Source organism: Homo sapiens, chromosome 22, assembly GCF_000001405.40.
Source record: "Homo sapiens chromosome 22, GRCh38.p14 Primary Assembly".
Lineage (NCBI taxonomy): Eukaryota > Metazoa > Chordata > Mammalia > Primates > Hominidae > Homo > Homo sapiens.
Window position 1 is genome coordinate 47,330,670 of NC_000022.11, and position 71,336 is coordinate 47,402,005.

The 71,336-nt window shown below is 50.2% G+C and overlaps 1 long non-coding RNA gene across 1 annotated transcript, besides 3 other annotated features; it reads left to right on the forward strand.

Moving 5' to 3' along the window:
* Positions 6,637 to 6,826: an enhancer, noted in NCBI's record as "active region_19269". NCBI's record gives its function as "activates an Ori minimal core promoter by ATAC-STARR-seq in GM12878 lymphoblastoid cells {active_cell/tissue: GM12878}" and the evidence as "EXISTENCE:reporter gene assay evidence [ECO:0000049][PMID:35858748]".
* On the forward strand, positions 14,902 to 42,872 carry LOC339685 (uncharacterized). The gene is made up of 4 exons (NR_144462.2): positions 14,902 to 15,055; positions 32,923 to 33,040; positions 36,099 to 36,146; positions 38,831 to 42,872. It is a non-coding gene; the product is annotated as an uncharacterized LOC339685 (long non-coding RNA).
* Positions 39,077 to 40,276: an enhancer, noted in NCBI's record as "P300/CBP strongly-dependent group 1 enhancer chr22:47765496-47766695 (GRCh37/hg19 assembly coordinates)". NCBI's record gives its function as "activates an origin of replication core promoter dependent on BRD2, BRD4, P300/CBP, MED14 and CDK7 cofactors, with strong dependence on P300/CBP, by STARR-seq in HCT116 cells {active_cell/tissue: HCT116}" and the evidence as "EXISTENCE:reporter gene assay evidence [ECO:0000049][PMID:35650434]".
* Positions 45,043 to 45,543: an enhancer, noted in NCBI's record as "H3K4me1 hESC enhancer chr22:47771462-47771962 (GRCh37/hg19 assembly coordinates)". NCBI's record gives its function as "activates a minimal SCP1, AML or CMV promoter by ChIP-STARR-seq in naive H9 embryonic stem cells {active_cell/tissue: H9 hESC(naive)}" and the evidence as "EXISTENCE:reporter gene assay evidence [ECO:0000049][PMID:30033119]".

A 71,336-nucleotide genomic window follows, 5' to 3' on the forward strand; every position in this document is an offset into this window, starting at 1 on the left:
GGCAGCACCAGCCAGTTCTCGGCTGCCCTGTTTCCTCCTTCTATTGCCCCTGCTCCCAGCACAGCTCAGGAACGGGGGCTCTCTGGAGCAGCTTACTCACCTGCTGGGTGGTCTTCCTGCTCTGATATGTTTACCTTGCTTTTCTCCCTTCCATCCCCTCCTTTTCTCCCTCTTCTTCCCCAAACATCAGACTGACGGGCAGAGATCCATAATAATAAACTCTCAGGAATATGGCCTGGTCCCGATGTTGGCAGCTGGCTGACTTCCCCGGACTCTGGCTTTACATGGGTTGGGGAAGGGCGAGCCCCTGGAAATGCAGAGATGGTGGCCACTGAAGTGAAGGCCCCCTGGGTCATCCCTGGACCTCCTCCAGGCATTTGTAAAGACTCCAGACCACTGTGGCTTTCAGGGCCCTTGTTACTTCCTTAGACTTCAGTGTTAAAATCTTTCACTTCCAAGAAGCTGAGTAAGCCCTGACTTGACTTATTTAGTTGGCTAATCTATGTTAAAGCCACCAGAAATGATTTATCGATTTGTTTAAAAGAGAAATCCCAGAAGGAAGATAACTTTCACATTTTTTTCGGCAGATCCCACATTCAGCCTGATAATGCAGACTCTTTCAAGGTAAGATTTGAAAATAAGAATTTAATACTAGAGCCAAACCTTCATTAAGTTTGAGGAATAAAAGCTACTTCATGTAAGTTTCAGTGAGACTAGCACCTTTGTGCCTGCACCCCCATCTGCATCTTGGAGGCCGGGCAGGTCCCAGCCCAGGACTGGGGACAGAGACCCAGAGTAGAAACCCACAGAGACCCTCAGGTCTGGGAGCATAAGGCTGGCCGGCTCCCAGTGACAAGTGTGCTCCGTCATGGCTGTTCATTAAGCACCATGGAAGCCGGGGGAGGGAGAGTGAGCTCAACCTGGGGACTGGGGGCAGCTTCTGCAGGGAGTGACGCTTGACCCAGTCCTGAAATGCACATGGGTACTGGAGTTGTGTTAGTCAGGGTTCTCAGAGAGACAACCAATGGAATATGTGTAAGTATACATAGATAAGTACATATGTGTATGCCACATATACATAGACACATACGCATACACACACACACACACACGCTCCATTCCAGCCCGGCTCTCTCTCTTTATATGTATTTATGTTAAGCAATTGGCTCATTTGATTGTGGAGACTGGCCCGTTTGAACTCTGCAGAGCAGGCGGGCAGGCTGGAGATGCGGGAAAAGCTGATGCTGTGGCCCTGAGTCTGAAGGCAGGGTGCTGGCCAAACTCGCCCTTCCTCAGATGTCAGCCTTGGTCCTGTGCAGGCCTGCACCTGCTTGGTTGAGGCCACATCAAGAGTGTCATCAGCTTTACTCAAAGTCCACTGATTTTAATGTTGATCTCATCCAAAAAACACCATCACAGAAACATCTAGGATGGTGTTTGACCAAACTGGGCATCAGAGGCCACGGCTAAGTTGACACATAAAACTAACTGCCCTGAATGGTAACTGGGAGAGTTTTTGGGACGGGGGTCCGGGCCACATGAGTGTGTTTGTGGGTGAAGGGGCAGAGTCCAGGGAGGGAGCAGAGAAGCGAGAGTCAGGAGGCCTGATTCCAGCCCTGGCTCTGACCCTGGTGGAGGAGAGGGAAGCCAAGGCAGGTCTACAGAGGCCACGGAGAGGGCCATGGCAGTGGCGTTGGTGATGCCCCAAGAGGAAGGGCAGGCAGGGCTGCCGGATGGTGGGGTGCTCAAGGAGGGGCTCCTGGAGGCTGGGGCGCCAGGCATCGTGGGAGGGCTGGGTGGCATGTGGATGGGCTTGGGAGTGGGTGGGAGTCTAGGGTTCCATGGGGAAGGGATGACAGAGCCGCTCCCTCATCTTCTGGGTGCCCTGGCACCGTTCTCTCTCTCCTAGTGCCTGTCCATGCCCTGCCCCACTGCAGTTATTTCTGAGAGTACAGGAGCCCCTCCCCTGGCAGCTGGACTAGAGCAGATCGAGTTCCAGTCTCAGCAAGCCAGCAGGTGTCTGGCACACAAAAGGGGCTTGGGGGCTATTTGCCAATGAATGAGCAATTAAGTAACTAGGTCAATGGATCACTGGGTCTACTGACTCCCTGGTTCGGGACCCTTTCCATGGGTCGGACTCCGATGGGCCTGGTGTGACTGTGCACTGAGCACTGGAATGGGAAGCCTTTGTGAGCCTGACTGCTGGTGCCCTGGTGATGTTCCTGCCTAGTAGATGACATCGAGTATTTAATAATCTGTCCCTGTTTTGTTTTTCAATGGCGATAAGGCTGCAGTGAACACCCTTGAATATTAATCTTGATGCACTTCTCTGATTATGTTCTTAAAATAGAATCCCAGACACATGTAAACAGGATTAAATGTTTTCCTAAGGGATCAAGTTAGGATTTTGGCAGTGTTTGGTAGTGTTGTGGCTAAGAACCGAGGCATGCCTACAGTTCTGCCTGGTCCATCACTCCTCCATTCTGCGGAGATAACTCAGGAGCTCCAGCCAAACAGGAAATGTCTTAAAATAGCTGGCCAGTGCCTGATGTACCAGTGCTAGAGCTCAGGCAGAGCTCTCTGTCCCTCTTCAGTCACTGTTTGGATCTTAGGGTCTTACCACCCACGGTCTGGCTGCTGGATAGATGAACTAGAGGCAGTGGCCTGCATGCTGCAGGCATGTGTTGGGTGTGGACTTGTTGGTTATAAACTGGGCTAAAGAGGTGACTTCTTAGACACAGCCACTCTAGGGCACGGAGGAAGAGGGGATGGGAGATAAAGAAGATGGCCAGCCTGACCCTGGGGCCAGCGTGGGCTCTGCTTTCTTTTCTATGCCTGGAGAAGAAGAAGGAGAGGCAGAGCCAGCATAGGTAAATGTTTTTTAGAAGCAGTGACTTTCCCCACTAGTAATTCCACATGAATCAGTTTGCTTTTTCAGGGTTGCAAACTACCCCAGAACTCGGTGGCTTAAAACAACACCCAGATGTTTAGTTCATGACAGGAAGGGCCAGCAATTTGTGCTGGGCTCAGCTGGGAGGTTCTTCTGGCCTTGATGGGACTCCCTCATGTATTTGTGGCTGGCCTTAGGTCAGCTAGGCAGCTCTGCTTCTGGAGGTTGGCTGGCTGTCAGCAGGAGCAGGCAGTGACTCCTCATGCAACAGGCTGGCCTGGCTTTGTTTGTCTGATGCTGGGCAGGTTTCCAGGAGAACACATGATCTTTTGAGGCCTAGGCTCAGGCAGGCACACGTTCATGCCATTTCTACCACATTCTGTTTGGTCAAAGCAAATCATAAGTCCAGCCCAGATTTAAGGGGTGGGGAAGTAGACTCCACTTCCTGTTGAGAGGAGCTGCAGCTGCCAAGTGACATTGCAAAGGAGCAGGGATACAGGAAGGGGAATAATTGTGGCTCTTTTTGTAGATGGTCTACCATATGGCCTAATATATGGCTTTGAATCTGAGCAGTCAGACTAGCAACTTGTTCTTCTCTGTGAGATGAAAGATATTAAAAAGGGCAGCCCATGCAAGAGACTGGCGGGCACTGTTTCTACCCCTTCCTATAAAATATTCTGGACATTTTTTCTATGAGGAAAGGGGGAACTGTCCTGAAGTCTTTCTGTGCTTGCCTGCTAGTCCTCTCCATGGCACTATCTTTCCACAGGCCCTGCAGAGAAGCTCCTTTCCTCATCAGCACCAATTCTAAAATAAATCAGAGTCACTTAGAAGCCAAGCTGGAAGCACATTCAACCTGCTGGGACCCACCACCCGGGAGCGAGGCTCTTAAATCAATTTGGAAATTGTTTCCATGTAATATGAATGGACTTGGTAAGGGAATAGAAATCCCTGCCAAATCCCTACCTTGAATAGGATGAAAAATTAGATTAATCTGAAAAAAGCAGTCAGCAGGCAGTTACTTACCCTGTTTTAGAGATCTGGGAGGACTGGGAAAATTGCGGCATGGTGTAGCAGAAAGAGCAGGTCTTTAGAGTTAAACAGACTGGGCTTTGCGTCCTGGGTCTGCCACTTAACAGTTGTGAACTTTAAGTGCCTCATCCTGCCTGAACCTCTGTTTCCTTAATTCCGGGGTAGGGATGACAACGCCTGCCTTGCTGGACTGCTGGGAGCATTAGTGACAGCAGATGTGAAGCATCTCACGCAGAGTGGGGATGGATAAACAGCGGCTACAGGCACCTACCTCCTGGAAAAGGGCTGCTGTCATATTTGAGGCACTCTCAGGCCCCTGGGCCAGCTTTTCCAGGGACAAGGGGCATTCCCATGGGTGTTGCACATCGACCTTTGGTCTCATGTAAAACTCATCTTATTCATAGATACAGAGTGTACAGATATTTGGGTGACCTGCTTTATTTTACTTAATGCCGTAGGTATTTTCCACATTGCCAGAGCCTGCATAATTAAAATGTGTGATCGTTGTGAACAGTAAGATGTACATGTCAGGCCATTTTTTTGATATTTAGGTTGTTTCTGGTTGTTTATTGGTAGAGACAATGTTACAGTGGGGCAATGGAGCCCCCCCTCCTCCAGTATTTTAGGTTATGATTATTTTTTATCCTATTTCCAGAAGTGGGATGAAGATCCCCCCAGTTCTTGACTTATTTGTCCACATTGCTCTTCAGATGTCTGTACCATTAATACTGTCACCAACAACATATGACTGCATCGATTGTTATCAAACTCTTGCCAGAATTAAGAATCACTTCTCAATATTTTTAAAGGGGATATAAAATGTGGCTACATTATTCTTTTTTAGAAAGTGTGGTTCCTCTGTGATGTGTCAGAGTGGTCGGTGGACTGTACTTCCCAGGATTCCCTCTGTGTGTTTCTGCCTCTTGTGGCCACGGGAGGGGTTCCTGTGTGGGCCTCAGAGGGCAGAAGTGAAGCCACAGCCCTCGGCCACACACGTGTGTTGTCCTCAGTTCCTGGCCTGTCTCAGGGGCGTGAGGCAGGGCCGGGCCTCAAATTGCAACTTGTTCCCCTGGATCCTCCTACTTCTAGGTAGGGAGTGTGCATTTAAGTCCATGAGGAGGAGCTGGCTTCGAGGACACACAACACCTCAAGGCCAGATGGACAGGGGTTTGTCCATCCTCGTGGGCTCCGTTCATCCTGGGGCTCCAGCCTGTTCTTGCTTTCCCACCTGGCAGCCATCTTCCTGGCCCCACGGACAGCCCTGTGGACTTTAAGCTCCAGTGCCAGATGGAAAGACAACAGCCTTGGGAGACTGCTTAACAAGCTCCCCAAAGTGAGTGAGGTTAAACCCCTGTAACACATTTATCTCCACCTTCATCTCCACCTTCATCTCCATTATCTCCACCTCCATCATCTCCATCTCCATCACTTTCACCACCTGCGTTATCTCCATCATCTTCATCATCTCTATCTCCGTCACCTTAATCATCATCTTTTTTTATCTCCATCTCTATCACCTCCATCATCTTCATCATCTCCATCATTTCCATCACCATCTCCATTATCTTCATCACCTCCATTTCTATTGCCTCCATCACTTCCACCTTCATTACCTCTGCCATTTCCTCCATCATCATCATCTCTATCACCTCCGTCACCATCTCCATCATCTCCTTCTTTATCTCCATCACTATCACCTTCATCACCTCAATCATCTTCATCACCTCCATTTCTATCACCTCCATCCCTCTATCCTCATCTTCATCTCCATCTCCATTATCTTCATCACCATCTCTATCACCTCCATCATGTCCATCACAATCTCTAGCACCTCCATCTCTGTATTTATTTATACCGGTTGTTTCTACTCTGATTGAACCTTCACTGATATGAGTATCACTTATTTGTGATTAGCTAATACATAGAAAACCAAATAATGCATACAGAGAAGGGAGGCCGTCCTGACCAGCCCTGACCCGTTTTCCTCCTCAGAAGCAACTCTACTTGCAGTTTCTTATGGATCTTGGAAAGTGAACCCTGCACAAACAAGCTTATTTATACATGGTTAATTTTAGCTTTTACACAAGTAAATGCTTTTCCTAAGAATGGTAACATGTACATACTGTTTTGCTTTATTCACTTGACAATATATCTTAGAAATGGGACCATAGCTGACATACAGAACTGCCTCATTGTTTTCAGTGCATGCCTAGCATTCCATTATATGCATGCATCGTAACTGACTTTGCCAGTCCTATATTAATGGACATTTATGGTATTTCCAATCTTTTAATATGGCAAACAGTGCTATGAATATTCTGGTGCACATGTCATTTTGCACATGTGCTAAATACCTGTCAGATAAATTCCTATTCCTGGCTGTGTAATTCCTGGGTACAAGGGTAAATCTGATGGATGTCATTACGTACATGGATCGTACCTAGTAGCCCACTTTTCTAGATGATCTGTTACGATCTTCTCTTCATTATTCCTTCTCCCTTTGCTGTGTCCTTCTGTATTGCAGGGGTCAGAGCCTGGAAACAATGTTCCTTCAATCCTTTGCCAGCAGGGATCTTCTTTAGTTTCTGCCAATAAGGGCCACTGGTGTAAAATTTGGAAACCAGACAAAGAGAAGCTGACTTTTGGCAATGGCGTGAGACATGGGCATCAATAAAGGCTGGGTGAGCTCTGCCAGTGGCTTTCAGGCGTGAGTCATCTGTTCACACAGTTGAGATCTGCAGTGGCTGTCCCTGCAGTCTCCACTTCCTGGATTCCTGAATGCTTCCGAAGCTTCCCTGACCTTGACTCTCTCCCCAACAGCTTCGTAAGCCTGTAATCTCCTGCATTAATCTCCTCTCCATTGAAGGACCTGGAGGGTTTCCATTTTCCCAGGCAAACCCTGTCTGAGACGTATCCCCACTAGCACTGCATAAGAGCTCCCAGGGCCCCACCTCCTCACCACACAGTGCTTGTCAACCCTTCGGTCAGTTGCGGAAGTGAACAATAGTATCTCGTTGTAGTTTTAGTTTCAGAATTGTGCGTGTAGAATTGATGTTTTGTTTGTATGTTTAACAGCCATTTGTATTTTCTTTTTTATAAACCAGGTTCGTATCCTTTGATTATTTTTCTGTTGTGTTATTGATGGGTGTTGTCACCTACATGGATCATACCTGTTAGCACACTTAAAAATTTTTTTAAAAAATATCTTTTTAAAAAATTAATAAGAAATAGCACTGTATGACATAAATGGCAAAACTTTTCTCTGGTTTTCAGTTTGTCTTTTGACTTACTTTATATGTACTTCTTGACATGAAGATTAAAACATTTTCATGTAATCCAACGTTTTTTCTTTTATGGATTTCTTTTTTTTTTGGAGACAGAGTCTCACCCTGTGGCCCAGGCTGGAGTGCAGTGGTATGATCTCGGCTCACTGCAACCTCTACTTCCCAGGTTCAAGCGATTCTCATGTCTCAGCCTCTGGGTAGCTGGGATTACAGGCATGTGCCACCATGCCCCGCTAATTTTTGTATTTTTAGTAGAGATGGGGTTTCGCTATGTTGCCCAGGCAGGTCTCGAACTCCTGACCTCAAGTGATCTGCCTACCTCAGCCTCCCAAAGTGTTGGGATTGCAGGCGTGAGCCACTGCGCCCAGCCTGTTTTATGGATTCTGTGTTTTGAGCTGTACTTACCTTGGTGGGGCAGTTACCACTCGCAATTATTCCACGGGCTTCCCTCTGCTTCCCAGGCTCCCTTGGCAACCTGTGAGTCTTTAAATTCTATTTTTAGGCTTCTGTGTTCTTCTCATTTTTCTACCTTGATCCATCATGGCCTGAGAAAGATGAATTAAAATTTCCTACTCTAAAGTATCCCTGCTGCTTCTTGTATTTTCTGAACTTGAGCACTATCGAAGTTGATGTTACATTATGTTGTGCTACTATCTATAATTGCTAGATTTTGTGGATTGCACCCTTTATCATTCTAAAGTGACTTTTTGTTCTATAGAATGCCTTTTGTCCCAAAATACAGCCTGTCTGATATTGATTGTTGGCCCTGCATTTTAAAAATGCATTTGCCTTTCGTGCTTTTATCTTTAACCTCTCTGAGTCGCTTTGTTTTTGATATACCTCTGGGATACAGTTCACAATTGGCCTCTGCCTCCTGAATAAGTTTAACTCCTTAGTGAAGTACAGATATGTTTGAAGTTAGTCCTGTTATTACTACACTACTTGCTACTTTTTTTTTTTTTTTTTTTTTTGAGATAGAGTCTCGCTGTGTCACCCAGGCTGGAGTGCAGTGGCACCATCTTGGGTCACTGCAACCTCCGCCTTCCTGGTTCAAGCACTTTTCCTGCCTCAGATTCCTGAGTAGCTGGGATTACAGGCATGCACCACCATGCCCAGCTAATTTTTGTATTTTTAGTAGACATGGGGTTTCACCATGTTGGCCAGGCTGGTCTTGAACTCCTGACCTCAGGTGATCCGCCCGCTTCGGCCTCCCAAACTGTTGGGATTACAAGCGTGAGCCACCACGCCTGGCCTATACTTTCTACTTTTAATTGTCCTTCAAGAACATCTTTCACTATAGATTCTGTGTATCCTTTACTTTGTTTCATCCGTTTGTTTATTTTTGTCATTTGGCAGGACTGGAAGTTTGCTTTAGTGCCCGTCTTCTAACTCTAACTTTATACACCCTACTCAATCCTCTACTGACTCCACACATTGAACAATGGCAGCGCAAGTCTATCTCAACTTCCTCAGACTGGCTTCCTTGCTCCTCAGCTTGCAGATGGCCTATTGTGGGACTTCATCTTGTGATCGTGTGAGTCAATATTGCTTAATAAACTCCCTTTCATATATACATCTATCCTGTTAGTCCTGTCCTTCTAGAGAACGCTGACCAATACACTGCGTTTCATTGGTGCTTGTATCTGTCTCCGTCCTGCTTTCAGTTGGGTTTACCTTTCGGATATGATTTTCTGGTTTCCTCATATTTTTTCCTGAGCTTTGTCACTTTTTGTTCTACCTCCATTTTCACTCAATGCTTTTTTCTCCACTTTGAGTTCTAAATTTTTCTAATCGTGATGAAATGTTTGGTGTGTGACACTGGCTGTGTTTGCGGTTGTGTTATTTTAGTTTTCCTTCTTCCTGCTCACGCTAGGTCGTCACTGAATTCACAATGCAGCCTCTCTCCTCTGTGTGACCCCTTATAAAACTGCTTCCTGCAAATATGGCTCCTCTGTAGCTCCTGGTTCAGCCCCACCTTTCCTCTCTGGACGCTGCAGACTCGGTCCATGGTTGCTTTTGTCGCACATCTGTGTACCATTTCTCTGGTCTTAATCAGAGATTGTCAGTTTTCATTCTGGTTTTGTCTCTTTCCCCTTGACGTCTGCACCACGGGCATGGTCCCGTGGCCCCTTTCACACCTTTTTCTGGCTTTTATTTTGTATGGTAGCCATTCCTCATACATTGATGTTCAGGGCTATGGATACCTTTCTTGTTATTTTCTTTTCTGCTTTTAGTTAATGTCGAATAGGAGGAGGGAGAAATCACTGCCTTTCTCTTGCCATGTAAAAACTGCTCTAATTGTTTTAATTGGCATTTCTTTATTAGTGAAGCTGAATATTGAAAATATATCCTAAATAAGGAATTTATAATCCAATATAATGCACAGTGTAGCTGGATAGAGATTGACCTTGTTTATGCCCATTATGCAAGTCCTGAAATTATGACCCTGCCTGCTTAGGGAAACAGAATTCTAGTGGGTCTACTCAGACCATGTGATTACTTATAACAAGAAATAGCGTTCATTTAATGGGGAATTTATAAAGTCAACAACACTGGGCTTTGTAACAGTGACTAAGCCACACTTGAATGAATTAAATACAATGTTCTAGCAGTAACTTAACATAATTGTGTATATAAATATACACACACACATATATAATTGTGCATATATACACACATAGATAATTCTGTATTTATATGCACACAATTTGTGTATATTTACATAATTACATACACAAATAGCAAAACAGGACAAAGATGCAGAATTGTGCCTAGAACCTCCTAATTCCTAGGTGTGAAGAAACAAGCGATACCTTGAATGTTGTCGAGGTTGTCACATATATATGTGAGACATAAACAAGGCCACAAACAAGGTCAGTATCCAGCCACACAGTGCATTATCCTGGATTTATTATAGATTCCTTATTTAGGATACTTTTCAATATTCAACTTCACTAATAAAGGAATACAAATAGAAACAATCAGAGCAGTTTTTACATGGCAAGAGAAAGACAATGATTTCTCACATCTATACATGTGGCAGCCTCAACAACATTCAAGGTATTTCCTCTGTTCCTTCTCATCTAGGAATTATGAGGCTACAGGCACAAGTCTGCATCTTTGTCCTGTTTTGCTGTTTCCCTGACCCCACCTTGACTCTGAGTCACAGCTTCCCTCCACTGCAGGCTCTGCCAACCTCTGGCACTGCTCTTCTGAGCCCATGCGTGCTTCTCAGATCTCTGCTGCAGCTGTGGGGAGGGCTTTTAATCTGCCCTAGCTTTGTCTTGGCAGGTGAATCCTAGTGTCCCGCCTTTACATTTCCTGACAAGCCTCAGCGTGGATGCTGCCTCCTGATGGCATTCATGTGTCTCATGGTCTTCACTGCCCCGGGTTGCAGCCATGGGGTTGGTCACTTACCCACCTTGTCTTGAGATGTGAGCCTCACTAGTCATCGGCTGCTACATCACCTAACTGCCTCTTGGTTTCCAACACCTGCCCTAAGTATAATTAGGCAAAGCTAAGTAGTTCCATGCTTTCCTCCCACCCCAAATGCAAGTGTCAAAAATCATCTTCCATAGAAGTCCAGACAGCATGATGCAGACACTATTTTGCAGGATGCTTTCAGGATTTGGAGCCCACCTGTGCTCAGAGCAGAATTCAAGAGCTGGCTGTGCTGGAGGCTGAGATGTAGGACTGAGAGTCACAGGCCCAGTGGACAAGGGGTACCTGCTCTTGGGGAGAGCTCCATCCAGCAAGGGAGGCTGATATCAGAAAGATGATAAAGAGGCTCCTAGTTACATGACACTGTGCAGCCTTGCGGGCATCTACGGACCCGGGATCTATCCCAGGTGATGCGAGAAGCCACCCGGAGTTTTGAGAGGAGGCAAGATTATGGGGCGGTCGCTGTTGCTGGTGACACAGTTGGGCTTCTGGAGAAGGAACTGGAGGGAGCAGGCAGGAGGGAGCTGGTTTTCAGCAGTGTTTGCAGAAACGGAAACCTGAGTCAGGGAGACTCCACTGGAGAAGTGGAGGGGTTGGGGGTGGCAGTGCTGAGGACCCAAGTTGGCAGATCTCACCCTTGGCTGAAGGGGGAGGGAATCAGGTGTAACAGATTCCTTCCGTTTCCTCCCAGCCCCAGGCTTTGAGTAACAGACAAGGATCTGAGCCCCCAGCATCGTCTCTAGCTTGCTCCACCAAAATGGTGCACATGGGAAACTCTGCTAACTTTACAGTGGACAGATTTGAGGACCTCAGTCTTCCGTTAGGTGGTAATGATCTGACAGAACAAGCTGGAAACTTCGTCCTTTGCATTATAAATGTCGTTAGCAGGGAGAGATTCCACAGATTTACTGTAAACCAGGATGAAGAGGGTAAAAGAAACACCCCATTCACATCCTTGTGCCGAGCCCCCTGTCTACTGGGGAGCAGGGCAGGTGGGGGAGAGGTCATGTGGGGCTTGATATTAATGAAAACAAAGGGAGGATTAGGAAGATGTCAATTGAGCTCTTTGAGTAAAAGAAACTCATTTTTCCATCACTGCAGAGCCTTCAACCTAATTTATTACAATTAGAGGGACTGCATCAGTTCTCACACATGTGAGATTTAAGGCTCGGCAGCAACTGCCTGCATAGGGGAGCCCAGGATGGAAAGTAGTGGCACCTGATGGCTTCTGTCCCCGCTGGTGACCACACCTGCTGACGTCCTGATCCTGCTCATTCTCCAAGCCTGGCTCTAATCACGCAGCTGTAGGTTCCGGGCCTGGGGCTTCAGAGGAGCCCCTGTATGGCTGTGGTCAGGCCACGCCATCCGCCGGGCCTGGCTGTCCTCGTTGGTATCACAAATTGTGTGGACTACATTCTTCCACTTGCTTATTCACCAGCTGCATGTTATGTCCGTGTTATGGAGGGGACTGAAAAGAAATATCTCAATCCTTGCCCTACCCAATCCCTGTCCCACCCAATCCCCTCCCTACCCAATCCCTGTCCTACCCAATCCCTGTCCTACCCAATCTATGCCCTACCCAATTCCTGCCCTACTCAACTATGCCCTACCCAATCCTGTCATACCCAATCTATGCCCTACTCAATCTGTGCCCTACCCAATCCTGTCCTACCCAATCCCTGTCCTACCCAATCTATGCCCTACCCAATCTATGCCCTACCCAATCCCTGTCCTACCCAATCCCTGTCCTACCCAATCTATGCCCTACTCAATCTATGCCCTACCCAATCCTGTCCTACCCAATCCCTGTCCTACCCAATCTATGCCCTACTCAATCTATGCCCTACCCAATCCTGTCCTACCCAATCCCTGTCCTACCCAATCTATGCCCTACCCAATCCCTATCCTACCCAATCCCTATCTACCCAATCCCTATCCTACCCAATCTATGCCCTACCCAATCTATGCCCTATTCAATCCCTGCCCTACCCGATCCCTGCCCTACCTGATCCCTGCCCTACCCAGTCCCTGCCCTACTCAATCCCCTCCCTACCCAATCCCTGCCCTACCCGATCCCTGCCCTACCCAATCCCTGCCCTACTCAATCTATGCCCTATTCAATTCCTGCCCTACCCAATCCCTGCGCTACCAATCCCTGTTCTACTCAACCTATGCCCTATCCAATTCCTTTCCTACCGGATCCCTGCCCTACCCGATCCCTTCCTTACCCAGTCCCGGTCCTACCCAATCTCTGCCCTACTCAAAATCTATGCCCTACCCAATCCCTGCTCTATTCAATCCCTGCCTTACCAAGTCCCTGCCCTACCCGCTCCCTGCCCTACCCAATCCCTACCCTACCCAACCCAGTCCCTGCCCTACCCGCTCCCTGCCAATCCCTGCCCTACTCAGTCCCTGCATGCAGGAAGAGTTGCTTGAGGCCAAGCCAGGCTGCCCAGGAAAGAATGAAGGCAGGAGGACCGGGCCCCAGGGGCTCTGCTCTCAGCAGGACCCGCCCTCCGAAGGGCATTTGGAGAGGGGAGGGGAGGATGCCACATGGGGGGCTACAGGTGCACTTGACGATTAGTGCATGGGCCAGAGATAGAAGTGACGTTCGAGCAAGTTTTCTTTCCTAAACCCTAAGTGGGCTCTGCATTGAGAAACCCCATGAGGAAAGGTGATAGGGGCCCAGGGAGCATTGGGAAGAGGGTCAAGGATGACCTCGAGACCCCTGACTTGGAATGGCTTTCACTGATGGGGAGCATGGGCAAAAGAGGTGAGCATATCACTTCACTGGAGGGCATGGGGAAAGCAGGGGGAGGCACTGCGGGCACCTGGGTCTGCAGGGAAAGGGAGGCTGTTGCCTGGGCCCAAGAGGTAGATCGTGTGTGTGTGAGGCTGGGAGAGGGGCCTGGAGTCTCCCCAGCAGACACGTGCTGAGCAGATACCCTCTGTCCTAGATGCCAGGGTCACAGCTGCTCCTGAGTGGCTCACATTCCACTTTGATTCTCCCATGTATTTATTCTGTTGTCATTTAGAATTTTTTTACTCTGTACTTAAAAAGACAGATTGGCCACCATCCCTGTCCTCACAGACATTTGCAGCCCCTTCAGTGATAAGCCCTCAGAATCTGTGAATGTCTAGGGACGCATGTGTAACTGAAGACCACAGGATGCCAGAATCTTCACCCAGGCTTCGGCCATCATCTCGGACCTCTGGGATTTTACAGAGGGAGAACCTGAGTCACACAGAAAGAAGAGGTCGTGCCCAGAGCCATGTGGGGAGACAGCAGCGGTGTGGCTGGGGGAGCCCTGTCCACAACTGCAGGCTCTGCCTTGCTTCTACTGTCCCAGCTTGTGCCCAGGGATGCTCCCTCTGGGATGAGGACCTCTGAGGCTGTGTGCTGATGAGTGGGCATGGCTGCAGGGGTACGTGGCCAAGGGACACAGAGAGGCTTTGCTAAAGGGAAGCAGTGGTGCTTACCTAGCTCTAAACCAATCACTAAATCCTCCTGGAAAACTTCTCCCTGGAAACTGGAGCCTTTTCAGAAGGGACCCTCCATCACCAGTGCTGGGGGGAGCTCCATGCAGAGGTGGGGGGCCCAAGGCCAAGTTGGCTGCATCTGGCCCTTAGCACAGCACTGGTGACAGGAAGTGGAGGGGGAGCTCAATGGGGTCCATGGGCAGGAGACAGAGGCAGATTCTGGAGGGAAGTAGGGGGTGTGGGCCCAGTGGGGTCCACGAGGAAGAGGCAGATTCCAGAGGGATGTGGGAGTGTGAACCCAGCAGGGTCTTCGGGGAGGAGGCAGATTCCAGAGGTGGCCCAGCGGGGTCCATGGGGAGAAGACAGGCAGATTCCAGAGGGAAGTGGGTGTGCTAGGGAGGGACTCAATGCAGAGGCACGGGGCCCAGGGCCAGGTTGGCCACATCTGGGATGTGGGGCCAGCGGGGTCTGTGGGGAGGAGACAGGCAGATTCTGGAGCACTCTGGAGACAACTGTCACGTCTCAGCCATCCACGTGAGAGCCAGATGCTAAACAGCTGGGGAGACCCCCACCTTGGAGGCATGCAGGAGAGGTGGGCACAGCCTGTGGGGGAGGGTGTCCTGCATGAGGAGGGAGCTGGGGCCGCAGGGCTTCAGGGGCTGGGTGAGTGGACTTTTGCTTCTCTAACAAATGACCACACAATGGCGGCTTAGAACAACACACATTGATTCTGTCACAGTTCAGAGACAAGAAGTCCAAAAGCAGGGTGTCGGCAGGGCTGCTCCCTCAGAAGCACCAGGGAGGATCCTTCCTGCCTCTTCCAGCTCCCAGGGGCTCCAGGGGTTCCTTGGCTGGTGACGGCACCATGCCATCCTCTGCCTTCTGTGCACACAGCCTTCTCCTCGACTCTCTCTTCCATTGATAAAAGGTCAGTCATTGGATTTAGGGCCCACCCCTGACCCACAAGGGTTTCATCTGTGATCCTTATCTTTTTTTTTTTCTATTATACTTTAAGTTTTAGGGTACATGTGCACAGCGTGCAGGTTTGTTACATAGGTATACATGTGCCATGTTGGTGTGCTGCACCCATTAACTCGTCATTTACATTAGGTATATCTCCTAATGCTATCCCTCCCCCCTTCCCCCACCTCACAACAGGCCTCGGTGTGTGATGTTCCCCTTCCTGTGTCCAAGTGTTCTCATTGTTCAGTTCCCACCTATGAGTGAGAACATGTGGTGTTTGTTTTGTTGTCCTTGTGATAGTTTGCTGAGAATGATGGTTTCCAGCTTCATCCATGTCCCTACAAAGGACATGAACTCATCCTTTTTTATGGCTGCATAGTATTCCATGGTGTATATGTGCCACATTTTCTTGATCCAGTCTATCATTGTTGGACATTTGGGTTGGTTCCAAGTCTTTGCTATTGTGAATAGTGCCGCAGCAGTAAACATACGTGTGCATATGTCTTTATAGCAGCATGATTTATAATCCTTTGGGTATATACCCAGTAATGGGATGGCTGGGTCAAATGGTATTTCTAGTTCTAGATCCCTGAGGAATCACCACACTGACTTCTACAATGGTTGAACTAGTTTACAGTCCCACCAATAGTGTAAAAGTGTTCCTATTTCTCCACATCCTCTCCAGCACCTGTTGTTTCCTGACTTTTTAATGATCGCCATTCTAACTGGTGTGAGATGGTGATCTCATTGTGGTTTTGATTTGCATTTCTCTGATGGCCAGTGATGATGAGCATTTTTTCATGTGTCTTTTGGCTGCATAAATGTCTTCTTTTGAGAAGTGTCTGTTCATATCCTTCACCCACTTGTTGATGGGGTTGTTTTTTTCTTGTAAATTTGTTTGAGTTCTTTGTAGATTCTGGATATTAGCCCTTTGTCAGATGAGTAGATTGCAGAAATTTTCTCCCATTCTGTAGGTTGCCTGTTCACTCTGATGGTAGTTACTTTTGCTGTGCAGAAGCTCTTTAGTTTAATTAGATCCCATTTGTCAATTTTGGCTTCTGTTGCCATTGCTTTTGGTGTTTTAGACATGAAGTTCTTGCCCATGCCTATGTCCTGAGTGGTATTGCCTAGGTTTTCTTCCAGGGTTTTTATGGTTTCAGGTCTAACATTTAAGTCTTTAATCCATTTTGAATTAATTTTTGTATAAGGTGTAAGGAAGGGATCCAGTTTCAGCTTTCTGCATATGGCTAGCCAGTTTTCCCAGCACCATTTATTAAATAGGGAATCCTTTCCCCATTGCTTGTTTTTGTCAGGTTTGTCAAAGATCAGATAGTTGTAGATGTGTGGCATTATTTCTGAGGGCTCTGTTCTGTTCTATTGGTCTATATCTCTGTTTTGGTACCAGTACCATGCTGTTTTGGTTACTGTAGCTATGTAGTATAGTTTGAAGTCAGGTAGCATGATGCCTCCAGCTTTGTTCTTTTGGCTTAGGATTGACTTGGCAATGTGGGCTCTTTTTTGGTTCTATATGAACTTTAAAGTAGTTTTTTTCCAATTCTGTGAAGAAAGTCATTGGTAGCTTGATGGGGATGGTATTGAATCTATAAATTACCTTGGGCAGTATGGCCATTTTCACGATATTGATTCTTCCTACCTGTGAGCATGGAATGTTCTTCCATTTGTTTGTATCCTCCTTTATTTCGTTGAGCAGTGGTTTGTAGTTCTCCTTGAAGAGGTCCTTCACATCCCTTGTAAGTTGGATTCCTAGGTATTTTATTCTCTTTGAAGCAATTGTGAATGGGAGTTCACTCATGATTTGGCTCTCTGTTTGTCTGTTATTGGTGTATAAGAATGCTTGTGATTTTTGTACATTGATTTTGTATCCTGAGACTTTGCTGAAGTTGCTTATCAGCTTAAGGAGATTTTGGGCTGAGATGATGGGGTTTTCTAGATATACAGTCATGTCATCTGCAAACAGGGACAATTTAACTTCCTCTCTTCCTAATTGAATACCCTTTATTTCCTTCTCCTGCCTGATTGCCCTGGCCAGAACTTTCAACACTATGTTGAATAGGAGTGGTGAGAGAGGGCATCCCTGTCTTGTGCCAGTTTTCAAAGGGAATGCTTCCAGTTTTTGCCCATTCAGTATGATATTGGCTGTGGGTTTGTCATATATAGCTCTTATTATTTTGAGATACGTCCCATCAATACCTAATTTATTGAGAGTTTTTAGCATGAAGGGCTGTTCAATTTTGTCAAAGGCCTTTTCTGCATCTATTGAGATAATCATGTGGTTTTTGTGATTGGTTCTGTTTATATGCTGGATTATGTTTATTGATTTGTGTATGTTGAACCAGCCTTGCATCCCAGGGATGAAGCCCACTTGATCATGGTGGATAAGCTTTTTGATGTGTTGCTGGATTCAGTTTGCCAGTATTTTATTGAGGATTTTTGCATCGATGTTCATCAGGGGTATTGGTCTAAAATTCTCTTTTTTTGTTGTGTCTCTGCCAGGCTTTGGTATCAGGATGATGCTGGCCTCATAAACTGAGTTAGGGAGGATTCCCTCTTTTTCTATTGATTCTAATAGTTTCAGAAGGATTGGTACGAGCTCCTCCTTGTACCTCTGGTAGAATTCGGCTGTGAATCTGTCTGGTCCTGGACTTTTTTTGGTTGGTAAGCTATTAATTATTGCCTCAATTTCAGAGCCTGTTATTGGTCTATTCAGGGATTCAACTTCTTCCTGGTTTAGTCTTGGGAGGGTGTATGTGTCCAGGAATTTATCCATTTCTTCTAGATTTTCTAGTTTATTTCCGTAGAGGTGTTTATAGTATTCTCTGATGGTAGTTTGTATTTCTGTGGGATCGGTGGTGATATCCCCTTTATCATTTTTTATTGTGTCTTTGATTCTTCTCTTCTTCTTTATTATTCTTGCTAGCGGTCTATCAATTTTGTTGATCTTTTCAAAAAACCAGCTCCTGGATTCATGATTTTTTGAAGGATATTTGTGTCTCTATCTCCTTCAGTTCTTCTCTGATCTTAGTTATTTCTTGCTTTCTGCTAGCTTTTGAATGTGTTTGCTCTTGCTTCTCTAGTTCTTTTAATTGTGATGTTAGGGTGTCAATTTTAGACCTTTCCTGCTTTCTCTTGTGGGCATTTAGTGCTATAAATTTCCCTCTACACACTGCTTTGAATGTGTCCCAGAGATTCTGGTATGTTGTGTCTTTGTTCTCATTGTTTTCAAAGAACATCTTTATTTCTGCCTTTATTTCATTATGTACCCAGTAGTCATTCGGGAGCAGGTTGTTCAGTTTCCATGTAGTTGAGCCGTTTTGAGTGAGTTTCTTAATCCTGAGTTCTAGTTTGATTGCACTGTGGCCTGAGAGACAGTTTGTTATAATTTCTGTTCTTTTACATTTGCTGAGGAGTGCTTTACTTCCAACTATGTGGTCAATTTTGGAATAAGTGCGGTATGGTGCTGAGAAGAATGTATATTCTGTTGATTTGGGGTGGAGAGTTCTGTAGATGTCTATTAGGTCCGCTTGGTGCACAGCTGAGTTCAATTCCTGGATATCCATTAACTTTCTGTTTTATCAGAGACTAGGATTGCAACCCCTGCCTTTTTTTGTTTTCCATTTGCTTGGTAGATCTTCCTCCATCCCTTTATTTTGAGCCTATGTGTGTCTCTGCATGTGAGACGGGTTTCCTGAATACAGCACACTGATGGGTCTTGACTCTTTATCCAATTTGCCAGTCTGTGTCTTTTAATTGGAGCATTTAGCCCATTTACATTTAAGGTTAATATTGTTATGTGTGAATTTGATCTTGTCATTATGATGTTAGCTGGTTATTTTGCTCGTTAGTTGATGCAGTTTCTTCCTAGTCTTGGTGGTCTTTACAATTTGGCATGTTTTTGCAGTGGCTGGTACTGGTTGTTCCTTTCCATGTTTAGTGCTTCCTTCAGGAGCTCTTGTAGGGCAGGCCTGGTGGTGACAGAATCTCTCAGCATTTGCTTGTCTGTAAAGTATTTTATTTCTCCTTCACTTATGAAGCTTAGTTTGACTGGATATGAGATTCTGGGTTGAAAATTCTTTTCTTTAAGAATGTTGAGTATTGGCCCCCACTCTCTTCTGACTTGTAGAGTTTCTGCTGAGAGATCAGCTGTTAGTCTGATGGGCTTCCCTTTGTGGGGAACCCAACCTTTGTCTCTCGCTGCCCTTAACATTTTTTCCTTCATTTCAACTTTGGTGAATCTGACAATTATGTGTCTTGGAGTTGCTCTTCTCAAGGAGTTTTTTTGTGGTGTTCTCTGTATTTCCTGAATTTGAATGTTGGCCTGCCTTGCTAGATTGGGGAAGTTCTGGATAATATCCTGCAGAGTGTTTTCCACCTTGGTTGCATTCTCCCCGTCACTTTCAGGTACACCAATCAGACGTAGATTTGGTCTTCTCACATAGTCCCATATTTCTTGGAGGCTTTGTTTGTTTCTTTTTATTTGTTTTTCTCTAAACTTCTCTTCTCACTTCATTCATTTGATCTTCCAACACTGATACCCTTTCTTGCAGTTGGCTGAATTGGCTACTGAAGCTAGCGCATTCATCACGTAGTTCTCGTGCCATGTTTTTCAGCTCCATCAGGTCCTTTAAGGACTTTTCTACATTGGTTATTCTAATTAGCCATTCGTCTAATCTTTTTTCAAGGTTTTTAACTTCTTTGCCATGGGTTCGAACTTCCTCCTTTAGCTCGGAGTAGTTTGATCTTCTGAAGCCTTCTTCTCTCAACTCGTCAAAGTCATTCTCTGTCCAGCTTTGTTCTGTTGCTGGTGAGGAGCTGTGTTCCTTTGGAGGAAAGGTGCTCTGATTTTTAGAATTTTGAGTTTTTCTGCTCTGTTTTTTCCACCTTTGGTCTTTGATGATGGTGACGTACAAATGGGATTTTGGTGTGGATGTCCTTTCTGTTTGTTAGTTTTCCTTCTAACAGTCAGGACCCTCAGCTGCAGGTCTGTCGGAGTTTGCCGGAGGTCCACTCCAGACCCTTTTGCCTGGGTATCAGCAGCGGAGGCTGCAGAACAGTGAATATTGCTGAACAGCAAATGTTGCTGCCTGATCCTTCCTCTGGAAGTTTTGTCTTAGTTTAGTAGGGTACCTGGCCATGTAAGGTGTCAGTCTGCCACTACTGGGGGGCGGTGCCTCCCAGTTAGGCTAACTTGGGGGTCAGGGACCCACTTGAGGAGGCAGTCTGTCCATTCTCAGATCTCAAGCTGTGTGCTGGGAGAACCACTACTGTCTTCCAATCAGTCAGACAGGGACATTTAAGTCTGCAGAGGTTTCTGCTGCCTTTTGTTTGACTATGCCCTGCCCCCAGAGGTGGAGTCTACAGAGGCAGGCAGGCCTCCTTGAGCTGTGGTGGGCTCCACCCAGTTTGAGCTTCCCAGCTGCTTTGTTTACCTGCTCAAGCCTCAGCAATGGTGGGTGCCCCTCCCCCAGCCTCGCTGCCGCCTTGCAGTTTGATCTCAGACTGCTGTGCTAGCAGTGAGTGAGGCTCCGTGGGCGTAGGACCCTCTGAGCCAGGTGCAGGATATAATCTTCTGGTGTGCCGTTTGCTAAGACTATTGGAAAAGCGCAGTATTAGGGTGGGAGTGACCCGATTTTCCAGGTGCCATCTGTCACCCCTTTCTTTGACTTAGGAAAGGGAATTCCCTGACCCCTTGCGCTTCCCAGGTGAGGCAATGCCTCTCCCTGCTTCAGCTCATGCTCGGTGCGCTGCACCCACTGTCCAACAATCCCCTGTGAGATGAAACTCGTACCTCAGTTGGAAATGCAGAAATCATCCGTCTTCTGCATCACTCACGCTGGGAGCTGTAGACTAGAGCTGTTCCTATTTGGCCATTTTGGAACCGCCTCTCTGATCCTTATCTTAATTACCTCTGGAACACACTATTCCCTCATAAAGCCACATTCCAAGTTTCCAACTGGACATGAACTTTTTGGGGGACAATATTTTATCCCTTTGAGCTCTGGGCTTTGCACCTATCAAGTCCTCGGATGTGACTCTGATTCCCCTCATTCCTGCTGCCTCTGCCCGCATTCCAGGGCCTGGCATCCCCTCTGGCACCCACCACAGCCTCCACGACAACCTCCCCGCCTCCAGCCTGTCTCCTCCAGGCCAGCTTCCTACTGGTCAGGGAGAACCTGGGCATGTCACCATCTGTCTTGAAATCACCCGAGACCCCCCTGTCCCCTGGATAGAGCCTGTGTGTGCCACTGTGGTGGGCCAGGTCCTTTGTGCCCAGTGGATGGGCAATGCACCACACCCCCACCCAGCTGGTGACCTCTCTGGGCACCTGGTGTATAGCCTCTTGGAGGATGCCTTCCTCAGGCTGCAGGCTGGAGGACATCCTCTTCCTCTATCTGGAAAGCCCCTCCTTCATGGGCTCTGGTGCATCCTCCAGCCTCTGCTCATCCCCTTTGCAAAGTCCGCTTCTCATCCCTGCCTGGCCTCATCTGTGGAAACACGTCTGCCCCCACCTAGCACTGCTGATGCTGGCTGGAGTTACCTGTTCAGGGTTGGTCTCTCTGGTTGCCTGGTCTCCCATCTCAGCCTCTGGGGTCTGGCTGTGGAGGGAGTGAATGAGGGAGGGGCAAGTGGCCCCAGGGCCCAGCCGGACCGTAAATCCTTACCCTGTCCCCCGTGAGGACTCGTGAAGCCCCCTCCAGTCACTCCCTTCCCTGACAGGGCAGCATCCTCCCCCCACTGCAGAGCAGTTAAATCCCCTCCCGGTGTTCCCTGCAAAATGATGAAAAACTCCAGCAAAGGGTCCCAGGAGCACGAGCAGCCCTATCTCACCATTATCTTTGGAGATAAATCTTTCTCTCCGACGGCAAACGATGTCTGCAGTATTTCATAATTGGTGAGATGAAGAGCCCCTATTTTCCAAGATATTGAAGAATAACTCAGCTTTAAAGACCACGTCCTAACAACTGGAATGGGCCGATTATTCTGAGGGAATCTGCCGAGAATCGTTGCCAGGCGAGGCAGGAGAATGCACCTGAATTATCACTGGAACTTTGCTAAGAGATCCACATTTCCCATCTCCTGGAGAGACGTTAACACCCATTTGTTAAAGATGTTTTTGAGGTTTATTTCTAATAGAAGGATTTGTTTTATTTAAGTGCGTCTTCTGAAATGCTGACGGTGACAGAGCCATGCCTCTGTCCCTTCTCTGACTCTGCAGGGCCTCGGAGGGTCAAGCCCGGAAGTGTGGAGGTCAACAGAGGGCCTGTGGGCTCCCAGCTTCATGTGGGGTGTGGGAAAGAGGGCCGGCCTTGGGCTTGTTGCAGAAGCAAGACACGCAGCACTGGCGAGAAGCAGATCAGCAGCTTTCGGGACGAGAGGAGTCGTTACCAAGTGCCTATGGGCATTTGGGTGGGAGGGACCATTTGTGCTTCCGCCATCTGTGATGTGGAGTATTCACTGTACCTGCCACAGGTCAGTGGGGATCATGGCTTTCACAGATGCAGAGAAGAGTTGGTAGATGAGGAATGTGAGACCCTGAAGGGACCTCTAGGACCATCTGCCATCAACTCATCTTTATGTGGTTCTCTGGAGATGAGCCAGGCTCAGAGGCCACACCATGGCAGCATGAGCTCGGGACATCACACCCAAGCCCACGGCTCTGGGCTCCACGGCCAGTGTCCTTCCTGCCGCAGCAGAAGCTCCTCAGTGCATTGTGTGAGTCCTGGATTTGCAGTGTTGACCGGAACAGCCGGCCTGGCCAAGAAGTTCTCCCATCACATCCACCAGTGGATTCCCCTGCTGGGTGGGTGATATGGTTAGGCTTTGTGTCCCCACCCAAATCTCATCTTGAATCATGATCCCCAGACGTTGAGGGAGAGACCTGGTGGGAGGTGATTGGATCATGGGGGTGGTTTCCCCTATCCTGGGCTTGTGACAATGCGTTCTCACGAGATCTGATGGTTTTATAAGTGCCTGGCATTTCCCCTGCCTACTCTTTTTGGCCTGCCACCATGTCAAGATCCTTGCTTCCCCCCTATACCTTCTGCCATAACTGTAAGTTTTCTGAGGCCTCCCCAGCCATGTGGAACTGTGAGTCCGTTAAACCTCTTTTATTGATAAATTACCTAGTCTTGGGTAATATCTTAATAGCAGTGTGAGAATGAATTAATAGAGTGGGTATCTCCCCTCAGCCTTAAGCCTCCCTCCAATGCCATCCAGGTCCCAGGGTCCCCGCCTCCTTTCCACCCCAGGCAGATAGTGGTGGGTTTTCCCCATGGCCCCCACAGTTCCCTGAGCCGTTGTTTTCTCCCTGCCTGTTAAGAGGCAAAGGGATGACATTTTTCCTCTACGGAGTCCCTGGTGCCTAGCAGGGTGTCTGGGCCTCAGATGCTGAGCACACAGGGTGTTTCAGGATGGGGAGGTGACTGCAGACCCATCTCTCGGTAGCACCTGCACTTCCAGGAGATGCTGCCTCCTGCCTTCCCTCTGCTCGTTGTTTATTGCCTGATTGATTGTGAGACAGACTTCAAGGCATATTGAGGAGGGAGAAAGGAGCAAATGCGTCTCAGGAATCACATCTCCCCTGGCAGACTGGAGTGGCCCCCAGAGCCTCCCTGATGGAGCTGAGCTGATTTCCTGTAAACTTGTTATCCAAAGGATTCTTGCCAGCTCTGAGGCCCCCCCAGCTAAGGCCCAGAAGTGCTGCAGTAATTAACAGCTTTATCTCGAAGCTCCATCCTCTCTTTGTCCAAGCCGGGAGGGCATCTCATGCATTCTTCTCTAGAAAACATGAGCTTTGCCCTTGAAACTGAATGTGATGCTAGAAAGTAGATGGGAAGCCTGGGGAAAAGACTTTCAAAAAATATACAGGAGAAGGAAAGGGCAGGTGAGATGTTCGCTCTGGCCAGCAGTCACTGAGCCCCCGTCTTGCGAGGCCCGTGTGTGCTCACAGCATAGATGCAGTGATCCAATGGCATCCCTCTGCTTAAGGACCTGGGTCAGGGCCTGCCTGTGCCCCCCTGGCCTGGGCACGGCCAGCATCTGCCTGCCTCCCTGGAGCACCTTTCCCTGGCAAAACATCCTTTAGAGAGATGGCACCTTCAGGTCCGGCTTGCTCAGGCATGGCCACCACTCAGTTCTGCACATCACCCTCCATGTTGTTGGCCGACTGACCTGTGTACCATGGAGGCTACACGGACGGCTCCCCTACAGACGACTTTGTGTGACTTGCAAAGTGTTGTAAAAAAACCTCAAAGCAATTTCTAAAACCTAAGAGAAATCCTCTGAACTCTGTATTTATGTTTTTTTTTCTTGGAAACATTATGAGTTGGCCACACTTGGCCTGGATTTCCATGGGGCAACATTCCATTGGAAATAAGCAGGCCCTTCCCAGGAGGAGCTTGTGGTCTCCTGCCCTTCACAATCCCACTGTTCTCTGCACTCCTGGACCTGGGCCGGTCGCTGTGCCGGGCCCCCTGGTCTGCCTGCCCTCCTCGGGGACCTCGGTGGCCAACACCTGAGTCAGTCACTCTGGGATTAGGCAGGTCGAGCCTGGGGCTGCAGAGTAGCCACAGATGGCATTTGGGGGAGGGGGAGAGGGAGTGTGGGGGCTGAGAGGGGGTGGGCTTCTTGGGAGAAGGGAGGCAGTGGCTTCTTGGCAGCTCTGAGGTGTGGCAGGGATGGTCGAGGACAGTGTGACACTCTGATGGGCCGCAGGGACACTGGGTCAGGCCAAGTGCCTGTGTCCATCAGCTTCCCTGATGCACGTTGTCCTGGGAGTCACTGATGTGATGGCAGGAGCATGTCACTGGGGGGTGGGGGGACAGGTGGACCTGGCTGCAAGTCTCTACTAGTTCCTGTCTGCTTGCCGTGGACAGGTATTTCACCTTTCCTGAGTCTCAGCATTGTCATCTATGGCATGGGGTTAAGAGTTCTCTGTAGATTATTGTGAGAATTGAAAGGAGTGGTGTGTGTAAAGCCCCAGGCTGAGTTCCTCAAACAGTCTAAGTGCTCAGAAACAAGCATTTCCTCCCTGTGCCCTCTGTACCTCTGTCACTTCCCTTTATACAGTGAGACCCAGACTGTCTTGTGGTCCTCAGATCATCAGGACAGACACAGCCCCAGGCTGGCCCCAGCATCACCACTCTGGAGCTTCCTAAACCATCTGCTGCATCCATCTGTGTTGATGTGGTGGCCATGATGCTCCTGCAGGCTTGTGCTCACTTTTTTTCTCATTTGAAGCCATGACAGATGCCCCTGCCATGAGTACACCTGAGTGCTGTGGACTCGGAGACTCAGAGAGGTCCATTGCCCCTGCGAAGGCACAGAGCCGGAGGCCAGCAGCGCTGGGACCCAAGCCCTGTGCCCAGGTGTCCTTCCTCAGGCTCCTACCTCGAAAGCACCTTGCGGGCATTGCTGCCCCACCCGCGAGCAGTAGAGTGGAAATGGGAGTGTCACTCCCTGGCTGCTCTAACCCCATGGCTCCTGGACCTGCAGGGGACAGACCCCGCCCCACCAGCTGCCACTTTCTGAGGCTGCCATTTGTCCCTGCATATGGCGCCACTCAGAGATGGATTGGCCCCAAAGCCAGAGCACACAACAAATAAATATTTGTTCCACAAACACTAGTGATGTCGTTTGACTGTAAGTACATTTGGTGCGTGACAGGCTGATAAGTCTTGCCAGCATTAAGATTCTCCCTGCTCCGAGCCCTCACCTCTGACTGACTGTCATTCCACAGTGTGTGGCCCTGTCACTGAGATACTGCCTGCTCCGTCTGTGCTCAACATGCAGCACAAATCTCAGGCCTGGGAGCGACCCATCCCATCTGCCCCCTCCTGCCTCAGCAAAGCCCCCTTTTCTCCACCCCTTTCTGCACAAGAGTGGAGCTGCTTTGGATAAAACACCACCAAGGTGGGGCAGTGTTTGTTTCTGAGCCCCCTTCCAAACCTAAGCTTGAGCTGAGGGCTAAGATGCTGCTAGGCCCTGGGAGAAGGGGCCTTTCCCATGGCGGGCTCTGGGGGTGGTGGGCTTGTGGAATGTCCACTGCTGCAGACATCCACGGTCCTCTGGCCTTCTCTTGGGGATTCCTGGCCCTCATTGCACCCAGCAGGGCTGCAGTTCAGGGAAAACACTTAGGGAAAGGATAGGTTGTGCACCGTTCCTGGCCTGGGGTTTAGGAGAACCACCCTGTAACCTTCAGTGTTGGTTCCCCTCTGGATCTCTTGTTCTTCCTCTGCAGAGTACTCAGGTAAGAGGAGCAGGCCCATTCATCCGTGCTCTGGAAGCATTTATTGTGGGCCCATGAAATTTTGATCCATAGACTTTCATAAGTAGGGGTGATTAATTCAGCAAATGTTTGCTGAGTGCCTATAGTGTGGCTGGCAGGTGCCATCTTGTTGGTCCAGGCTGGGCTCTGCTCCCCTGGAGCTTACATGTATGTGCCCGCCCTATGGCCAGGTGCTGTGCTGGGGTCCGCTTAGGCTGTCCAAATGCTGGACCACTGTGGGCCATGCCTGCCATGCGTGTGGCCGCCCCTGTCCCTGTGAATGTATGCAGTGGAGTTCAGCCATGGGAACATCTGGAAATGGAATGGCTGCCTGTCAGGTCTGTGCCTCTTTGCTAGAGACTGCAGGATGATCCCAGCTCACACTCACTGGGTCCTCTTGACACGTATGACGTGCCTCAGCTCATTAACCTCCCAGCGGTCCCATGACGTATAGATGTATAGACAGTGATTCTCCCCATTTTATGGATGAGGCAGTTGAGGCCCATGGAGGCTAAGCACCTGGCCTGAGGTCACACAGCTGAGAGGCGGCAGAGCCAATATGCAAAACCCTGCCAATCTGGCTCAAAGGCTGAAGTGATAAGCAACAGCATCACCCTCCTGGGAGCTCTCCAGGGTCTCGGACCCATTTTCTGTGCCGCTGGCCAAGAACGCAAAGTCCGATCCCTGGATACCTTCAACAACAGGCGGTGTGGCCAGACTGACCCTCTGCTCATCTGATGCTATGTCACGGTGGATTCGGAGTGCATTTCCCCGACTTGGTAATGGCGAATGTGTTTTCATGCTTGGTGGCTGTGCTGGCCAGTTTTACAGGGCTATGCTGTAGCACCAGTTATGTAATCACATCCTAACCTGGGTGTTGCTGCAAGGGTGTTTCGTGGATGTGGTTAACATCTACAATCAGTTGGCTTTAAGTAAAGAAGATGACCCACACTAGGGTGGGTGGGCCTCACCCACTCAGGTGAAGACATGAGCAAGATGGAGGTTTCCTGGAAAAGAAGAAATGTTGCTTTAAGACGGCAGCACCGACTCCTGCCTGAGTTTCCATCCTGCTGGCATGCCCAATGGATTTCAGACTCACCAGCCTCCTCAATTGTATGAGCCACTTTCTTAAAATAAATCATACCTGTTTCCCTTTGGTTCTGTTTCTCCAGAGGACTCTGGCTGATACAATGGTCACTTATGTTTTCTCTTCTGTGCTTGCCTTTAGATATATTTAAATAGTTCACACACTGATATTTAGTCAGTTACGTTGCTTAAAATATCTTCCCTCCATGCTGTGGTTTACCTCTCTGCTATCTTTTTCATAAACAAAACTCTCTTCCTTTATTGCTTGTGTGTATGCCTGTGTGCGTGTGTGTGCATATGTGCATGCATGTGTATGTGTGGATGCATGTGTGTGCATGCATGCATGTGTGCGTGCGTGTGTTAAGAAATCTCTGCTTTGAAGCCTGAAAGATATTCTCCTGTGTTTTCTTTTAAATAGTCTGTAATTTTATTTTCGCCACATACGCCTTTTATTCAATACAAGTGTGTGTCGAATGGGGTAAGGGGAGTGCTGGGTGCTGGGTGCAGCCCCTCCCCAGTGTAATAGGTGACCCATTCCACATGTCCAGAGTTAGCCATTGAATTGAGGCTGGACACTGTAGATTTGTGGTTGTTATTACATATTCTGTAGAGAATGCAGCCAGGTAGGCATGGTGGTATAGGAAAAATGCTGTACCAATAACAGCATATTAGATTCAGGTATGTGACTTATTACAGATTTTTTTCAACCATATGAAGTATTTATGCTGGAGTTTCAATGTGACATGATGGGAGATACAAGAAGCCTTCAAAGGACTTGACAACATGGTAGGTCTTACCCTGACCCAGAAAAATGCAATCTGCTCCCATCACCACTGGCCCCAAAGCATCCAGGAAGCTGGAGCCTGGAGAAGTTGTGCTTAGCACACACATTACAACCTGACTGGCTAGTAGGCTCAGCTGAGAGTACAGCATTTGAACTTAAGAGAACATCCTGTTACTGCCATAGAACATTTTAGCTGTAGCTCCAGCCCAGTATTCTGCAGGACAACATCAGAGATCAAGTTTTATTTTAGTTTTTTGTACATGGATATTAATTCCAGCAGCAATCAGAGAATAATTTATTCGTTCTCTGTCCATTTTTGTTCTGCCTCTCTGCGTGCTTGGCTGATATGGATTGGATGTTGGAAATTGTATATGAGAAATTGCAGAAATAACTTTAAGCCTAGGGTCTTGTTATCTTCCTCTGGGGAAGGTTTATTTAGTATCTAGCTGGAACCAGGTGCACGAAGAGTCCAGGATCACCTTAATCCACTCTGGAGACTGAGAGGCTCAGAGCTGGCCTTTGACCCTGTGAGGGCTCAGCCTTCTTTACTCTCAGGGATGGGCGGGAAGGAGCTGATTCTTGCGGAATTAATACCACTCTGTGAATAACAGGCTTTTGTTGATGGGTGGATCTGTATCTGCGCTCTGTGTCCTGCTCCATCGGCTTACTTTTCTGTCTCTGTGCTAGTATCACACTCATTGAACTGCTTCTGCCTTTAGGTGGAATAAGTTCCATCCCTTCGTTTTTACTTCAGTATTTTCCTAGCCATTTCTGAGCCTTTGCTCTTCTAGATGGATTTAGGATGAGCTTATCAGGCTTCACAAGGCATGCTGTTGGGGTTTGGCTGGAATTTTGATAAAAGCATAGATTGGCTTTGGAGCAATGGCATTTTCACGAGGTTGGCTCTTCCCTTGCAGGACCGTGGAATACTTCCCAGTTTGATCACATCTTCATATGTATTCTGCGTGTATCTTCCTTTTCTATTAATAGACTTTATTTTTTAGAGCAGTTTTAGACTTACAGAATAATTGAGCAGAAAACAGAGTTCCCATATATCCCTTTCCTCACTTCTCTTATTAACATCTTGCATTAGTGTGGTACCTCTGTTATAATGGATGAACTAATATTGATACATTATCATTAGCTAAAGCCCATAGTTTACATTAAGGTTCACTCTTGGTGTTGTACATTCTCTGGGTTTTGACAAATGCATAATGTTGTGCATCTCCCGTTTCAGAATCATGCAGAATAGTTTCACCACCCTGAAATACCCCCACACTCCCCCTATTTATCCTTTCACCCTCTCCCCCAACCCCTGGCAACCACTGATCATTTTTCTGGTTTTCTGGTTTTGCCTTTTATGGAATGGTATATAGTAGGAATCACTCAACACACTGCTTTTTCAGACTGGCTTCCTTCACTTAGCAATATGCACTTAAGTCTCTTTCATGTCATTTTGCGGCTTGATAGCTCATTTATTTTTATTACTAAGTAAGATTCCATTGTATGGAGGTCCCACAGTTTTTTTTTTTTATACATTAACCTACTAAAATTGGTCACTTCCAGTTTTTGGTGATTATAAATAAAGCTGCTATAAACATTCTTGCATAAGCTTTTGTGTGGATATAAATTTTCAACTCAATTGGGGAAATACTAGGATCACAATGGTTAGATTATATGGTAAGAGTGTGGTTAGCTTTCTATGAAACTGCCACACTGTCTTCCACAGTTGCATTCCCGCCAGCAATGAATGAGAATTTTTGTGGTTCCACGTCTTCACCAGCATTTGGTAGTATCGATGTTTTGGATGTTCATGATTCTGGTAGGTGCGTAGTGATATCTCATGATCATTTTGATGATGTTTTATGGTGTTGTGTATATCTCCATAAGCTTCTGTGCTATTTGTATATCTTCTTTGGTGAAGTGTCTGTTCTTCTGCCCATTTAAAAACTGAGATTTTGTCTATTGTTGATTTTTAAGAGTTCTTTGTACAGTTTGGATACAAGTCCTTTACCAAATATGTCTTTTGAAAGTATTTTATTCACATCTGTGGCTTGTCTTGTGATTCTCTAAACGGTATCTTTCACAGAGCAGAAATTTTCAATTTTAATGAAGTCCAACTCATCAATTTTTATGGGTCATTCTTTTGACGTTGTATCTAAAACTCTTTGCAAATTCAAGGTCACCTAGATTTTCCCCTATGTTACTTCTAGGAGTTTTATAGTTCTGCATTTTACATTTAGATCTATGATCCATTTTGAGGTAATTTTTGTGAAAGGTGCAAGGCCTGTGTCTAGAATATGTTTTCTTTTTTTTTTTTTTTGCATGTGTGTCCACTTGTTCCAGCCATTTGTTGAAAAGACTATCCTTTCTCCATTGAATTTTCTTTGTCAAAGATGGCTGACTATGCTTGTATGGGTCTACTTCTGGGATCACTGTTCTGTTCCATTGGTCTATTTGTGTATTCTTTCATCAGTACCATGCTGTCTTGATTACCGTAGCTTTATAAGTCAGTCTTCCCACTTTGTTCCTCTTCATTATTGCATCACTTCTTCTGCATCTTTCGCCGTTGCATAGAAACTTTATAATTGGTTTGTCCATATCCTTAAAATAACTTGCTGGGATTTTAGTTGAGATTGTGTTGAACCTATAGATAACATTGAGAAGAACTGACATCTTAACAACATTGAATCTTCTTATTCATGAACAAGGAATACTTCCCTATTTAATTATATTTTCTTTGATTTCTTTCATCTGAGTTTTGTTGTTTATCTCATATAGATCCTGTACATACATTGTGAGATCTATAGTGTTTACTTTTTTGGTGCTAATTTTAAATAAAATTGTCTATTGCTGGCATATAAGAAAGCAATAGACTTTTACTTATTAACCTTGTAGCCTGCAATCTTGCTTTATCTATTTATTTATTTAGACAGAATCTCAGTCTGTCGCCCAGGCTGGAGTGCAGTGGTGCAATCTCAGCTCACTGCAACCTCCACTTCCCAGGTTCAAGAGATTCTCATGCCTCAGCCTCCTGAGTAGCTGGGATTATAGGCGCCCACCACACCAGGCTAATTTTTGTACTTTTAATAGAGATGGGGTTTCACCATGTTGGCCAGGCCAATCTCAAACTCCTGACCTCAAGTGATCTGCCTCCCTCAGCCTCCCAAAGTGTTGGGATTATAGGTGTGAGCCACCACACCTGGCCCAATCTTGCTATAATCACTCAGTTCCAGGAGATTTTTGTTGATTCTTTGGAATTTTCTACATAGAAATTATATCATCTGCAAACAAAGACGGTTTTATTTCTAGGAAGAAATTTTGTATACTTTTCATTTCCTTTTCCTGTCTTATTGCATAAGCTAGGACTTCTAGCACAATATTGACTGTCTCCTGTGAGAGGGAACAGTCTTACCTATTTTTTTATCTTAAGGGGAAAGCATCTGGTTTCTCATCATTAATATGTCAGCTGTAGGTTTTTTGTAGATATGTACAAATATTTTTGTAAATGTTTTCAACTTTAACATGTTGAAAACATTTCTTTTTACTCTTTTCTGAAAGTTTTTCTAATAGGTGTTGAATTTTGTCAAATTATTTTTCTGTATTTATTGATAAGATCATTGTAATTTGTCTTCTTTAGCCTGCTAATTTGATAGATTTCATTAACTGAATGTATACCTGGAACAAATCCCACTTTATTGTGGTGTATATTTATTTTTATAGATTGTTGAATTCAATTTGCTAATATTTTGTTGAGGATCTTTGCATCTTCATTAATAAGAAATATTGGCTCATAGTTTTCCTTTCTTGTAATTTCTTTATCTGGTTTTAGTATTAGTAATGATAACCCCTAGAACAAATTAGGAAATTACTCTTCTGCTCTACTTTTGGAAATAAATGGGAGAGAACAGGTATTATATTTGCTTTGTTTGGTAGACTTCACCAGTGAAGTCATCTGGGCCTAGTGCCTTCTGTTTTTCAAAGGTTATTAATTATAGATTCAGTTTATTTAATAGATATAGATCCAGACTTTTTATTTCCCCCAAAGAATTTTTCCATTTCATCTAAGTTATTAAATTTTGGAGCACAGAGTTGTTCATAATATCCCCGTATTATTCTATTATTCATGGTATCAGTAGTGATGGCTTCTCTTTCATTATTGATATTAATAATTTGTATCTCCTCTTTTTTTTTTTTACTTTGTTAGCCTGACTAGAGGCTTTTTAGTTGTAATAATATTTTAAAATAACCAACTTTTGATTTCATTGACTTTTTATATCTATTGAAAATTTTAAGCAATTTCATTGTTATATTCTCTATTATTTTTTTCTTTTGCTTACTCTAGGTCTATATTGCTCTTCACTCCCTAGGTCCTTAAGGTGGAAGCTTAGATGATTGATTTTTAGATTTTTCTTCCTAATATGTACATTCAGTATTATAAATTTCCTTCTAAGCACTGCTTTTGTTGCATCCCATAAATGTTTGATAAGTTGTATTTTCATTTAATTCAAATAGTTTTAAATTTCTCTTGAGACTTCTTCTATGTCCCATGTGTTATATAGAGGTGTTTTATTTAAGTTACTTAATCTCCAAATATTTTGAGATTTTTCAGCTTTCAGACATTGATTTCTAGTTTGATTATATTTTTCAGATTCCTATCGTTTTCTTTTCGAGACAGGGTCTTGCTCTACCACCCAGGCTGGAGTGCAGTGGTGTGATCTCAGCTCGCTGCAACCTCCACCTCCTGGGCTCACACAATCCTTCCACCTCAGCATCTGGAGTAGCTGGGACTACAGCTGTGTGCCACCATGCCTGGCTAATTTTTCTATTTTGTTTTAGTAGAGATGGGGTTTGCGGGGGGGGGGGGGGTCTCACCATTTTGCCCAGGCTGGTCTTGAACTCCTGACCTCAAGTGATCTGCCTGCCTTTGCCCCTGAAAGTGCTGGAATTACAGGTGTGAATCACTGTGCCTGGGCAATTTCTATTCTTTTAAGTTTCTTGAGATGTATTTTATGGCCCAATATGTTGTCCATCTTGGTGAATACTTCATGTGAGTATAAGTAGAGTGTGAATTTGGCTGTTGTTGGTTGACATATTGTATAAATGCCAATTAGATCCAGTTGATTGATGATGCTGCTCAGTTCGACTGTATTCTTACTGATTTTCTGCCTGCTGGATCTGTCCCATTAATGATACAAGAGCACTGGATTTTCCAACTCTAGTAGTGGATTCATCCATTTCTCCTTGCAGTTCTATCAGTTTTTGCTTCACATAATTTGAAGCTTTGTTGTTAGGTGCATACATGTAAAGGCTTGTTATGTCTCCTTGGAAAATTGATCTCTTTATCATTATGTAGTCTCCCTATTTATCCCTGATATTTTCCATGTTCTGAAGTTGCCTTTGTCTGAAATTATATAGTTACTCCAGTTTTCTTTTGATTAGTGTTTGTATTAGTCCATTCTTGCATTGCTATAAAGAAATACCTGAGACTGGGTAGTTTATAAGGAAAAGAGGTTTAATTGGCTCATGGTTGCACAGGCTGTACAGGAAGCATGACGCAGGCATCTGATCAGCCTCTAGGGAGGCCTCAGGAAGCTTACAATCACAATTCGCAGAAGGTGAAGAGGGAGCCAGCACTTCACATGGTCAGAGAAGGAGGAAGAGAGAGATGGGGTAGATGCTACACGCCTTTAAACAACCAGACTTCACGAGAACTCACCATGGTGATGACAGCACCAAGGGGGATGATGTTAAAACATGAGAAACTGCCCCCATGATCCAACCACCTCCCACCAGGCCCCACCTCCAACATTAGGGATTACAATATGACATGAGATTTGGGTAGGGACACAGATCCAAACCATATCAGTGTTAGAATGGGATATCCTTCTCCACCCATTTATTTGTAATCTATCAATGTCTTTATATTTAAAGTGCACTTCTTGTAGATAACGTATCAGTGGGGTTTTTTACGCTCTGAAAGTCTGTCTTTTAATTGGTATATTGAGACCATTTTTGAAGTGATTAGTGATATAGTTGGATGAATATCTACCATTTTTTTAAACTGTTTTCTATTTTCACTTGTACTTTGCTTTTTTTTTTCCTTTTTTCTACATTCTCTGGTTTTAATTTAGCATTTTATATCACTCAATTTTGTTTCTTTCGTATAGCAATTATACTTCTGTTTGAAATTTTTGAGGTGGTTGCCTGTGAGTTTGCAATACTCATTTGCAACTAATCTATGTCTACTTTCAATAACACTAGACTACTTCATGGGTAGTTCAGGTACATTTTAACAGAATCTTTTGAATTACTTCCTCCCATCCCTTATAAAATTGCTGTCATTCACTTAAATTATCCATATGCTATAATTATCCCATATATTTTTGCTATTATTATTTCAAACAGTTATTTTTTTAGCCTAGGTAAGATTAAGAAAAATACAGATTTTATTTTACTTTCATTTATTCCTTCTCTGAAGCTCTTTCTTTCTTTATATGATCCAAATATATGGCCTATATAATTCTCCTTGGTGAAGAACTTCTTTAATATTTCTTGCAAGATGGGTCTATTGGCAACAAATTCCCTCAGTTTCTGTTTGTCTGAGAAAGCCTTTATTTCTGAAGAACAACTTCACTGTATACAGAATTATAGGTTAATGTTTTATTCTTTCAATGCTTTAAATATTTCATTCTCTGCTTGCATGGTTTCTGGTGAGAACTCCAAGGTAATTATTATTCATGTTCTTCTACAGGGTAGGTATATTTACTCTGCTTTCTTTCACAAATTTTCTCCTGTCTTGGTTTTTCTTTTTTGGTAGTTTGAATATCATATGTTCAGGTATAGATATTTTTGATATTTATACCAGAGTATTTTTGAGATAGATCATATAAATTATATTTATATCAATGTTTGTCAACATTTATCCTGCTTGGCATTTTCTGAACTTCCTGAATATGTTTGTTTGGTGTCTGTTAATAATTTTGGAAAACCCTCAGCCATTATTGTTTCCAATATTTCTTTGGCTTTTCTTTCCTTCTTATCCTTCTGGTATTTTCATTACATGTGTTACAACTTTTGGAATTGTCCCACACTTTTTGGATGTTCTGTTCATCTTTTCACCCTTTTTTTCCTCTTCGTATCATTCACATGTCTGTGAACGCAGTGATTCTTTCCTCAGCTGTGTCCAGTTTACCGGTGAGCCCTGAAAGGTGTTCCTCATTTTGGTCTGTGAGTGACAGGAGGGAAACACACAGGCAGGCTGGCAGGGATGAAAGACTGAGTCAGGAGTAAAAAGCAACTGGGGTGTGGGGAAGGCGGTGGGGTGGACGTCTGGGTGGAGTGGGTAGAATGGAGGTTTGCAGACAGATGCACTCCACCTGTCTCCTCTGTGCCCTTGGACTTGGCTGGTTGTCGTGGGTGCCCGCCCTGTAGTGGGGCAGCCATTTCTATGCTGGGGAGGACAGAGATTTTACCTTGTTCTTGGCTGTCTTGCTCAGAGTGTGGGGGACTGCCGCCCTAGCAGGCAGCAGATCTTCAACAGAGCAGTGCTCATGGGGTTGGGGGAGTCCCAGGGGGACAGGCTGCCATGGTGACCTACACGAGGCAGTGCACCATGGAGGTGAAGACGCACCCCTCGAGGGTGGGCTTAGCTGCCCCTGCCCAGTCCCAGCATGGCAGCAACCAGACGGGCCCACGTGGAGTAGGCAGGCTGGGCCAGAGGACGGAGCAGGTGGCTCCTGGAGCACTTAGGCGCCTCATGAATATAAATTCTCTACATTTCTTAATAACTGGAAGTAAAAGTTTGTGTAAACTCAATTGTCAGAGCACTAATAATCCGATTTCTCTCGGCAGGTCAGTCCTCTGGGCTCCATCTATAAAACAAATGTTTGTCATCCTCCGGTAAGCACTTCTTAGGGATAAATAAATAATCAGGGAGCTAATCGAGTGTGCACCTTGCCACGCGTTTATATGTATCCTTTTCTTTGCACATCAATAACCCCATTGGAATTGGATTTATAAATTCAAATTATCTTTCTAAGTCTTTTTTTTCCAATGGCAAGGCCAGCACTGCTGCAGGAGGAGACGCAGATCCTGTGTTTTGCTAATATCTGTGTCCCAGTGCACGCATCTCCTTGCCTGGAGAACAACTTCCATTTGCATTTTTCCCACTTGGGCAGAAGCCTAGGTGGGCGGGAACTCACATTTGTAGAAAGCAGAGGGCACCTGCTACATTGATGGTAGGAGGATTGATGGGTTCCATTTCTCCCAGGGCAGCTTCAATCCCACCACTGGGCGACCTTCCCTGACCACCTGCCCAGAGCCTTCATCCTTCCCTGTACTCTTGCCTGTGGGCAGGTGGAGTCGGTGGATGGGAGTGCCATCAGCACTCACTCTTGGCCCGGGATGCTGGGATAGCCACTATCGCTCCCAGGCATCCACTGGGCTTCCCCTGCAGTGACAACCGAGTTTGTCTGGCACCTGCTCTCTGTCCTCCTCCCCTGCTGGGTGACACACTCCAGGCAGGCAGGGGCCACATTTGCCCTGCTGTCCACCCACCCCTGTGCCTGGTGAAGGGGGTGACCCAGAGCAGGTGCCCTAAAACACTGCTGAATGAGCCCGTGGCCACTGCCACCTCCTAGCCTCCCTCCTCCCCACCTTCCTGCTCCCATTAGCAGAGGAACAATCTGCTTAAACTTTCTAAAATGCCAATCTGACCAAGCCACTCACAACCACCATCCTGGGAGGAGACCATGAGTCTGGGCTGGGGTTCACTGGTGGCAGGGTGGGCCCCCACTGATCCCTAGCCCAGACTCATGCTATCCTCCCAGGAAGCAAGAAGCACTGAGGGAGGTCTGTTCAGTAGAGAAAGGATGGCAGTGTCTCTCTCTCTCTCAATTAAACTGTGAGTTTAATTGACTCGCAGTTCTGCAGGGCTGGGGAGGCCTCAGGAAACTTACAATCATGGTGGATGGAGAAGCAAACATGTTCTTCACATGGCAGCAGTTGAGAGAAGTGCAGAGCAAAAGGGGGGAAAGCCCCTTATAAAGCCATCAGATCTCATGAGAACTCACTCTCAGGAGAACAGCATGAGGTTAACTGCCCCCATGATTCAGTTACCTCCCACTGGGTCCCTCCCATGGCATGTGGGGATTAGACGAACTACAATTCGAGATTTGGGTGGGGTCAGAGCCAAACCACATCAGTCAGCGACCCTGCAAGGCCTCACCTGTTTATTCCTGGACTCCACTTCCCTTGGCAGTGATGTCACTGCCCACAGCAGCCTTGTTTGGGAGGACATAGCCTGTACAGAGCCTGGCTTGGCAGGTGCTGGCCACGTGGAGTGGTCCCTACTGTGGGCATCACGGAACTTTCCACAGCCTCTGTGGTTCACCCTCACTCGGGAGGTTGGTGACAGATGTTACCACTCTCTTGTTCAAGCAGAAGAGGGAGGCTCAGAAAGGACAAATAACAATCCCAAAGACCCCAGCTGGTACGTGGCAGAGCCAGGCCCTAAAGACAGGTGTTCTGAGGCTGAGCTGAGCGCTTCTGACCACTCCAGGATGTGTCCATCCCAGGTACCCACCATTTCTGCAGCCACCCCCGGGCTGGCCCTGTCAGAGGAGCTCTGGGAGACCTCTGGATTCCCACTGGGAAGACCCGTGCGGCTCAGGCACAGATGGCCTGCACTGTGGCCCTCGCCCCTTTCCCTCCATGCCCGCCACAGGTCCTCAGTACCCCAGTTCTGAGAACTTCCCAGGCTGCCCATGCCCTTTGAGACCCCTGCCCATCTCCCAACAAGGGAGGTGGTGAGAGTGGCACCCCTCTCATGTACTGCCCACAAAGAACACTGCATGGCATCTGTGCCCACGGCCGGGGAAGGCGCTCTCAGGCCATGAATTTACCATTTCACTGCACGGCCTCTTTTCCCGATGAAGTAAATAAATAAAGCCGCTGCTCCCCGCCGGCCTGCTCCTGCAGCTGAAATGAAATGGATGATTTTCTTTGCCCTGTGCCCAGTATCTGTGCTTATTGCAAGCATATATCTGCAGTGGTGAGTTTTTAAACTAGTCAGCACACCCGGTGCCCTCAGGAAGCATCTTTCTTCCCTTTGAACGGCCTGGCTCTCCTGGAAGGGGTCTGCTGGGCCTTTTTATAAGCTGCAGGGGCATTTTTCTTCCCTGAAATGAGGGCCTGGCTGGCGCATCTCTGGGAGCTGCCAAGGCTGTTGGAAAGAGCACTTCCAGGCAGATCTGCCGTCCTTGGGCCTGTCCTCCAGCCGAGGCTACACAGACACGGAGTGGAGTCCCCAACCTGGGCTGTGGGTTCCCCTGCTGGGGTCTGCAGGGCTACGGGAGTCAGCTGCCTATGGGGGACAGGAGGGTTGACGGCACTCCAGTCCCTGCAGAGGGAGAGATGAGAGACACGGGGGAAGGCTGCCCCAACCCCTACCATCACCTCTAAAGCAGTGGGAGAATTGGGGCTTCTGCCCCATCTGCCATGGCAGCAGCCTTATCTCTGCAGCAGGCCCCATGAATTGTGTGCCCAGAGTTGAGGTCAAAGCAAGTTCCTGGTTTGTTTTTTAGGGAAACAGAGCACATCTAACAGAGGCAGGCAATTCCTGGAGCTTCTTGATTCTGTTCAGCAGAACCAGGGCCCCAGCGGCAGAGGCCTCCCAGGAGGTCCACATTGTGCAAGACACGAACTCAGGTCCTTTCATCTCATCCATCAACAGCCCAGAACAGAGTTAATTTTGCCCACTGTACAAAGGGTGAAACCCAAATTCAGAGAAATTGACTGGCCTGCCCGTGCCTGCCCAGCTGGGAGGAGTCAGAGCTGGCTTCCATTCACACGTGTCTCACTGAGAACACCAACCCACACCCTGACTGAAGGGCTGGTCCAAGCCTACTTATTGGGTGTTTGCTCACTACCCTCCTTCTCCCTGTCCACCCTTCCCTTCGTGGACAGAAGCCAGAGTTCAGAGAGGATCCCCAGGTCCCCAGGGACACACAGCCAGGCAAGGAGGGAGCTCACCTCAACTGCTGCCTTCTGTCCAGGGCCTCTCCACCCCAACCCCACAGCCCGCCACCTTCATGCAGCCAGGACTGTGGGTAATGCACTAAACACATGATTAGCATTTATTATGGCTTCATTTCATAGACACAGGACAATGAACAGAGCCATAAACAGGGAGAACAACAATGGAATCAAGAAAATATGGCACTTTTAAGAATAGTTTATGAGTTGAACAAAAGGAAAACTCTAGTCTTCCACTCTGGGATATTGAGCAGTGCTCCTAGGGCTCTTTGGACTATAAAGCATTATTGAACTGTTCCTGCAATGCAAAGTGTACAAGATGGTCATAATTAAGAACAATTGATTCAATATTTTTGCCAAACCTCAGGGTAAGAATATAAACTAGTCATAATGGAAAAATGCCAGATCTGAGGTGACCTGAGCCAAGATGATCATTGCAAGAATACAGGAACCATTGCAGTGGAGGTGACACTCTCACAATCGTCACAGCGGAGATGACACAGCATGGAGTGACCATACACAACCATCACAGCGGAGGTGACACACACCGCATGGAGTGATGACACTCACACAACCGTCACAGCGGAGATGACACAGCATGGAGTAACCATACTCACAACCATCACAGCAGAGGTGACGCACACAGCATGGAGTGACTGCACTCACACAACCGTCACAGCGGAGGTGATGCACACAGCACGTTAGAAGACCTCCAGGTGCCGGTTGCTGGGCTCACATCTGATGATCTAATGAAGAGCAAAGCAGACACAGGTCGCTGCCCAGGTTGTTTTGCCACCTAGAGAGAGGTGGACTCTAACCACAAAAGCCACACCTGTGATTCAAAGACACCTGTGTCAGGCTGCACCCACGAGCAGTGTCAGGTGTGGCTGCTGTGGGGGCAGGTGCCAGGTAGTCTGCCTCCAGAGCTAGTGTCAACTGTGTCTGGGTTCAGTGGACGAGCAGATTCAAACCAGGCTATGGAAACCACCAAACAACATGGTGCCTGGAAACAGAAGGGTGTGTTCAGCCGAGGGGCATCTGCCCTGGAGCTCCCCAGACACTCAGGAGCCGACTCTCTGGGAAGTCACAACAGGGGCTCAGAACTCGCTGTGGGGCTAAACCTTGTGCCTGCCTTTCATAGGATGACAAGGCCGCCTCCACCCACTCACCCACTGTCCCTCACAGGGCCACCACAGAGCAAGATGACTGTGCCTTCCACCCTCTGTCCACTGGCTAGGGCCAGCGTGAATGGAGGTGTGGCCACAGGGGGCAAGCTTCTTAGGACACCAAGTGCTGAGAAAATGACTCGCTGAAGACTATTAGGAAAGAGGATCTCTAGAGTCTGGGAGAGAACACAGGGAGCCAGCCGTGGGCCAGGCCGCAGTGTGCTGAGACATGGCTAACAACCAGCTCCTGTGGTGAGGGGTGGATGGTCGTGCAGTCATCACCAATAGCCCTGGTGCAATTGCTCCCACCATGGCTGATTCCCAGCTACAAATGTCACATCAACTGTTGCAGGATTCCAGGATATTTAACAACAGGCTCTCTGGAGCGGTACTAGCTGGCCCCAGCACTGCACCCTCCCAGGACTCTGGCTTCTGAGGAAGCCTGGTCCACAGAAATCTACAGCTGTAATGGAACCTCAAAGCAGGTCCCTCCGCGGGGTAGGGTCTGGTCACTGCAGTCAGCTTGCTGCAGGCCTACAGGAGTTCTGAGCCCCAAAGTGTCCACCCCACCGGTAGGAATCAAGCCTTCCTCCAAACACTTGGTTTATCACATTGCATAGAGAGCACCTGATAGGTTCAAGATCTGTGTTCAACCAGAAAGCTACACACTCAAGCTGAACTCATGCTCCCAGGAGCCCCCAGAGGCCAGGACACGCCCTCCCCACAGTCGGGGGGGACAGGAGAAAGTGCATGCGTGCTGGAACGTCAAACATCACGTGGCACAGGGAGGGGAGAAAGGGGCCAGGGGATGCGGGGCTTGGCCCTGGCCCTGGCCCAGATCTTAGATAATGGGCAGGCACCCGGCAGGGAGGACAAAGCAGAAAGGGCATTTCTAGGTGAATGAGAAGCTGAGCTGGCAAAGATATGACTGGGGGTCCCAGCAAGCGGGAATGAAACTGTAGATTAGTGTGTGGAGCCCCAAACAGGCATGTGGGTGGCCTCGCACACTGGAGACCCTGGTGCCAGAAGAGGCAACTGCCATTGACGGGGCCCTGCTGTGAGCTGCGTGCCAGGCCTTGTGGCTGCACACACAATCCCACACACCCTCAGGGTTTACTGAGACATCCTCCCGGTGTCCCCAGAAAAGGCCCAGCAGTCCAGGAGGTGGAGCTCTCGGGGGACGGGGGACAGAGCCAGGGCTCATGGGCCTGTGGAGCACCTGGGAAGCCGTGAGGAGGACGTGGGGGCTGCAAGTGGAAAGCTTCTGTGGGAGCACAAATCCTTGCCGAGCTCAGTGGAGCCGGGCCGTGAATGTCACCTGTGGGTGGGTGTGTTCCCTGACACAGCCAGCCGCCCTCACTGCTGTCGCCTTGACCCGAAGTCCCCCCAGTTCCTCACCTGCTGCCAGGCTGAGCCTCAAGGACTCTCCTGAGACCTGGCATCATGGGGCAGAAGGCACGTAACCATAACCTCCAGATGCATCATGGATGCTGAACGCACGTCGATTGATTGAGCAAATAAATAACTGCTGCGGCCGCAAAGTACCAGAGAAGGATGGGACTGTGCCCAGACTTTCTGAAATAGATCTAAATTTTGCCAGGTGGCCAAGGCAGGCAGCAGTGGGGCTGTGACAGGAAAGGCCATCCTCGCCACCCAGACCCCACCGGCCTCACGTTCTGTTGTCGAAAGACACCTGCCTGCTTTGCGACTCCATCTCCACCGAAACGGTCTCTGCAGTCATTTGCAGGGATCGGTCCATTTCCCTTGAACACCTCCTTTATCCCTCTCCCCAGAATCATGAAGCCCAGCCCCGATCAATCTTGCCACTTACATCACCCCACTGGTATCTTCACTTTTCAATCTCTTTAACATACATGCAGGAAAAAGACAGCCAGCATGGAATACAGTTCAGCAGGGCCAAAGAGGAGCAGTGGCGTCATCTCAGGATGTGCTGGGCAGGCACCACAGCGCCGGCGTCCCCACGTCCAGGACAAAGCTGAGTGCAAGTGTCACCGTGAGCTGGCCTGTGTGAGCCCGGCCCACTGACCACCCCCCAGATAAAAAAGAGCAGGAGATGCCTCTCAGCCAGGACTCAGACCACCAGCACGCAGCACCCGGCACCCACGGCTGAGCATGTGCCCTCGAGTAGAGAGGAGACCTCGGTATGGAGGGGACAGTGATGTGACAGCCACCAAGTCCATGGTCTGACCCCCAGCAGCAGGGGTGCCAGCCTCATTGTGGAGTGTTGCAGCATGCGGGGAAATGATTTTCCTAATCACTGCTACCAGTTGGGTGCTAATGAGCCCCAGTTCTGGTTCCACTGGTGACATTTCAGTTTACACATCGCTGCCATTTGGGGTGAATAAGTCCAAGCCACTTAAACCTCAGGCTCACATTGATTAGAGACGTCCCCTCCAGGTCCCAATTTCAGGCTTCTGCTCTTTCTTAGATCGTCAGGAGAAACGGCAATGGGAGGAAGCAAAGAGAAGGCGTGGAGCCAGGAGGAGAAGGGAGGCCAGGAGGAGAAGGGAGGCCAGGAGGAGAAGGGAGGCCATGCTCGCCAGCTAGGCTGGGAGCTTCCTGGAGGAGGGACACTCCCTCTTTTTCTTTGCTTTGACCTCTTGGTGATCTGTTACCCACAATGAGGGCACAATCTCCGTGTGGGCAGGGGTGTGGCCCGGGGTGTGGCCCGGGGTTGGGGGGGGGGTCTCAACAATGAATGGGAAGCCCTGGGCCCCACAGTCCTGCCCTGGGCCATGGCACCCATGGCCCTTCCTATGCCCTCAGGACCCCCCACATGTGCCCTTCACAAATGCGGTGCACTCCCCTTCCAGTCTGGGCATCACCCCATCCCCTGCCATCTGTCCCACTCGAGTGGCTATTGCAGTGAGCCTTCTGGAAAACTCTTAATCACCTCCCACTGCTTTGGATACATGGCCAGTGTCTCAATGCAGACAGACTCAGGGTTTCTGGTGGTCAAAGCACTAAGCCCCTCGTGCCCCACCTGCCTCTGCCTGCACCTGCCACCCCCTGGCCCCGTGCAGCCATTCCTGGCGACGCCCTCCTCCTGGGTCTTCGTCCGTCTACCTGGTGTCTGCTCTCTGAGGTGCCCCCCAACTTTTCATCAAGTCCCTGCTCCAATTTCAGGAGCTGCCGGTCCCCACCTCTCCGGGTTAGAGACCCCCAACCCCTCCACACACGCACACACAAAGTCCGTTGCCCTGCACTGTCTCCTGCCTAGAGGGTGGGTGCAGAGCTGGGGCCTTTCTGCTGGATGTTCTGAGGCACCGGGGAGTTTGGGGCACTTGAAGGACACTCGTTCCATGTTAATGAAATGAATGAATCAGTGAACAGAAAGCTGCGCAGCAGAGGCTGCATCTTCCCCCGGCGGGATGCCCTCCCTCAGCCCCCGCCTCCTCAGAGCTCCAGCCCTTGGTGCCTGCAGCCCTGGCAGGGGCCTCCTCAGCACCTTCTCGCTCACTCTTGGTTCTCTCTGAACACACACCACTCCTCCAACGCGTTCACGTCCATCCTGTGCCTCCCCACAGACAGAAGCTTCCCTATATCCCAGACTCCTGAGACCCAAGTCAGCGCAGAGCAGGTGCTCAGTGGATACCTGCTGCATGCGTGGAATGGGAAGGCCTGTCCTCAAGCCTGCACGGAACGTGATGCAGGCCTGGCTCCTCCACCCTCTGTAGGAACAGGGCAGTGCAATAGTGGGACCAGGGCACCCAGAGCATTTGACATGGGATGCAGAGACCAGGTGTGTGTCTGGTCTCCTAGAGCTAGGTGGGAATGGGGGATGACTGGGGAAACTGAGGCCCACCCTAGGCTCGCCTCACCCCCTGCTTATAGAGGAGCAAATCTGGCTCAAAGTGCTATCCTCTTACACCCAGTCCAGCCCTCTGTCCTGTTTCTGAAGCAGGTGAACGACCTTCAGGCTGCAGAGACCCCACTGCACCCACCCCAGCCCCGGCCACAACGATGGGATACAGGGAAGCCCCCTGCAGGCATCTGGGCTCTGACCCAACCAGAGACCAGGCCACGGCAGTCAAGGGTAAAGACGGCCCCACCGAGGCCCCGGAGCAGCGTGGACAGGACTCGTCACTTTTTTTCTTGTGCCTCGCCCTGGGGCCAGAGTGGCCAGCATTGTTTGGTGTGATTTAACTTTATCAGGGGCACCTGGCAGGGAACCCCTGGGAGGGTGATAAAGAGGCAGTTTCCACCCTCAGAGAGCTTGCCCGCTAACAAAGCCCCAGCAGCCAGGCCACCAGCAGCCCAGTCCTCTGCAGGACTTCAGACTTTTGTCACCCTGGGCTCTGTGCCCCAAACACACCTGGACAAAGCCCACCCACTGTCCGGGTCGTGGCTACCTAGCAGCAGGGGAGCACGCGTACTAAACGCCAGCAGAGCCACATGCCAGTCCCCTGAACGGACTTTGCTCAGCACCTCCACCACCCTGGAACCCTTTAGGGAAAGAACAGAGGGTGCTCCCTGGAGGTTGTGGTTCTGCGGGCCACTGTGATCCTAATCAATGCGACCAGTCCTGTGGGGAAGTCTCATTTAAAATCTTAGCGCCTATTTTGGAGGAATGGCAGAGAGTGACCTAGGAGCGTCACATCCTATCTGGATCCTAAGACACTCACAGATGGGGAGGACTGAAGTGCCCGAGGGGCCGGGGGCGCTGCTTACAGAGGGGTCTTAGATTCATCCTGAACCTGTTCCTCACAGCAGAGGATCGGCCAGTGGAGGAAGAAGCTCTGAAATCACAGTAAACGAAGTTAGCCACCTGCAAAATGGACTCCCCAAACACACATGTGCGCGCGCGCGTGCACACACACACACACACACACACACACACAACGTGGAGCACCTCAACATGTGATAGAGATGGGAGGGACCTCAGTAGCCCCAGGCCGACCCCAGAACCTTCTCGGCGCCTACTGTCTGGTCTTGGCATGCCCATCTGAGGGTGGGCTCCCAGCCCGAGCAGCCTGGGCTTCCCGCTGCACCCCTCGGCTACTCTGGGTTGCTGGTGAACCTCAGCCCCCGCGTGCAACCCTGCCTGTGAGTGTTTGGCGAGCCTGGCTCAGGAGCATGGCTGTGGCTCATCCCAGGTGCCAGGCTCTGAGTTACAAACCATGGAACATGGAGTCAGGTCTGAGAGGGCAGGGGTCTCCCTGACCAGCCCCTGCCCCGTAGCCCAGGGACTGTCATTTCTCAGGAGGAAGGTCTGAGAGGGCAGGGGTCTCCCTGACCAGCCCCTGCCCTGCAGCCCAGGGACTGTCATCTCTCGGGAGGAAGGTGTGCATGGCCCCTGAGCTCATCAAGGAAAATCTTTTTCTTTCAGCATCTTTGCCTTTTTTCCCGTTGGGGTACCCAGCCACCGGCAGGGTCCATCCGCAGGGAAGCAGCTGAGGCTCCTCGCGCCAGATGTAGAACCAAGATGACAGAAAGGCCAGACACCGAAAACCCATTTGCATAGTAATTGAAATGTTTTTCCAATTTTTTTTTGAGTTGTTAGAGTTCTGATTCCAGGCTGCAGAAAGGAAAGGCAGATTCTCATTTTCACTTGGCTTATTCCTGATTTGTACCACTGGGGGTTTTAATTTACAAGTCAAAGTTAATAAATTGAGTATGCACTCGATGATTCCAAGCTCCTTCCGACCTCCTTCCCAGCCTGTGAGACCCCGTGGCTCATCTCCTGGGGTTGAGGGGGAATCTCAGTGGACTTTGAAGCTTAGTCTGCAAGGACCTCTCTCCCAAACCCGAGGGCAGCATCCCTGCCCCCGGGAGCCCCTTCAGGGAGCCCGTGGCCTCTGCCTGCCTTCTCACAGATGGGTTTGGGTAAAATAAATAAAACATGGATGGATTAGTTCAGAATAAAAAAGGAGGAATCTGGCTCAAGATGTTATCAACAGTAACAACCACCAGGGCTCTGAGCGCCGTTCATCACTAAGCATGTCCAGTGCTCTATGGCCATTAAAGGAGCCCCCTGGGAGGGAAGGCACCTCGGTTCCAGTCTAGCGAGGGCACTGTGGCCACAGAGCTGCACGAGGCTGAAGCCCATGTCTGCCCAGAGCCAGCCTCCGTTTCCCAGACCCTGAGGACCACTTTCCCAAAAGGCTCCACTGCTGGTGTGTGTGGGGGCAGCCTGAGTCAGTGAGCCTGGAAAGTTCTAGGGACATCTGGAGTCCACCTGTCTCCCAAGAGAGGAGTTCCTCATCCCTCTCCAGTGGCTGCTTGATAAGTCACTCTCTCTTCCTACACGCTGGGTGAATGTGCTGCTTCTGAAAAGAGAATATTTATTTTTTGAGATAGGGTCTCACGCCCTCCTATGTTGCATCATTCCTCAGTGCCCAAAACGGTGCCTGGAACAGAGAGGTGCTCCACAGTTATGGAGGAATTGAATGAATGAATGAAAATTTAAAGAAGAAGGTAGGAGAGGATCCATGCAAGGGGCTGGTGGCTTCTCTGCTTCCTGATTCTGTTTCTTCATCCCCTCCTGGACACCTGGGCTCTTACAGAATTGGTTTGTGCAGTGTGAAAGGAAAATCAATCTTGGGACCCTAAAATCACTAAGGTCCACAAAGGGAAAAGTCAAGCTGGGAACTGCTTAGAGCAAACCTGCCTCCCATTGTAGTCCTAAAAAAGATGGCTACTAAGATAAAAAAGCCACATACCTCCCTCACAAGAAATTTCCTTGTGGACCAAGGACAGACAGAACTCAAAGTCATCCCTCTGTTCACTGAGATGAATGCATATCTGCCTCCTTTGGAGAGGCTCATCAGAAACGGAAAAGAATGCAACCATTTGTGTCTTATCTACCTATGACCTGGAAGCCCCTCCCCGGTTCCAGTTGTCCCACCTTTCTGGACAGAAGCAATGTACATTTTACATATATTGATTGATGTCTCATGTCTCCCTAAAATACATAAAACCAAGCTGTGCCCCAACCACACTGGGCACATGTGGTCAGGACCTCCTGAGGCTGTGTCATGGGCAGGCACCCTTATCTTTGGCAAAATAAACTTTCTAAATTGACTGAGACCTATCTCAAATGTTTGGGATTCACAGCAGGGAATGATGGAGGATTGGAAAGTGCCTCGAGGGGAGGAGGGCTGCTCTTTGCTGTGAGGCTCTGTTCGGGTGCACATTTTGGGAGCTGGCCTGGGGCTTTCCTTTCCTTTGTTTCCGTGGCAGCCAGAGCAAGGTGTGGCCCCTCCCCGTGGAGCTCATGGTGCTGTGGATAAAGGATATGTAGACAGGCAGTCACAGCCTCCCCACTCTGTGATGGGCAGGGCAGGAAAGTTAGAGGGCATGAGGTAGGGTAAGCCCAGGAAGGCTTCCTGGAGGAGGTGGCACTTTGACCTGAGTGGAGACCAGAGTGAGATTCTGAGAGTTTATCAGGTGGACCCAGGGAGGGGGAGGGAGTGGAAGAGCATCCCTGATGGGGACTGGCACATACCAAGACTTGGGGCGAGAGCTGCAGGCTAGAATCTGGGGGCATCATCTTAGACAGAGTCTTTATACGTCCACACAGAGTTCAAGAAAACTGAGAATAGACTCACATAATCCTGAACATAGGTCAATTTTGAATTCCAGATGGCAAGAATAAAGAGAATGAGGCAGACAGTAATGGCTAAGTGATTTCCAGAATTGAAGAAAGGCCCAAGTTCTCCAGCTGAAGATGTTCACTGAGTCCTAAATAGGATCATTAAATAGAAATGCACACCTGGGCCCAATGTTGGACAACAAAAAGGCAAACAAAGCATTTTTAAAGCAAACACAGAGGAAATACAAATTACTACAATAAAGAGAGAGGGGAGGAAGGAAGAATAGGAAGAGAAAGAAGAAGAAATTTAAGAGGAGGAGGAAGAAGAGAAGAAGGAAGAGGAGGAGGAGGAAGAAAAGGAAGAGGAGGAGGAAAAAGAGGAGGAGGCAGAGGAGGAGAAGGCGGAGGAGGAAGAGGAGGAGGAAGAGGGAGCAGAGGAAGAGGCAGAGGAAGAGGAGGAGGACCCGGCGGAGGAGGCGGAGACGGAGGCGGCAGAGGAGGAAAAGGAAGCAGAAGAGGAAGAGGAGGAGGACGCGGCGGAGGAGGCAGAGGAGGCGGAGGCGAAGGAGGCGGCGGCGGAGGAGGCAGCGGAGGAGGAGGCGGAGGAGGCGGAGGCGGAGGAGGCGGAGGCGGAGGCGGCGGCGGAGGAGGCGGCGGCGGAGGAGGCGGCGGCGGAGGAGGCGGCGGCGGCGGAGGCGGCGGCGGCGGAGGAGGACTGACAATAGCAACAATAACTGGCTGAAAGCCAGCTTTGTAATATCCTCAAACTTCTGAAGGAAAATAATGAAGGCTAGAATCCTCTACCAAACTAAAACCAATGAACACCCTTTAAGTCTAATGCAAGAAATTCAGACAAACGGAGCACAAGTTATGACAAGATGGTTCTGTTGAATGGATAAAAATGTGGGCAGCCAGCCCGGCACGGTGGCTCACGCCTGTAATCCCAGCACTTTGGGAGGCCGAGGCAGGCAGATCACTGGAGGTCAGGAGTTCAAGACCAGCCTGACCAACATGGTGAAACCCCATCTCTACCAAAAATACAAAAATTAGCCAGGTGTGGTGGCAGGCACCTGTAATCCCAGCTACTTGGGCAGCTGAGGGAGGAGAATCGCTTGAACCTGGAAGGGGGAGGTTGCAGTGAGCCAAGATCACACCACTGCACTCCAGCCTGGACTATGGAGTGAGATTCTGTCTCAAAAATAAAATAAAATAAAATGTGGGCAGGCTAATACATCTGTGAGTCCAGGAGCAGCTTTTCTCCTAGCACTCGAACCATGAAAGCAAAATGGCTCCCTCTATTTTAGCAGCTGCCATTACTAACAATAAAGTGCTGAATAGAAGTCTGTATAAAAAGAATATTTATAGCACATGTCCTCAAACATGTATCGGGAAATACCAATTTATAATAAAAAGTAAATAAGGGTACTATGGTGAAATGTATTATTTAACCCCGGAGCAGCGCACGTCTTCTGCAAGTTAGATTTTGGAGGTGGGGCACGGTGGCTCATACCTGCAATTCCAGCATTTTAGGAGGTTATTGCCTTTGGAGCTAACACCCCGGTTACTAAGGACTCGGCAGACCCTTCCCTCCTACTGTTCCCTGGGTCAAGATCATTTTCCCCAGGGTTTTAGGATCATTTTCTAAGAGGCCCAGGAGACTGGATTGAAAATGTAAAAAAAAAAATATTTAAGCACATGTCTTCAAACATGTATCAGGAAATATTAATTTATAACAAAATTAAACAAGGTTACTATGATGAAATTTACTGTTTAATCCCTGAGCAGCACGTGGTCTTTTACAAGTTAAACTTTGGAGGCCAGGCGTGGTGGCCCATACCTGTAATTCCAGCACTTTGGGAGGCTGAGGCAGGCAGGTCACTTGAGGCTAGGAGTTTGGGACGAGGCTAGGCAACATGGCAAAACGCCTTCTCTACATAAAAAAATTCAAAAGTTAGCTGGATGTGGTGGTGTGCACCTGTAGTCCCAACTAATCCAGAGGCTGAGGTGGGAGGATCACTTGAGTCTGGGAGGCACAGACCACAGTGAGCTGAGATCCCACCACTGCACTCCAGCCTGGGAGGTAGAGCCAGACCCTGTCTCAAAACAAAAACAAAAAAGTTAGACTTTGGGGTAATAAAGACAGTGCATGCCAATCATAACTGCCTAGAGGAATAGAACACTGCTGTCAAGAGTGGACGGAAAGGGAGAGAAGCCCTGCCTTGCTCCAGGTCAGCATCCTGGACAGTTCTGCAGCAGCTCTGCGGATGGGAGATGCAGCGGTGACTTGCCAGGGCCGCCATGTGTTGCTGTCCGGTGGAAGACAAGCCTGGACTTTGAAATTGTTTTCCCAACAGAAAAGGTCACTGGAAATAAGTGGTGTGTTGTCTCTACTCTGTGAAACATACACTCTGATGGGGAAGCGAAGCGCAGAGATGCTCATCTAGTGTATGTGAATTCAATTCTGTTTGCTGCAGAGAGGGAGTCAGGGAGACAGGGCGAGCCAGGGAGAGGGGGGGAGCCGGGGAGAGGTGGGGAGCCAGGGAGAGGTGGGGAGCCGGGGAGAGGTGGGGAGCCGGGGAGAGGTGGGGAGCCGGGGAGAGGTGGGGAGCCGGGGAGAGAGGGGGAGCCGGGGAGAGGTGGGGAGCCGGGGAGAGGTGGGGAGCCAGGGAGAGAGAAGCCCCATCCGCCATGCACATGAGGAGTGCGTGCCACAGAACATGGCACAGGCAAGCCTGAGATGGCCGAGGCCACCAGCAAGACCCCTGGGCTCTCCAGTGTCCCCTGACCAGTGACCCAGCAGGGGGACAAATGCCTTCGTGGAGGAGGCACGCCGTAGCTTCCTCAACATCCACAAGGAGACAGAAAAATATTCTAGGGTCTTAGCAAACAACTCACCAACCCAGGTCAGAGCGACTGTTGAACCGTCCACAGAGTTATTGACATAAAGCCTCATGTACCGCTCTTTATGGGGAATTTAAGGGAATTTCAGGGGTAATTTTGATTGCTAGCAATTTTCACCTCCTAGATGACTTTAGAACCAGACTCTATACAAGATACAACTCCACTGTAAACAAGTAATTACTGACCAGGATGACACATTGGTGACAACAGGATGTTGGAGGCAGAGAAGAAATATAAAGAGGGGTGATTATCTCTGTTTGGGGCTTTCAGGGGAAACTTCAGACAGAAGATGAGGTCTGAATAGAGTTTTAAAACTGAAAAGAAGCTTTTTAGGTAATGAAATGGAGGAGAACGCATTGCAGGCCAAGGACAGAGTTTTGAAAGCACCAACAGGAAGCTGCGAGGGGTGGCCAGGACCAGAGGTGGCTCGGTATTTATGGAACATTAAGTGTGCGCAGAGCCGTGGGAGAGGAGGGCAGGCAGAACCCCATGCAGCCACACCAAGGAGTTCAGACAGCCCCCTCCAGAGGCACACGGAGAAACAGAAGGCTTCTGAGGGAGCAAGGGGGTGACCAGATTTGCATTCCGTAAACATTTTTATGGCCGCCTGGTAAAGAAAATTATTGAAAGGGCAAGACTTGAAGCAGAGATACACATTAGCAGCTTTGATGGTCTAGGGAGACATGCTGGGCTCCAAAGCGCAGTCATGGTGGTAGGGATGGTCAGGGAGAGGCGAAGCACATGCACCAGTGACCTTGGGGAGTGGCCAGACTCCGGTGCACAGGAAGGAGGACCTGGGGCCAAGGCCTTACATCCTAGGGGCAGAGGGGGCCACTCACCAGCTTGGGCAGCCTGCACTCTCCACCTCCTTAGCTATCACAAAAACAAAGCTGTGCTTTTTTTTTTAATTGTCTTTTTTTCTAGCTCCTCCAGGGCTGGGACCACACCTTTGACACCCCCCTCTCTATGCTGAGCATTAAGAAGACAAGCTCATGATCCTGGCAGTGGCCAACATGCCCCTGCTGAATGAGTGCAGAAGCAGATGTGCAAGGAAGGACATGGAGGGATGCTCTGGATTTCTTGACTGGGAAGTGCACCCTCACCAGGTGTCCCTGGCAGCAGGCTGGCGGACAGTGCCAGTCCAGCCCACATTGGCTCTGAGCCCGCACCTCACAAGACCAGGGAATACTTTGGGAGTATGGCCGGCCCCCTCCAAGGCAGCACCAAAGGAAGTAGGAAATGAAAACCCCAAATGGGCAGAGCTCAGGGCAGCACAGCTCATGGTCCCCTTGCTGTTTAAAAAGGCCTGAGCAGATCCTCCATTGCATGCAACAAGACCCCTGACTAACCCAGGGGTTTACAGGATACCCAGAAGGTAATGTGATTACTGAATAAAGTGAAAGTTACAAGAGAAGTCGAAGCTAGAGATGTGTAAGCCATCTGCAGGAGAGCTGAGTAATGATGTGGCTGTGTCCCCACCCAAACCTCATCTTGAATTATAGTTCCCATAGTCCCCGCATGTCATGGGAGGGATCCAGTGGAAGGTCACTGAATCATGGGAGTGGTTTCCCCCATGCTGTTCTCGTGATAATAAGTCTCATGAGATCTGATGATTTTATAAACACCTGGCATTTCCGCTGCTGGCACTCATTCTCTCTTGCCGCCCTGTGAAGAGGTGCCTTCTGCCATGATTATAAGTTTCCTGGGGCCTCCCCAGCCATGTGGAATTGTGAGTCAATTAAACCTCTTTTCTTTACAAATTGCCCAGTCTTGGGTATTTTTCTTCATAGTAGCATGAGAACAGACTAATACACCAAGGCTATGGGAACAGCTGAAATCTTTCAGGGTGGGGAACTCATGTGCTACCTGGAGAAGGCGGCCAAGAATGGATTGTGCCTACCAAGCTGTTCCAAGAAGCCCACAAAGTGATACTAGTGGAAGGATATGGCAGAAGGTCAGGAACTGGTCCTTTGGAGAGAATGTTTCTGTCTGCCCTTGGCCATCTGAGCCACACAAGAGGTAGATAAGATTTTCAGCACTCAAATGAAAAAAAAGTTGGGGGACAAATATGGTTAAAAGAAAAAAATGTTTTGATCAGTCATTCAGATGAATATATTATGTGGCATGTGGTTCCTGAGCCTCCCTGTACAAGGTTTGTGTTAGGCAAGAACATGAAATGTACAGCACCGCATCCTTGTCCTTGAAGGACTCACACACAGCTGGAGAAGACAGACACCAGCTACCCGGCCATCCAGGCAGAAACCTCAGGCATTATTGGCTCCAGCCTCCCTGGACCTCCCACATTTGCCAAAGATGAATAAACGTGGTCCCTGCCTTAGAGGAGTCACAGACAGCTGATTTAGAAACATGCAGAAATCTCCATGTTTTACGAAGGAAGCAGGAGGCTGACTCCATGTGGACATCCAGACGCCTTCCAGGAGGAGGTAGCAACCTAACTAGGGCTGGAAAGACGAGTGGTAAGAAGAGAATTCCAGGCAGAGGAATGGTTTATGCATGTATGGACCCAGAAGACTCGAGGGCAGCCAAATAATGCTGAGAGGTTAATTGTGGTTCAAGCAGGGCGTGACCTGAGAGTAGAGAGCAGCATGGAGAGTTAGTCCACTCAGGTAAGGAAGCCGAATGTATGGGAAAACATCAAACATGGTCAACTGTAGACATACGAGACAGGAGGGGGTCTCGGTGTTTGGGGAAGATTGCAACATCCCCATAAGAGCAAGGAATGCATGGGGCACGTTAAAGACAGTGGGATGGAGGAAGGAGGAGGCGGCTTATTATTTGCCATGTCTCCTGAACATTTTCCATCTGTCAGTCTGCCTGTTAGGGAAAGTGTCCCATTCTTCTCTATATCCGCAGCACCTAGCACATTCTGGGAGTATGCTTGATGCTCAATAAATGCAAAAGGTCAGTGAACGGAAACAGGGGCAGACTCAACAGAGCATTGTGAAGAGAAGGAGCCAGGAATGATGACCATCGGCAGGCATATGACCACCTCTGGTGCTTTCCAAATGAAACTTTCATTGAATCTACAAAATAATGCTCTTTAATGTATGCATTATGATTCCTCTTTTACAGATGAGGAAGCCAAGACAAAGAAAATGTCCAAAATGACACACACATCTACCGTGTGTGTCTTCCTCTGGGACTCAGACCCAGGTCTACTTGGTTCTAGATCGTGGTGGTCACCCCTGAGGACCAGGCAGTCCAGGCATGGATTCCCACATGGGTGTCTAGGACACAGCAAGTTCACCATCCCCTACCTGAGTGAATCAATGTTCCCCTCAGCCTACCTGTCCTGTATTCTTGTCATGCCAGACAATGGCAACACTTCCACTGCAAAAGCTACAGCCTCCAAAGAAATGAATCAAATTGTCATGAGATGTGGCTATCACCATGGGGCGTGTACAAGAGAAGCAGCCCCAGGGGACTAAGAAGGAGGCGAGGACATGCCATCACAGAAGCCAAGGGTGGAGAAGAAGCAAGGGTGTGGGCAGCTCCGAATGCCGCAGACCCTTCTTTAAGGTCATGTGCTATCATCAGCTCACCCACGGCACTTGCCATTTGCAAAATGGCCTTCCCTCTTCATGACTCTGCATGGAGGAGCTGGGTCAGCCTCTCCAGACAAGGTCAGGTGGTGGGGACTGTTTCGTTGGTCGGTTGGCTGGTTGGTTAGTGGGTCAGTTGATTGGTTGGTGGGTGGATGGGTGAGTTGGTTCATCGGCCTTCTCCCTAAATGATAAAATGTTGCTCCTTGCAGCCAACAGAAAACTTTTTCTGTACCAATTAGATCTAAATTGAGCACTGCTGATGGAATCCTATCCTAGATGAATTTCATATCAATTCAACTCTATTTTCTAGTACAAAAGAGAAAAAAAATAATTTAAGCGGTGTAGTTTATTTTTCCTGCCTTTCCACTCAACCGGTGAGCAAGACACAGAGGACAAAAATGGCCTTTTTCCCCACTCACTTCCAGTCCTTACAGTGCAAGCACCTTGCCAGCCACGTGTGAGTCCAATGTTTTAAAACCGTGTTTTAACACAAAACGGCTCCTCAATGCAAGCCGATGTCTTTATCTAGTTTTCAACCAAAGAAATATCCACCCGTTCCAATGCTGTGAACCCTCTGAGAGATCACACCGCAAAGATGTTTATAGGCGCTTTGAGGAATTATCAAAGGAAAAGTGGCTTTTTCAGGACTTCTGTCATCATAAAGAATTTAAACCCCGCCTGAGAAGCACCTTGACTACAGCGTATGATTGATCTTCTCTCTGCCAGTGTTTATTGAGTGTGTGTGGCACAGAGTGAGGGTGCTGATGAAATCACGGTACCTGGGTGTAGAGCGTGCTCTCACCCTCCAAGATCTCACTGCCTTCCCCAGAGAAATACATCCTCAAGCTGGAGAGTGGTATGACCCAGAGATGACTCCCTTCCTCCTTCCTTCATTTATTCATCCAGTAAACACCTATTGGACACTGTATACCGTGTCCTGTTCTAAGCCTGGAGATGCAGAGATAAACAAGATGCATGCTGGCAGCAGGAGAGGCTGGCTGACCAACCTCATAATCAGCGCCACACAGATGTACATTTCTGGGCTTGGCTTTGCAGCACTCATGGGGGGCTATGGTCTGGCGTGTTTGGGGTCCATGGTGTACTCCAGTGGAGTACATGGGGGCCAGTAGGATGTACTCCAAAGGAGGGGCTGCTCAAGGCATCCTCGCCAGCCAGTAGGGACGGAGCCCCGTTTTGGGCTGGGATGTGGCGTGGGGACCAGAAGGAAGGGGGTGGAGATTTGTCCCCACCCAGGGCTGACAATCTATCAGGATAAACTATAATCAGGACTCTGATCCACTTTCTGGGATTTTTGACATGTTTGACAAACACCATCCCCACGTCTCAAAAGCCATGCAAGATTCTTCTAGGAGACGCAGCCTGGTTCTGAAATGACTTTTGATCCCACATGGCAGAGAGATACTGAGGCTGCGGTGTGTCCTGGGCAGCACCGGCCCCGGAGGCATCTACTGGGGCCTGTGCTGTGGCTCCCAGGCAGCCTCTGACTGCTGCTAACCCTGCTCGTTCAGTGGGTGTGAAGAAGTGGCACCCGTCCCTCCTTATTCACACTCTCTACTCAATTAGCTCAGAAGCAGCTAGAGACCCAGCTTCAGAAGTAAAACGCAGCCCAGTAGTCTTTTAAAAAAAATCCCTCTCCCAGTGGGAGTTTTTCTGGAAACAAAAGAAAACCCATTTAGCTTATTATTAAAATTGATTCTCCATTCTGCAAGACTCTCTGTTGCGGTTTGCCTGGAAAGAAGGCAGCATATGACCGCAGATGCCAGAAGAAAAACGGGACAGAGCCAGGCAAGGGACTCTGCCGGGCGGGAGGCCTCCCCCAGGGACTCACAGCCACTCTCTCTCATTGAACTGAAGCCCAGGGAGTCAGGATATGTGTGACTCAAAACAGCCCTCCCTGCGGGCACAGCCACCCCACAAACACTGAGCTCCCAGGCCACGCTGGAAATAGCAACACTGTGTTGCCAGCAGGAGTCCAGTGCCCCCAGCATCTTCCACGGACAGGGCTGAAAATGTGGGTTCCAGGCATCCTGCTCAATCAAAAGCCAGGGGCATCTCCGGCTGGTGCATTTGGTGGTTTTAATAAGCTCCCAGGTCACTGCACCGGAAGGGGAGGTGACGTTGAAGGGAGATCCTCGTGGAGCCCCCGTCTCAGGGACCTGGGTGGGGACAGCCACGACCACTCGATCCCATGGGCCCTCGAGGCTACAGAAGAAACTTGGGAACCACCGGGCTCCACTCAGTGCTTCTGCCCAGAGGGCTCGAACTGGGGGATGAGATTTCCTCAATACATTGTAAGCGCCTCACACAATGCTCCTTGTGCTCCAAAATTCAGGCAATAAGCAGCGATTGCCATGCCCCGGCCAGTAGGATGTACTCCGAAGGAGGGGCTGCTCAAGGCATCCTCGCCAGCCAGTAGGGACGGAGCCCCGTTTTGGGCTGGGATGTGGCGTGGGGACCAGAAGGAAGGGGGTGGAGATTTGTCCCCACCCAGGGCTGACAATCTATCAGGATAAACTATAATCAGGACTCTGATCCACTTTCTGGGAGAACCAGAATAGAGAGACATTAATTCTAACTTGGAAGTGGGCACTAATTCATCCACCTGTTGTCGTCTATTCTAATGGAGCAGCCCTGTTCTCTGCGGGGCCCTGACATGCACATGTGCACAGCCGCTTACGTGATAGAAGTGCTGTGTCCCTCTGTGTCCTGTAGTGGAGGTTGGAAGAGCATTGCGGCTGGGCCCTGGGGCTTGCAGAAAAACGTTTCCAATCTCTACCTCTCCTCTTACTTGAGCCTCCTATCTCATCTATAAAGTAGGAGTGACGATGGTGCCACCTTGTCACATTGCAGGAAGGGAGGATGGAGAGCCGAAGCCCTCAGCTCTCTGCTGAGCCTCAGGTGTGGGCTCAAAAGCTGGAAAGGGTATTCCCTGGGCCTTGTTGTCAGCCTCTTTCCTGTCTCCAAAGGCCAGCAACGGTCCCTTGCCTCTGCATCCTGGGTGCATGGCAGAGGGTGCGGTGCCCTGTGTGTTGAACAACCCAAGAAAGGTTGCCTTCCACGAGTGAGCAGCCTGCTGGGGGTTTCTTTCCAGCGCAGAGAAATCAGGGAGGTGGAAATGTCAGCCTCACAGATGGAACCAGCCGCTGACCCAGGGCTTCACATCAGCTGAGCATCCCCACAGCCTGTGGCTGGTAGAAAGAAGACGAAGGCGCCCAGGACCTGCCCACCCTCCCCACAAGGTCTCTCGTGATTTTGGAAGGCAGACTTGTAATACTTGGCACTAACACCACTTGGAGAGAGTTTAATTTGACCCCATGTGAAGAAGCAGCTGTTGCCTGCTCAGCATGGATGAGCTCCCTGTGTATGGGACTCCTGCATGCAGACAGGGTGGGCGCTGAGAGGGGAGTAGGGGAGGTAGCCTCAGGGTTCCCATCTACCCCTAAGAGCCTGCTGTTCTGGGTGAAAGGAGAAAATGTGTTGGAAATCTCGGGAGGAGAGGGATTCAGGAGGTCAGAAGGTCAACAGCGTGGCATTCGGCCAAGGGGTCCATGGTGAATACCCCCCAGAAACCCTCCCAGATGCTGCTGCTCCCAGATACTGACCCACAGGCCAGCAATTGTCCTGATGATTTTATAGCTTTAAGGTAATAAGACAGTGGGCTTAATGACTCCAATGCCAAGTTAGAGAATGGTTTCATTCCAATGATCCCATCTAGGGCAGGGCCAGTGCACCCAGGGTTGACACTGAGGCCAGGTGGTGAGCCCCCAGGGCAGCAGGCCCGGGGCTCAAGGACCCCCACTGAGGGATGGGCCCTGGGGAGGCTCACGGTGTGGCATCCGCCAGTGGCTTGGGAGTCCTGGGAAGGCTGGGTGTGGATGGGTGTGGGAAAAACACTTTCTGCAGGAGCAGCATCCAAAACCAGGCCAGGACAGAAGGGCTGGTGAGCAGAATGGAAGAGAGACGATGTCCTTTTAGTAATTAAACGCACCAAATTAATCATGATGCCACTTTGGGAAAATCAGTTTGCCAGCAGGAACCAGATTTTCACTCAGAGGCTGAGCCGGAGAATTAATGAAGGCTATTTCCAGCATCAAGGGCAGGGCGGAGGAACACCCTGGAGACAGGACCACCGTGCTAGCAGCAGCCACAGCCACCCCCGGAGAGTAGGGGCAAGTAGGGGAGACCCTAGGAGCCCCAGGAGCTCGAGGGAGGGATACACAAGAACCGGTGCCCACGGAAGGGCAAGAAGGCCAGCCACGTTCTGCTCCTGCCTCCATCTCCTGCCAGAAGTTTCCATGGGCTGCACCAACTGGGGGATGCTGCCCACGGGGCCCAGGCTTCTGGGGCTCAGAGCAGGGCAGGAATGGATCTGGGGATGGGGAGTCACCAGCTCACCTGGAGAAACGTCAGAGATGCCAGGGCAACCAAGGGGATGCTGACGCCCCAAACAGAGACACCAGCAGTCCCCACTCCCATCCCCAGACCCTTGGAGCTCAGGGGGCAGCAACGGGCCTGCGTGCCTCCTTCTCTGTCCCTTCCTGAGACCGTTCCCCCCTCCCCTCCCCCACCCAGGACAAGGCCTGTGGAAGGAAGACCCCAGAGTTGCCACTGGGGAAGGGAAGTGTGACTGTCCCAGCCCAAGCCTGGCAGGAGGGGTAGGGAAGGGAAGAGCAGAGGCTGGGCTGATCCCACAGAACCCTCCCAGCAGCTCCGGGAGGGACGGGCTTTGTTTCCCCAGGTTTACAGCTGGCCCGTGATTGCAGCTGTCAATCAAATATTCTTCACCCCGCTGACCTCCATCTTCCTGCACCGGGCATCCTGTGCACCAAGATGAGTAAAGTACAGCCACCTCCCCCAGGAGGACCCAGCTCCACGCACACCCACTGACTGCCCGGGGAGGGGGGCAGGCAGCCAGTCCCAAGGCAGAAGACAGCGTCCTGGAGAAGAGGACGATGCAGGCCTAAGGCTTCACCGTGAGTCCTAAATTCAGCAGGCAGGCCCTTCCCCTCACCGAGCCTCGGCCTTCTCATCTGGAAAATGGGGCAGTAAAGGCCCCAGGGAGCAGGGGAGCCTCCAATGCGTGGGCCTGGCCCTTAGTGGAGGCGGGCTCCTCTTCACTCTCGGCGGGGAGGCAGGCAAGTCTTGGGCTGAGGTTCAAGGACACCGCTGAGGGATGGGCCGTAAGCCAGGCCGTACCGCGTGGTCCAGCCTGCATGCCTTGGGCGATGGACCAGGGGGCTGCCTCCACCTCTGCCATACATGTGAGGCCAAGCAAAGAATAGTTCAAAGCTCAATAGCCTGGACGGCATCCCCGCCTCCAAATGGTGTAATGAAGGCCCAGAGGGACCTGCAGAGGACGCTGCGGGCGGATGTGCCTCTCCACACGCCGTTCCGTCGTTTCTCAGGGGCAGTGGTTTATTAAAAATGCAACTCGCCTGCCCTGATGATTTTTGTTTTCCTCCTTTCCTGAACATCCACCTGGTCTTAAACTCGCCGCGTCCTCCTCCAGATTCTTCAATGCCGGCTTGCTCCTGGGTGGCTTCTCCCTGCTCCTTCTCTGCGCCCCGCTCTGCGCCGCATTCCCTCCACCTGCTGCTCAGCAGGTCAACGCAGTGGCCATGAGATGGAACCAAACTGAACGAAAGCAGCGGGAGGCGGGAGGAGGCAGGTCACGCTCCGGGCCAGAGTTAGAAATCCAGGTGTGCAGACGCCCTTGGGACACTCCCATGGCCCGGGGCAGCCAATTCACCACGTGGCCTGGGACAGAGTTGGGGTGACAAGGTCAGAAGACTTCATTAAGGCATCCCCTATCCATCCTATCTCTGGGAAACAGCATGGAAACCTCATCAGGTGTTTTGTGGGAACGATTCTTCATATACTGAGTATTTACTAGAAATTCTTTACTATGCCTGACAATAATGGAGAATGCTGTTAATTACAGCCCAAAGTAAGTGAATTTGTAAGCACCCAAGTAAATGAATTTGTAAGCTCCAGATAAAAAAATCTCAAACACGATACAACATCCAGAGATGAGAAACATCTGGAAGATAAGGTGGACACATGCAGCTGTCAATCAAATATGCTTCACCACGCTGACCTCCATCTTCCTGCACGGGGCGTCCTGTGCACCAAGATGAGTAAAGTGCAGCCACCTCCCCCCGGAGGACCCAGCTCCACACACACCCACTGACCACCAGGCGGGCAGTGAGCCAGTCCCAGTCCATCCGCGTGGCTTTCTGGCATGGACACACGCTCGTCACAAACCCATCTCACAAGGGCTGGCTTAAGATCACGAAACCCCAGCCTGCCTGGGACTCTCAGCTGCATCCACCCCTGCAGGACGGAGGACCATGTGTGAGGCTGAGAGCTAGGGAAGCCCAGGTTCTGGCCCACCTCTGCCCACACCGACTGTGGGATTTAGGGGAGGGCCCTTCCTCTCTTGAAGCCTCAAGTCCCCACCTGTACACTGCCAGGTGCTCCCACCCTGAATGGTACTGTGGGCTGGGGTGCTGGGGACACCTGGGTTTCTGCGCCATGACCCAGGCAAAGCTGCCTTGGGCTGTGCTGACAGATCCCCTGTGGCCCTGTTGGCGATGGGGACACTGTGCCATGGCGACCTTCCCAAACACCGGAGCAACAAACAGGTCGGCTTTGTTAGTCAGCTCCTCCATCTCACAGTGGCCAAAATGTGGCGCCCGGATACAGGGCTGCCTGCATGGGTGACCTGTGACCCTCAGCACTGCCCAGGGCTTGTCAGGGGTGGGTGGGGCAATGTGGGTGGGTGGGGCAGCTCTGCCCAACTGGGGCAGGAGCAGCGGGCAGCCTGCTGGTGTAGACGGCACAGCCACAGGCTTCTCAGGGGCGGCCAACAAGCAGGAGAGCAGGAGAGCTCTCCTCCTTTCGGAGAAGGCCCACCTCATTCCCAGGCCTGACCTCCCCAACTCCATTAACCCCGACACCTCCTTCATCAATACCCGACATACCTTCCTCTCTCCTCCCTGCCCTGCAGCACAAGTGCAGGCCTGCCTGCAAATCCGCCAAACACACATATGCACTCCACACCATGCACACACGCCACACCACGCACGCACGCGCTCCACACCACGCATGCACGCACTCCACACCACACATGCACACACACAAACACATCATCTTCTACATACCACACAACACACACTGCACACACATGAATGGGGGCTTTGACACACACCCACTGCACACAGCACAGACCACACATGCACAAACAGGCACTGCACACATATGCACACACACGTGTACACACTATTCACATACACAATCACACACATCATACACCACACACAGGATACACAGGTACCCCACACACGTGTACACACCACTCATACACAATCACACACAAACACATCATATACCACACAGGATACACAGGTACCCCACACACGTGTGTATACACCACTCATACACAATCACACACAAACACATCATACACCCACACACACACACACACGCGATACACAGGTATCACACACACCACACACTCCCTTTGTGCATGTGCTCTGTAGGCCCCCGAGGCAGCACCTCCAGAGAGGGACTCAGGTTAGGGACATCAGTGAGGGTCATGGTACTGGCTCCCTCCTGGGACAGACCCCGGGAGGGAAACTGTCCACTGGGAGTCAGCGTCAGGTCAGGATGCAGCGCTCAAGCTCTGCAATGGGCTACATGGAGCCCGTGACCGGGCAGCCCCCAGCCTCCTCTGTAAGTGGGAGGAGTGTGTGCCTGTACCCGGGCTGTGGGGAGACTGGTGGGCTCCTGGGTGTCCGGTGCCCTCTGTGGCCTGGCCCCAGGACTCTCACACACACCTGCTGGCATTGCTGCTGCTGCCGTTGCAGCTGTGGGCTGTTGCATGCCAGCCAGGACAGTAGCTCACATGAGCACAAGCCATGCTGACTGAGAGTGAGCCAGGACCACAGGTGACAGGCAGAAAAGCAGGGGGATCACACTCAGTCCTGAGCCAGAGACCTGCAAACACCTTCCCCTTGGCTCTGGGTACCCATTGCTGTGAAATAAACCACCCCAACTCAGTAGCACAAAGCAAACCTGTTTAATTGCTCATCACCCTGTGCACCAGGGGCTGGAGCAGGGCCCAGCACTCTGCGGCCTCAGCCAAGGGGTAAGAACAGCTGGAGGTGGAAGGCATGGGGGCATCATGGTCTCTTGCCCTGGGGCTGGGGCTGCATTCCACCATCAGCGGGGCGCCTCTGTTCCACAGCAGCCTCTGCGTGTAGCCACCCTGGGCTCCTCACAGCACGGCAGTCTCAGGCAGCTTCAGCTCGCAAGGCTCCAAGAGACCAAGGCCGAGCCACCAGTCCACTCACAGACGAGGTGCAGGACCTGCTCAGAATCTCATCTGCCATCCCCACTGCACAGAGTGGCCGAGGCCAGCCCAGACTCACGCACCAGGAGGAATGAGCCCCTCTCCACGGGAGACGTGTCAGGGACCTGTGGCATCTTCCATCCACCAATCCGCTGTCAATCCATACCCCTTCCCAAGGTCAGAGCAGCCCCTCCAAGGATGGAATTGCCCCTAACCCCCACCCCTCCTCTGTCCAAGGAGACAGGTGGCACCTCTCAGGCACCTGCCATATATGTTCTAGGCTCCCCCTAGGCACAGTTCTCCAACTCATGCCTCTCCACCAGGCTCTGGCAGGAGCAAGTAGAGGCCATGATTCTCACTTAATAGATGTGGAAATCACATCCAAATCACAAAGCCTCGACAGGTCAATGACAGTCACCAAGAGGCCAGGCTGGGTGTGCAGCTCTATCTGGTCCTGAAAGCCCAGCTGGGCAGCTTCTCTAAGACCCGTGTTTGTTTCTCTAGACCCCAACATGCTGCCACACAGCCACACTCTCTCCAGGCTGTCCCTGGCATCCTTCCTCTGTTGAGACTGGGGAGAAGCAAGGGGCTTCATTTCATGTAAGGGTCAAGCAAATCAGGCTGGGAAGCTGCCCATGGTGGAGCCCCTGGCATTGGGGCAGCAAAGAGCCACATCTGTAATTGCCGGCTTCATCCTCTCTCCCTCCCTCGGGCATGGGGGGGACAGACACTGCCAGCTGTGGTTGTGGAAGTCCTAGAAAGCTCCTCATAAATGTTCATTGCTTGAATAGATGGCAATTGAATGGATATAGATCAGGTCATGGGCCTCCTGAAAGCCTCACCGAAAGGACCACCTGCTGCCATGACACCTGGACTCAACTCTCCAGCAGGGAAGGACACAGGGCGTCAACCTGCCTTCCCCACCTGGAGCAGGTTGGATGGTGACCCCAAAAAAGCTATGTCCGTGCCCCAGAACCTGTGGATGTAACCTTATTTGGAAAATGGGCCTTTGCAGATGTAATGAAGTTAAGGATCTTGAGATGAGATCATTCTGTATTCTCCAGGTGGGCCTAAAGCCAATGGTAAGTGTCCTCATAACAGACAGAGGAGGAGAAGACAGGCTCCGAGGAGGCGGCCAGGTGACCACAGGAGTAGAGATGCAGCCAAGCCACAAGCCAAGGAATGCAGGGAGAGGCGAGGAGATGGGAGAGGCAGGAAGAAATCCCCCCTAGAGCCTGCAGAGAGCGTGAGCTTCTGATGATACCTTAAGTTAGGACTTCCAGCCTCAAGAACTGGTGGAGAATGAATCTCAGCTGTTGAAAGCCACCCAATTTGTGGTAAGTTATTATGGCAGTTGTGGGGAGCTGATATAGCATCTCAAACGTCCCAGGGCCACTGGGATGCTTGAAGTCATCCCCAGCTAGAAACTGGCTGGGCTGGGCCTTCCCAGAAGCCATTGCAAGAACATCAGCCCTTCCCAATGTCTTGAGTGCTGGGGGCTCTGCAGAAAAGCAGCTGGGGACAGGGCCTGGTTCCTGCCTTGCCAGGTTCTTTGACCTTGAGCAAGTCCTTTGACCTCTCTAACCCAGAACACAGGCTTTGTGAGGCCTAAACATGATTAGGAGTTGAAAGTGCTAACACTGCTCCTAACAGGCAGTAGATGCTCAATGTACAGCCTGTGTCATTGCCAGAGATTTAAAACAGAAACAAGGGAGAGGGGAAGGGAGCCCAGGGCCACGGCGAGGATGGCTGAGAGCAGAGGACCGCTCGATATGCTGGAAAACATCTGAGCTGTAAACAAAGCCAACGCCAATCAAGGGATCGAAGGAGGCAGCTGGCCCGTTTAGTATTGATAAATGGCTCATTAATATGAAACTGTGCTCCATTTACCATTTCTTATTGCCAATTAGCAGTAATGTCTCCACCACACTTGAGACGACTGCAAATTGATGGTCTCTAGTTTTCTAGGACAAGCATGGCAAAGGTTAGAGTTAGCCACTGGGTAGCTCTGAGCTGACCGTCGGAAGTTTGCAGAACACTCCTCATGGGCTGGAGAGACCTGGAAAACCGCCAAGCCTGGGGTAGAAAGGCAACAGACACAGGAAATCCCCCAAGTCCTCAAACTCTCCACAAAGCAAGATGCAGCTGCAGGAACGTCACCCTGCCCAGGCCCCAAGTGAGTTCCCAGCCCGCTTTTCAAGCCAGCCAGAGACTCCCATCCCTCTCCCCTGGTGATTAATGACGGCCCATTGTGTCACAAAGTAAACAATGGAATTGTGCTATCAAGACTTATGGGGGAAATACAGCCATCTCTCTCCTGGCCCAAACAAATAGCGCGAGTTATGGCAGGGCATTAAGCATTCTTTGCGGGGCAGAAGTACATTGATTTTTGTTTAATGCATTAGTCTGTTTACGTGGTTGGTTATTGGAAAATCTGACCCCAAAAAATGGAGCATTCATTTGTGCAGCTTGTCTCTAAACGGCATTTCTGGGAATGTTTCCTGGATGGTAGGAGAGGACTGTGGCGCCTGGACATGCCATCAGACAGACCTGGGTTCCAGCTCCCGACTCCAGCCCCGAGAGACGAACCACCACAGCCAAAGCTGTGTCACCTCTCTGAGCCTCAGTTTCCCCATCTCTATAATGGGGTTCTAGCTGATGTAAAGTCCTCCAGTAAGATGAAAGCAGTTCTTCATCGCAGGAGGGGCTGGTAGACCAGTGGGAGGCCCTTCACCAAGGCCCCCGACACTCAGCTTGCACCTGTGCATGTCCAGCCAGAGCCTGCAGTCGCGCTCGTGCACTCAAGCGTGTGCTTGCAGGAGGACGGGTATGCGCGCAGAGGTGTAGACAGATTCTGACGCCCTTGACCTTCAGTTTCCACAGCATAGGACTCATGATCCCAAGGGTCTCCCTGTTAGTCGACCTCACCCCAGGGACCCTGAACCATTGGAAGCGAGGGTGTCCCAGGGCTCATCTCTGAGCCCAGCTCCAGCCCAGGGCCTGGGCAAAACACACACTTGCTAGGTGAATAGACAAACCCTCAAGTACATGCCTCACACTCAGCTTCCAGGGCCGTGCCCATACACGCATGCACACATGTACAGCCTGGCCTTTCTCCAGCCCGGTCAGTGGCTCCGAGAGCCTCACTCTCCCTGCCCCAGCCCACCTCTGGCCCGTGCCTCCTCTGTGACTGTCCCCATTTCCACCCTCCTGGCTTCCTGATCACACACTGGGAGGCTGAGCATCTCCCACCACCTCGTGCAGACTCCCCGGGTGACCCCGCAGCCCACACACCCTTCCCGTCCGCTCCTCCGCAGAATTGTCTGTCTCAGCATCAGGCCATTCTCCTATGGGCAGAGCAAGAATTAGGATCCCAAATCCACCAGGATGGCTCCGCTCCACCCCGCTGCCCCAAGCAATGGGGTCTATGTGAGCTTCCTGTGGCCGCTGTCACAAAGGATAAGCCTAGTGGCTTTAGTGAGTCTCATTTATTCTCTTCCTGATTTTGGAGGTCAGAAGCCAGAATTGGTCTCACCAGGCTGAAGTCATGGTGCTTGCAGCCCTGGCTCCTTCTGGAGGCTCCCAGGGAGCACCCGTCTCCTGCCTTCAGCTCCCAGAGGCACCCGCGCTCTCACACTCTTTGGCTCCCAGCCCCATCCCCATCTCAAAGCCCACCACGTGCGTCTCCATGTTTCTCCCCGCTTCCAATGTCAAGTGGCCTTCTTCTCTTCTAAAGCCTGAGCTCCCTCTGACCCTCTTATAAGGCCCCTTTGATGACACTGGGCACCCCCCTTCATCTGAGGGTCTCCCCATCTCTAGATCTGTAAGTGAACCACATCCAAAGTCTGTTTAGCCATGTGAGGCCACAGGTTCTGTGATTAGGACGTGGACATCTTTGGAGACCAAAGTTCTACAAAAACAGAGAGGGAGTCCTCAGATCTGGGAAGCCAGAGCCCATTCTGCCAGTGAGGTTTGGAAGGGGGCTGGGGTTTCAGGGCCTCCAGATCCTAGCTGTGAAGTAGGAGGATGCCTGTAGGAACCTCCGGTGCAGACGCACTTTTGCACAGCTATGTGTCAAGCAGGGAATGCTTGAGCCTCCTTGTGGTCCCCTGCTCTCCCTCACCTGGCCACCAGGCCTTCACACTCTGGCCTCTGCGGGCTCCCAGCCTCAACTCCCACCCTCTGCTGGCTGCACACACCCACGTGGCATCCAAGTGTGCCCACTCTAGCTCCAGTGCAGTGCAGACAAACACCCTCGAGGCCTAGCCCCAGGGCTGCCTTCCAGGCCCAGGCTAATGATTTCCTCCCCTGGCTGGGCCTCAGCTGCTCTAAGGTGAAGCACCCATTTGCTGTCGGGAGCCTCTTGGATGCCACTGGACGGTGGGCCTCGGGGCAGGGCTCAGGGTAATGTCCCCTGCCTCCTGGCACTGGTGGTGCACAGCACAGGGCCTGACCCGTGGAGGCACTGGAGCCTGTGCACTGAAAGCATGCAAACATCCCCGGTGCATGGAGGTCGGAATTTCTTTAAGACAGTGTCTCGCTCTGTTGCCCAGGCTGGAGTGCAGTGGCACAATCTCGGCTCACCATAACCTCCGCCTCCCGGATTCAAGCGATTCTTCTGCCTCAGCCTCCCAAGTAGCTGGGACTACAGGCATGTGCCACCATTTCTGTATTTTTTTTTTTTTTTTTTAGTAGAGACAGGGTTTCACCACGTTGACCAAGCTGGTCTCGACCTCCTGACCTCGTGATCCGCCTGCCTTGGCCTCCCAAAGTGCTGGGATTACAGGCATGAGCCATCGCGCCCAGACGAGGTCAGAATTTCTAAAACACATCCCCAAAGATGTCTTGCTCAAATCCCCAGAACCTGTGAAAATAGTGTCATCTCTCCCTTACAACAACATCCATGGTGCCTTTAAGACAGAGGGATTATTTGGGTGATCCTGACCCGAATAATCCTCTGGCTGAGGCCGAAGGCAGAGAGGTGTTGAAAGCCTGAGAAAGACTCAGCACTCACCTCTGGCTCGGAGGTGGCAGGGACCACGTGAGAAGGAAAGCGGGTGGCCTCTAACAACTCTGAGTGGCCAAACGAGACTTCCCACTACAGCCACAAGGAACTTGATTTGACCAACAACCTAAACGACATTGGGAGCAAATCCTTTCCTTAAGCCTCGGATAAGAGCTTTCCCCAGCTGGCGCCGTGATCTCAGCCTTGTGAGACCCTAAGCAGAAAGCCCAGTTGAGCTTTGCCAAGTATCTAAGCCACAGAGCTCAGAGCTCATGAATCTGTGCCACCCTAAGCCACCGCCTGCATCCATTTGTGACAACAATAAAAACCGACAGCATACGCTTGTGCACCCTGAAGGCACCTGCATCCATGCACATTCTAAGTCTGTACACAGAGAAAGCTATGTACCCCCAGCTTGAGCCGTGTACACACACACGCCCCAGGTCCGTACAGAGAAAGCCACGTACCCCCAGGTTGAGCCATATACATACACACACCCCAAGTCTGCACACAGAAAATCATGTACCCCCAGACCAAGCCGTGTGCACACACACACCCCAAGTCTGCACACACGGAAAGCCGTGTACCCCCAGGCCAAGCCATGTAAACACACATGCCCCAGGGCCTTCACAGACCTGACACTGTGGGGACCATGGCAACCAGACTTGGGAGCAGCCAGGCCACAGTGACAGCCTAGGCCAAGCCCAGTATCCCTACTGGGAGCCTCCATCTCTGCCCACCAAGGGGAGAAGTGTGGCCTTTGGAGCCTGTCATGTGTCCTAAGGACAGCCTGAGACAGAGCCCCCTGGAGAATCCCATGGCCACCAAGAGCCCACCTGGCCAGCAGGGTCACCAGACGTTGCCTCCACTCCGTCCAGGGCCCCAGAAGTCTGAAAGGCCCTGCCCGTCCCACTGAGGTCAGAAGGTAGCACCCACACCACATCAGGGCATGCGTCCTTCCACTGCCCCCTCCACTGGCCCCACCGCCTGAATAGGGCAAGCACATGGGAAGGACGTTTTTGGGGGGATTGGAATCAGGAATCCAGGCAAAGTCCCGTGTTAGCTCTTGCTGGCCCAGGGCCTCGGGCGGGGCTGCGGCTCTTTTCCTGTGTGTTACTGTGGGGGCCAACAAGACAGCCCTGTGTGGGTCCGTTCTCACACTGCTATGAAAAAAATACCCGAGACTGGGTAATTTATAAAGGAACAGGCTTTGACTCACAGTTCTGCATGGCTGGAGAGACCTTAGGAAACTAACAGTCATGGCGGAAGGCGAAGGAGAAGCAGGCATCTTCTTCACAGGGTGGCAGGACGGAGTGAGTGCCAGCAGGGGAAATGCCAGATGCTTATAAAACCATCGGACAGTGAGACTCACTCACTATCATGAGCACAGCATGGGGGAAACCGCCCCCATGACCCAACCACCTCCACCTGGTCCCACGGAAAATGCCCCCGTGATCCAACCACCTCCACCTGGTCCCACAGAAAATGCCCCCGTGATCCAACCACCTCCACCTGGTCCCACGGAAACCACCCCCGTGATCCAACCACCTCCACCTGGTCCCACGGAAAATGCCCCCGTGATCCAACCACCTCCACCTGGTCCCACGGAAACCACCCCCGTGATCCAACCACCTCCACCTGGTCCCACGGAAAATGCCCCCGTGATCCAACCACCTCCACCTGGTCCCACAGAAACCACCCCCGTGATCCAACCACCTCCACCTGGTCCCACGGAAAATGCCCCCGTGATCCAACCACCTCCACCTGGTCCCACCCTTGACATGTGGGGATTATGGGGATTACAGTTCGAGGTGGGATTTCGATGGGGACACCTAGAAACCATATCAAGTCCCCACAGAGCCCTGGCCTGGGCCTGACACCAGACACACAGCTCATGCTCAGTGCACACTGGCGTCGTGATCATAGCAGCTTCAGACTTGAGGATCCTGGGCCCTGACTTTGCTCACCAGGTCCCAGAATCAGGGCCACTTAGCAATGCACATCTGCCCCAAGATTCAGTCACATCCACAAGGAAGACCCATGTCTGTAATCAGTGAAGCCTCTGGGTGACCTGTGAGGTAGGGGAGGAGCCACCCACACTCCCAATTTACAGATGAGGAAACTGAGGCCCAAAAATGTCTCAGCAACATCTCAGAATCATAGCCTGTCCTGAGTTGGTGGAGTCCGCCCAGGACGTGGGTGTAGATGGTGTGGATTCAAATCTACATCCAGGATGTGGGTGTAGATGGTGTGAATTCAAATCCACGTCCTGCCTTTACAGCTGCCTGCCCTCCCTGGGCTCTGCCTCCTGCCTGGCCGACCCCTCCCGACCTCCACAGCCTGGAGTGCATGGGCACAGGCCGCAGGTTCGGGTGGGTACCACCACGAGCTCCCTGAACCCCAGATTCTCTCACATTTCAACACCGGTCACATCCACTGCTGGGCGGTGCCTGTGTCCCCCTCGCCGAGGGCCATACCCTTCCGCCTCTCACCTCGATTCCTAGTGCATGGCGCAGCAGCTTCTCGGTCGGTGTGCCAGGTGGATGATGTCTCAGATGCAGACACTGCATTTTACCAGGAGAATTCACTATCTGCTGAGCGTGGCTGGAATCACAGGTGCCTTCACGGTGGCTTTAGAGGGACTTTCCTCCCAGAGCTGCAGGGCAGCCACCAACAAGGCCAAGGGGCAGCCATGCCCAGCACCTACAGCAGAGCCCTGCGGGTTAGCTCCCCAAGGCCAGCATGGCCCCGTGGAAGGCACACATGGTGGGTGAGGGCGGAGGGGGCCACCTCACTGAGGAGCCCGCCCACTGGTGACGGCTGTCACCTCCCCTGGGTGGCCCTATTCCAGGCCCTGCAGAATGGCCTCTGAGCAGGGTAACTGGAAGCAAGAGGATGTGGCCAAACCCAGGCCCACCATGACCTCGAGGGCCCATGGCATGGAGCAGGCATTGAGGGCTCAGGGCCCGGGGAAGCACAGGATTTGCTCACAGGGAGGTCTTCACCCTCTGCGGTCTGGAGGGTGGAGCTTTGACGCCTGCACTTGCCAAGTTAGTGGCCCAGCTCAGCAAGGCACAACAGGATGAAGAAGGCCTCCGGTACTGCAGGTGTCACCGGGCACCTTGGCCGGCAGCCCAGACCCATCCTCCCGTCTGAGACGGAAACCAGGATCTTCCATCACCCACACTCCTGACCCTGCTCCCTCTACAGCCCCTCAAGTCCAGGTGAGTGAAGCCGCCTGGGGCAGGGCAGGGGACAGACGGGCCAGGATGAGATGAAGCGGCTTCCGAAATCAGGTTCGACATCGCACCCACCAGTTTCATTGCAGGCCTGGCTAAAAGCTGCCCCCTAGATATTCCGTCCAATTATTTAAATCCCAGCCTCTCCACTCACTATAAAGATTGGACAGGATTGGACATTTATTAGCTAACTGAATGGCTGTAATAAGATAGGAAATCCAAAGGAGCAGAAAATTAAATGTTCCTGAG